The sequence below is a fragment of the Vigna radiata genome, chromosome 8 (assembly GCF_000741045.1).
Source record: "Vigna radiata var. radiata cultivar VC1973A chromosome 8, Vradiata_ver6, whole genome shotgun sequence".
Taxonomy (NCBI): domain Eukaryota; kingdom Viridiplantae; phylum Streptophyta; class Magnoliopsida; order Fabales; family Fabaceae; genus Vigna; species Vigna radiata.
In genome coordinates, this window is record NC_028358.1 from 378,944 (window position 1) to 451,032 (window position 72,089).

Sequence of the window (72,089 nt, forward strand, 5' to 3'; positions counted from 1 at the left end):
CCAAAATTTCTTCACAATCAAACGTTACATATTCTGTTTCTGTTGTTCCTCTCAGCAGCAATAGATAGAAGCCTTGACACACCCTGAGTCCACACATCATACTCTCTCTGATTTCTGCACTCAAATTCAACAACTCCACGCATCACTGTTTTCAAACCAAAGTAGCGACGGTTCTCTCCACCTTCAAGCAAGTGGCGACCGGGCCAAGCAGGCATATCTTTGATAACTCCAAGCACCACATCTGTGCAATATTTTCAAAAAAGGGGTTTGGAATTAAACTTAAAGAACAACCCTTTTGATTCTTTTCCTACTTTAAAGACCACAACTTTCACAAATCCCCAAACCAGACCAAGACCCACCTCCATTTCAGTTAAATTATTTCAAGAGTCGGACAAAAAAGTAAACCAAAATCAAAGACTCACTCTTCTTCTTTTTTGTGATGGTCCCAGCAACGTGCCTGCTCTTCATCTTCACCATAACCTGAGAGCACAAAAAGAGCCTCCAAAGGGTTATCACCACTTGCAGATTTCTCGGAAAACTAAAAATTCATCTCATCCCTTCACATCACTTTACAACTTTTTTTCATACTCTTAATTCATCACCAAATAATTGTTTATCTAATACATCATTTGGAACAAAGTAAACAAAAAGTCGCACCTGGTTCATCCTGTTTATGTAAACTGATACAATTTTCCAATGCAGTTCACCTGCAAGAGCAATAACCCATATTCTCAAATCAAATCATTTCCTAATCATCATACAAGGAAGAAACACAAGCCATTTAAAAATAACACCACAGAATCTGCTTTACTAGTGTCTTTTTACTCCGCAGATACAAAACACAAAACATGCCAAATTGTAACAAACGTTCTGAATCAAACAAAGCAAAATAACACAACAGAAATGTAAATTTCAGAAAATATACCGGTGCGTGTGCGTTTGAGAAGTTCACAACCTCTGGCCAGCAATTCTCTGCTACAGATACCCAAGAAGTTTTCTTCTGGCACAATTTCACCACTGAAGCTACTATTAGAGCTGCCATTGCTACCGCTACCGTTTCCGCCGCCGCCCCCGCCACCCAAATTCTTCTCCACAGGAATCACGGCTGCTATGTTCCAAACCTCCTTAAGGACCCTCGCTTTCAACGTGGCAGCACCGCGTAAAGCTGCAAAATCAGGCCACAAACACCATGCTCAAGACAAAAGCATCACAACCCCACAAAACAATTCCTATGTAGGGACAGAAACAGATCCATTTTGAAAACAACTAATGTTTACTGAAAATATTGCATGAATATCAGAATAAGATAATATAAAGTTGTCCTGTGTCAGGATATATTTCCAAAAATGCTAGTAGAAAACAAGGAATAAAAACAATAATTGAGAGAAAATTCATTCACTTTAAGTTTTTTTATTTGGTTCTTCTAAATTTGACCAAGTGTGAAGTAAAAGTGAAAAATAATTTCCACAAAATCAATAATCTCCGACCCTTTAAAATCAAGTGCATTACAGTTAAATAAATTCAAAATAATTATCCAACTACAACGTTAAAATTTTCACGTTAAAGCAGTTAAAGTGAATGTCATTTGTTTCTATTGTCATGCGGATACCTGTGGCCGCAGCTGCCGTCAACGTCGTGATGTCGCCGGCGGACCTCACGTTCACGGCGGAGCTGACCACCGAGGCCAGGTGGTCGCGCTCCGCACCCATGGCCTCGGCCGCCTCCACACACTGGGCTGCCACCAGAGTGGCCGCCGATGCCACCGCCATGTGAGTCTTTGCCATCTGCTCGTCCTTTCCGGAACCGGAAGAGGCGGCGGCAGTACCGGCGACGATGGCAGCAACGGCGGCAGCGACGCCAGCAACCGAAACAGCAGCGTGGAGCTGAGCATTATGCGCCCTGGTCTCCTCCTTCTTCTTCTCCTTCCTGTCCTTCAGCCACCTCCCCACTGTCTTACCACCGCCTGCGGCGGCGGCGGCGGCAGCGCCGCCGGCACCCCAGTATTGACCATTGAGGCCGGTGATGATGCTGGTGGCGTTGTGGTTGTTGTTCGAACGGTTATACTGCAGAGAAAAAATTCAATGTGGTGGGCCATTCTTAGCAACAACATAGACAAGCAACCAACAAATTGTTTTGCAACATCAACTTTGTGTGCTTCACAATGGATCTTGTCGTGTCAGTGAAAATATTCTGTGTCTATTTCCAAATCACTAATACCTTATCAATATTTGTAAATATTTTAGTACCAAGTTAATAAAAATTGCTAACATTAGTCTCTGCTGTTCTGAACAAAAGAACAAGGTAAAAAACCTTGGCGTGGCAGAGTCCAAAACTGTACTTATCTTCATTTATATTTTGGTCTGTGCCTATGCTTAACTTATGTTCAATCCTTTTTTCCAATTTTTCCTCATAGGGTGGTCCATCAGCTATTAATGCAACCCAATGGGAATTTTTTTTTTCAGGCATGATCAGGAATCAGAAGAATGGTTATTGTTGGTGCCTTTCACCAATTTCACAAAGGGGGACCACTGAGTAACCTTGTAACTGAAATTGCAAAGGAAACAAAAAAAAAAAACACAGCTTTTGGAATTGTAAACCTAACGAAATAATTGAAACACTAAGAAAAACGAGGATTCCGAAGCAAAAATTGTCCATTTTTTGCCGGGCTAAAAACACTATTTTCCGTTAACTAGTTTGTAATTTATTGAATTATTTTTAGCGGGCAGTGGAAAAATAAACAAAAACAAAACAAGTACTAACTAGTTTGTTTGTTTTGTTTGCAGTGAAGAGAGAAAAGCAGAGGACTCTCTCCATGTTTGTTCTGTTTTGTTGGTAAGAGAGAAAGCTGAAACTACATGGTGGGTTTGGTTGGTTGGTTTGGTCCAAGTGTGCAGTGATATCAGTGTTCGTGCTTTGCACCAAACAAAAAAGTGTAACTCTATTAAAAAAAAAAAAACATGTTTGTCGGTTCAGAGAGAGAAAGGGAGGGAGAGACATAGTTACCTTGAAATCGTCAATCTCAGAAGGGGAAACCGGGGGGCTGTCTGTCAGGGAGCCATTAAGAGGGCCACTGCTGTGAGAGAGCCTTCCTGAGGTCCTTGGCGATACCTCCTGCTGACCAAACTCAAAACCACCCATTCTGCTTCAGTCTTTTGTCACCATTAACACACAAAAATGGAAGACTACTGATACAAACATATTCAAATTAAGGATATATGTTCAAATGACATTTCCTCAATTTAAGTTTATAAGTTATTTAATCTAGGCTTAATCATTCATATATCTATAAACAAACAAATTTAATTTTTATACATCCTATTTATTTTAGCTTTCACAAATTTTGACAATAAAAGCTAAAAAGTTCCAAAAATTATATATCCATGAACTGGAAAAGTTAAAATGTCTAAAATAGATTAAGTTTAAATGTAAAAACTAAGAAAATTTTGTATATCAACAGATACCAAAGGAAAAATATTAAACTAATTACAGTGATCTTGAAATTTTTACAGTACCAACACTGGTACAGAAAAAAACGATTTCCTTCACTGAATTCAACCACTAATATGCCCCTACTTAGCAACTAACACATTGAAATCTCTAGGAAAAAAAATTGAGATAATTTAATTTTGTTATTCTCCTTTCAACATAAAAGTAGTTGCAGAGAGAAGAAAGAGAAGATGAAGCAAGAATGGAAGAGTGAGTGAGCATACGGAGTGAGACATGATACGATCCATGATCATCTGCGAGGTCTCAGAGGAAGCAAAGGAGAACGGGTTACCAGAAACAGTGGCGGATTCTTCAACTTCTCCCGCTATGTCTTCGAGTATCACAGAGGCATTAGAATTGTTGGAACAGAGGTTAAGGTGGTTGTTGTTGTTGTTGGTTTTGTTGGAACAAGGTGGAAGCTGTTGAGACGAAGAGAGGGCCTTGGAGACTTCCATCGCGGAGGCGCTCCACGACCGCGAGAGGAACTCCATGGGGTCACGGGGCGCCGTGCTGTGAAACGGGTCGGGTCTCCATGCGGGTCGCTCCTTTTCCATTATCGGGTTCGGGTTTTGAAGAAACGAAGATGAAGAGGTTTTGTTTTGTTGAGAGAATCAGAGAGGTTTTAAAGAAGAAGAGAGGAGTGGAAATAAGATGTTCTATTAAAAGAGCACGGAGACATGTGACAACCGTTGATCTTTGTCAGGACTTGATCAACGGGTCTCGTTTCTCGATGCCATCATGCAAATTATACCCTACCACACTTCATAAAAGATATAAAGAAGGGGAATTTTTGACAAAGGAAAAAAGTGAGGTGAAAAACATATTAAATAGGAAGATTAATTAGAAGTTTTTAATTGATTTATTAATCTATTTATATAATCAAATTAAAAAAAAAAAAATTAACCTTTGGTGTTTCACTCACAATTGTAGTAAAAAAAAATGGATCTTTTTTCAAGTTCTGAAAAGGAAAAAAAAAACACCATAGATGAGTTCTACTTTATACCTAAGTTAATAAAATCAAAGAATTCAGGATAAGATTAAAGGGTCTTTGGTTTGAACCCCTTTTCTGGTTAAAGTGAGAAAGTGTTTCTATTTGAGTTTCTCAAATCCCATGTTGATACCTTTTTTATATCAAGACTACATTTATTTTATTTTATGAAATTTAATTGATAAATTTAGAATACCTGAAATTAATATTGAATTTTTTGTAACCAAATAAAAAAGAAAATGATAAATAAGATGGATGAGATATTTGTCTTTTGCATGTGGGTCCTTTAATGTACAGAAAAAATGGTACCATATTATTCGTTGACAGAGGCAATGCAATGTAAGGATTGTGCAGATGCCACTCACACACAAACAAAACAATCACAGTGATTTTCATAATTGCCAAAATCCTTTTGTAATGGACACTGAAAAATTACTTTATTTTATGCTTTCATTGAATTATAAATGATAATACATTAAAAATTTGACATGTTTGAGGAGCAAAATACATGAGTTTAATTCTCTGACAGTGTCTTGATCGGTGATCTGAGATCTGAGTTTGGAGTTTACGAAGACATGAATTCACTGCACGAGGAACATGAGACTGTATAAAGGTACGTAGGACACATTGATGTTTTAGCATTTACTACAACATTAATGAATCCTTCTCGATACTGCTCCATTCTTGGATGGTCACGAGTTCCTAGCAAAGAAAAAGGGGACATGGATGTTACAGTTGCATGAAGCAGAAGTGTCTCATGAAATAGTTTTAGGTTTTGAGCATGCATTCTGATTAGAAACATCCATCACTCTAACTGTTCATCCAGCCAGCTTGTCCATTAATGAGATTCCTTCCTTTCTCTGGGTTTAAACCTATTAATCTTTCTTTTTCATTCTTCATTAATTCATTTTTATAATAAATTTGGATCTTTCAAACATTATTTAAATTTTTTAATATATTTTTATTATAGCATATTTGATATATGGATATATAATGTTGAATCTATTTCTGGTTACATTGTCCACCTTCCACACGAATGGAAAAGGAAAATGGTGGAACAGTGTTGATAATGATTCATCTATGCTGCTTCAATATATATTTTTTGCATTATCGTCAAAACATACGTACGTGTGAGTACACCCCAATTCATGAACTTGTTTGCATTGATAACTCAATAGATAATATAATATACACATTATTAAATGCATGTTTTCACCTTCAAATAGAACTATATAGAGATAGATTTGAATAGTCATGTCAAACATTAAGTGAAGTGATGCTTAAAGATGTTGTTTTCAAAAAGTTTTAAATATTTTAATTTTATTGCATACAATTTACAGTATTGGATTAAAATTATAGGAAAATGAAATAAAAGTGGTGAGTAATTTTTTGTCATTTCTTAGCTAAAAATAGAGTACAGGAATGGTTCTTGCATGGAAAAAGACATGATGAATAGACATGAGACAGGTAGCCATAATGCAGAAAATTAGATTGTGACCAAACCATACACAGTAAGAAACAGCACTAACAAGTCATTGTTACTATCAAATTTGCTGGAAACAATTTCATCATCATATCTGCAAGCTGTTTTAGGTTAAACACCTATATGTATGAGAGATTCATACAATTTAACAACCTATTGCCAGCACATCATAATATCATATATATAGAAGAATAGTCGATCGAAGAAATAATAGAGAAGGAAGAAAGGTGGAAAACGATGGTTCTAAATTTTATTTGATAACATGAGAATATTTTATTAATCGTTTAATTTTTTAAGTGGGTTTAGTTTTATTAGAAAAACTCTTTCTCATGTATTTTTTTTTTTTAATTTTATTGATTCTGTAGAAAGTGAAGGAGTGAGATTTGAGGTAAGTTAATTTGGAGGTGAGAAAGAGAAGTAAAACTTGAAATTAAGAAAGGAATCAAAACTATTTAATTTAGTTTTTAGAAAGGGTGAAAACTAAAGAAAATAAATTATTACAAATTATAGAAAAATAGGATAAAAATTATTTAAAAGTTTTAAAATAAACTTCTCATTACTAATAAAAATTGACGCGTATTTAATTGTTTATTTACTTACCAAGACTTGTATCTTAGATTATCCATCAAATGATCAATTTAAATACAAAGTGTAAAAAAGTTGAATAAAAACTAAAAGTAAAAGGAAAGGAACGTACAAAGAGAACTTTAATTTAAGAAAAACTAGCAATAAAAAGAAATTATTTATTCAATTGCATTTCTTTAAATTGTTATTTAGAAAAACTACCAAAACTAAATAAGTTAAATATATACATGAATTATTTGAATGTGATATAGAGAAAGTATTATGCCAAAAAATCAATCTTTTGAACTAACACAATTTTAATTCGCAATTGTTATGTATGTTTACGATTTATACACTTACATTGAATTGATTTTTGTCATATTTATCATATTCCTCTATATTTTATCTATAACCAAGCAATTTAATCCAAATTACCTCAAATAGAATATTCTATTTTTTTTTTTTTGTATAATTGCAGTAAACTCTAAAAGGGCGTAATATTACGCTTTTAGAAACTGAGTAAATAAAGTATCAATAAAAAAGATTGCATGCAGATTAACAAAATTAAATGGTGATTAAAAAAGTTAATAAATATGTTTGTACCTTTTTTTATATGTTTATACTCAACTTCTTCTTATCACCAAAAAAATTATTAAATAACAACTAATTTAAAGATTAAAAACATAATTAACAATTATTTGATTAAGTTGGACACTATTTTATAAATTAAAAATTATTGATATTTAAAATGATATTTTTTATTAACAAAATATATAATTATTAATAAAAATAATATCTAATTCACAGATTAATTTAAACTCTAATTCAAAAATTAATTATAATTTTTTATTAATTGTAGAATTTATTTTAGATATCAATAATTTTTTATTTACAAAATAGTGTCCTATTGAATAAATATTATTTTTTGCCTCTAAATTAGTTGTTAATTATTAATTTTTTTTGTAGTAGTATATATACATATATGACAAAAGGTTAAAATACCCCTACTTAGTATAATATTTGGACTAAAATTCAACTACTATAGAAAAAGAATATGCAAAAATAAAGGATATAAAAACTAGAAAAATGGGTTAAGAAAAGGGATCATCTCACTCATAAATAAAGTTATTGAAAATTATAAAAATAGTAAAAATCAAAGAATCTGTTCTTCATCTTTGTAACTATATATATCATAAGATGGAAATATGTAGAGAAACTATTCATATACAAGGACTAGTAGAGACGTCGTATGTTACCCATGCTGCGCATGCAACCTTTTGGGACCATTTAATGCAATAAACTATTTTCCATATTTACTTTTTACTGTAAAACTATTATTTCACAATAAACTATCTTTTTATGGTTTTATTTGTCACAATTTCATTTCTGAAAGACATTCCAATTCCAAAGGATGGAAAGATGAAAAAAATCTTTAAATTACATTTAACTTTGACGATTAAATAATATAAGACTATTATTATGCACACCATTTAAGAATAGAAATTAAGAATAATTTAAATATGTGTATTTTTTAATTCTTTTAAGATACTTTTTGAAGTTGAACTTAGAACTAGTTGAAATTCGTGGAGTGATATCAGTTAATTATTATTCTTCTAAAATATTATCTGTTTTAGAGTTTTATTTGATAAATTTTATTTTTAAAAGATGTTTTTAAAGATGGAAGAAAAAAAAATTGTATTGAATGTGATAGAAACACTAAATAACTAAATAATATATTAGATTTTAATTTCCTACATACAAGAAAATCCTTGAGGGGATGAAAAAAATAATTGAAATTAACATATGAAAAATAAGAATGAATAGGTGGGTCCAAAGTGTTCCTCAGTGTCTGACCAATTAGAAGGCAGTCTCTGACAGATACGTTTTAGCGTAGCAAAATCCTGACCCTTCGTTCAATCACTGACGCTTCTTCATTTATTTTGCCCTAACTTTCACTTTCTTCTCTGTCACTTTTTCTCCTTTTAACACCAATTTTTTCTCACCATTTTGATACTGCATACGTGTTAAAATGTGATTGGACGATTTCGAATTATAAAAAAAAACTTTAGTTTTTCTCTTTCAAATATGTTTTTGTCTAAGCTTTTTTAATTTGAAATCGTCTAATCACATTTTAACATTTTAACACGTATGCAATGTCAAAAATTGATGTTAAGATATCATTTTCCTATTCAAAATTACTTCATTTTCCGTACCGAAATTTCAGTTATACGATAATCAAACCCTAACCCTACTACATCTTTAAAAAGATCAAGAATTTTGGATTCAGGAGAGTCAGCAAGATAGTCTCTGACATGATTTTTTTTTTCTAAAAAACAACATTGTTAGAACATATATGTTTTTGTTTTGATTTTGTGTGTGGTTTAAGAATGTTAGTAATGTGGAAGAGACAATGGAAGTAAAGAAAGGGCAAAGGAATATTTGTGTGGTCAAATATGTGGGGCTGTAAATGGTTAATTGGCTGGTCACAGTGGTGAATAATTGGATAATGTTTGTACTTTTGTTTCTTTTAATGCCAACATTTTTGGCACTTGCACCCACATGACAAAAACATTCATCAACCTTGCTGCTTCTTCCTCCTCAACTTTTCATTCATTTTTTACAAATAATTAATTACCAGAAGAAAATTTATGTTTTGCTTCAACTTTCTCCTTTATGTTACACAGTAATTCACCTTTATGCTATGCTCAATCTCATCAAAAATCATAGTTTTATTGCAATGATATTTAGTATTTAAAAGAGCAGAATGTTTTTTTTGGGTTAGTAGGAAAATTTAGGGCAAAATAGAGCTTTGAAACTTTACAAACTGAAAACTATGCCATAAACAACCCTTTTGTTTATTATTCCTGTAATCTATAGTTTTGTAGACGAACTTCATGGCAATTATCTAATATAATTATAGTTTTTGGGGTTTTTTAAAATTGGTATTTTTGAATCCTCAGGATTTGAAGAGAGTTTGTTTTTGTTTATTCGAAGGAAAAATAAATGTGTTGTGAAAATGAATAATTAAAAAAAAAATGTAAGGTCACACTTCTATTAATAAGGTCTAATCTAATCTTCACTTAAAAAGTTTAAAACTTTCTTTTATTATTCATTATCAAGATAATTTATTAAGGTCTTGTTGTTTAACATTCAAAATCTTAAATTTAATATCATATTAATAATAATTGATATTTTAAAAAATTCTAATGTTAAAGGTATTACTTGCATAATTACGGCTTTAACATTACATATTATTGACAAATCCAGAGCAAAACAATCAAAAAGACTCCCAGTAATGGATTAAATTTAAGATTAAAAATTAAAAAACTATACAAAATTATTTTAAAGTGAATGAATAAAAAAATAAACTAAAGTGATTACAAATATATAAATCATTGAAATATCATATGGTTATTATGAGATTAAAGTGGTGGGGTGCATTGCATAAATAGGATGTCCAATGTCATAAAGACATAGTTTTCAGCATTAACACAAAGATAATAAAGCTAAAGAAAATAGTGGTTGAACTCTATTAGAGTATTAGTACCTTTTCATAATCCCTATGCTAATTCTTCTTAAAACCAAAATTCTGGAATTAAAGCCTTGATGGGACCTTCAACTGCATATTAATTAATGCTTCTTATCTATAATACAATTTCATAAACTTCATGGATCCACTTATATAATTTTGATGGGACTTCAATTACTTTAACCAATTTGCATATTTAATTTCTATTTGTGATCTGATTTTTATTTTTATTGTTTTGTTTTTTTAAAGTGTTACTTAAATTTCATCAGAAAAATATAAATTTAATAATTTTTTTATTGTTGATAAAGTATGTGCAATATTATATATATAACATTAAGTAAAGTGTACAAACATAAATAATAAAATTATTTTTTTTAAACTTTAAAATAACAACTAAATAGAAATAAAATTTTAAAGTAATCCAACACTAGAAAATTATCTATCCAGAAAACTTGGTTTTGCTACTTTAAACCTTACATTAAAAGTTATCACTTTTAAACTTGTCATAAAAGTATTTGTTGATATTTAAAAAAAAAAACATCAAATGTATTATTTACGTACCGTGTTTATTTAATTTAAAAAGATAACACTGATTAAATTATTTATTATTTACCAGGTTATTTCAAATTTTAGAAACTTTAAACCCGTTTTTATTTTCTTATTTTACAATAAAAAATATATGAACTCTAAATTCTTTCTTCTTTTTTCAAGAATAAAAATAACATTTTATAATTTTTAATGTCTGTTCTTGTTCATATTTAATTTTTTTTCTCATCCATTCATTTATTGTGAATGTGGCCGGATTTTGTATTTTCATGTAAATATTATTTCTTATTTTACTTATTAGACTAATTCAACAAAATGTTTATATTATTACAATTATTTGAAGTTAAAAATAATCTCAAAATCTACTAAATTGAGGATTAAAAATATTGAAGAGAAGAGTATTAAAAACTAATAAAATTGTGTGAGATTTAAAAAGTAAACTTATTTTTTTGTTTGTGAATAATAAGTTGTGATTGGTGGGTAGTGCTGGAACTTAATCATACATTACAATGATTCAAAAGTTGAAGAGTGTATACATTATGAGATGGGTCATAGCTCCATCAACTCATCAAAAATCAAAAGCAGATTCAGTATTTGGACTGCTTTCTCTCTCAAATTTTCAATTATACATCCAAATTATGCAAACTTATGATTCTATTTGACTTATTATTCTATGATATAATATTTTAATGTGTGTTAGAAAAATGTGTTCTTAGCAATTCTTTTGTGAAGATAATTTGAAAAAAAGTTATATATATATATATATATATATATATATATATATATATATATATAGTAAATTCAATTTTTCTTAGATTTAAGATTTCCCACTAAGATTAACCAATTTATGAATTTATAAGTATAAGAACTGAAAAGATAGAAATTAAATGACGATAAAATATTAAAAGGAATCAAAATCATTTTTTCTTAACGTTGTTCAAATCCAAATCTAAAATTATTATACGACTTTATAATATAACTGGATGCAAACATCATCTTACAAACTCATTTTACAAATTGAATTAAGCTTGAAGTTCATTTTTTAATATGGTATCAAAACTATAAATTAAAGTCTATTTTAATTGGACTAATTGTGTCACTCACTATGGATTCCACTATCTGAATATTGATAATTGACATTTTCATTGTTTTTATTTTGTTTATTTTTATCTTTTATTAGTTTTTTATTATTATTCTTTTTATAATTAAGGTTTTTATATATTTAATAAACTGGGAAAATATTGATTGTTATTTATGAAAATGTTGTGCAAATAAATGAAAATTACTGAAAATTGAATAATATCTTAATAAAATCAAATACCAACATATTGAATCGTTACAATTACAAAATTAAATATAAATTTAAGTTTCAGTCAGTTTGAGCAAACTCACTCATATCTTATCAATAGGAAGTTTGCCAGAGTTAAATAGACATGTCATTAAAGCATTGTATATATAGAGTTTATCATTGGTCATTCCTAACATAACGAATTTAATACTTAATACAAATTTTTAATAAGAAAATGTCTGAGACATTAGAGTTCTTATCAATAAATTTAGATTTATTTGTAAGACATCAAAACTTATTAAATAATGGTGTGAATACTAAAGTAAGAACTAAAAATATATTGTTTAATGTTTCTCATATTTGATGTATGGAAACTTCAATAAATTCTTTACCATATAATAATTTCATATTGCTTTATCAGTTTTAGATTTATTTATACATATCAATAATTTTCATTTTCTTAAAGTTTTTAATTTTAATTAGTAATTAAACATTTTTTTTAGTAACACAAGTTTCTATAGAAAACGATATGGAGACTTATCCCCTTTATTTATTTATACGATTTGATATACTTGTAAATTTTGTTATAATCACTTATATAAATATTTAGTTTCATGTTGGAGAGACATATGAGAGTTTGTTAAAAATTCTATATCAACTAGAAATAACAGAAATTTATAATATATAAGTTAATATAAATCTCTTCTTACAAATCGATTTTGTTAGATTGAATTAGATTTAAAAAATAGGATTTTTGTTATTGATTAATGATTAACAAATTGTGAAGAATTGAAAAGGTGTAATATGATGTGACATAAGTAGATATACATGTGTGTGAGGAATCAAAGGGACAAGATGAATTGGAAAATGATTATGGCATAACTTAAAGGAAACAAAATGAGTCATTTCATGTATGAGATGGTGAAAGAAGCACCCAATTGTGTAAATATGAAGGTTTTGCATCCATTTTCAAGTTTCAAATTTGGTTTCAGTGGAATATTTGATTATGAGCACTAACACAGCAAATGTGTTGACACTGAACATGACATATCAATCACACACATAAAGTTGGTTTTCAGCAATTTCCTATTCTTCCATCAAATTAATTTCATACCAAAGTTTAAGATATTAGGGCTGCCTTCTTTATCAGGAAAAAATGGAACAAACAAAATATTTTCATGGTTATTTGAATATCTCTATTATTTATATGTAGCTAGTTAAATTATTTTTTTTTGTAATATTTTTTCTGGTATATTACCTTTTTATTATTTTTATTTAATTCTGAGCTTATAATTTATACATTTCTAAATTTTCGTTGGAAAAATTTTCAATACACATGATCTATATTATATTTATCTTTTTCAGTTACTTGATATCTATGATGAGAAAGATTTATAAAAAAATTAAAAAAAATTAAAACTTAAATCAAACTCATAAAAAAAATCTAATATTATATATCTTCAACTCAGATCCTTAAATCTTTAATACGGGAACACTTAATTCCAACAAAAATTATTATTTTTTTTATTAATACAAAAATTTTCAATTCAAATTTAAATCATATCATTTTCACACATAAGAATCAACCAAATGGTTAATTTAAACATTTTCAACCAAAAATTTAACTGAAGTTCTTTAATTTTTTTTTTTTGGGAAAAAGGCAAATAGGAGTGTAGCTTAACTCATTGGAACTAGAAAACATTGTAAAACTAGGGCAGTGAGAAGAGAAGTTAATTTTCTTTTATGATTTTCATAATGATGTTTGATTAAAATAGCAAGGGTGCATAGTCCTATATTTGCTTTTGAAATATAATAACATTGTAATCGATTACACTTCTTAAAAAATTGTGTTATCGTCATCACCTTGAAATATTGTTCATGAAAGAGAATACTAGATTTTGAGGGTGCTAATAATTTCTATAATATTCAACAAAACAATGAAAAAGAGAATGAAGAATTATAATAATTAACCCTAAATCTTTGGGATATGTTACTCACGGGGCATGCTTTTGCTAACAAAAGATTCCATAGAAGCTAACACCAAACTCAAACTCAATATCATAAACAACCCACACACTTTCCTAAATTAGGAATAGTATTAATCTCTAATTATGTTCATAAATAATCGACATTGTTGTTTTCGCCATAGTGGGATGAACCTATACCGTAGCCACATAAATAAAAAGTTGAGAAATGAAGATTTTAAGAGGAAGACTTTACACTATACTATGTACCTAATTCTAAAACTAAAACAATATAATAAAATTTAAAATATAAACTTCAGATGTTATAATTTTTTGTGTTGAGATTTTATTCAAATAATTGTTAAAAAATAGACTTTAAACCTAATTCAATCTTACAAAATCGATTTATGTGTAGAACTAGACACTAATAGATAATCTAAAATAACGAGTGTAATAATATATTTGATAAAATAGACTTTAAACCTAATTCAACTCCACGAAATCAATATATAAATTGATATCTGCATATAAAATAAACTTTAAACCTAATTCAGTTCCACAAAACCAGTATATAAATTGATGTTTGAATCCACTTATATATTTTAAAATATTCTTATCTTTAATTAATTAATGTAAGACTTTAACCATATACTATAAATGTGATTAAATATTTTAGCTTTTTACTATTTTTTCTTATCGAAAAAGACAAAGTGCATGGGATTCGAGAAAAAAATGGAACATAACGAAGCACAAAAGATAGGCACACGTAGTTTCAAGTTCCAAAGTTCTTTCTTGAATGTTACTGTTTTCAAAAGGAATAAACATACACAAAAAATAGTTTAACAAGTTTAGAAATCGATTAATAGATAATATAAAGTCTTAGAAAATGTTACATTTTTAGTAAAAAGATGCGAATGTTAATCCTAAATTAAAATTTTATTATTGATGAATGATTTAATTTATGCATCAAATCAGACAATGAAAAGGGAGCATTTTAAAACTTTGGCGCGAACAATCAAGTTGTTAGATTCATCGATAAAGCAATCATATAAAGGGTCAAAAGAGAGGAGTTCCCTTATGTTTAAAAAAAAGTTAGAATAGGTTCAAATTTTGAAAAGAAACACCCCATTGCCATTAGGATCAAAATTGACACAAAAAGAATGGAAAAAAGGGTGTGTAGATACTGAAATTCAAGAACGAAAAAGAAAATCAATAATAACTATAATATGCGAGAGTTTATTTAGACCAATAAATTACTTTTTTTTTTTTATCTAAAACTAACACATTGATTTCTATTCGAGAAAGTAATATTTTTTTAATAAATAGTTTTATTTCATGTTTTATATTGTTAAAGACAGAATCCCACTTTACCTAGTAGACTTACCTTCAAAATCTATATAATATGCTCCTTATTTTTTGAAAAATTATAGTAAAAGTCGTGTAGGAAATTATATATATATATATATATATATATATATATATATATATATATATGATATTTTTATTATATTTTTAAAAGTGTTTTTGTATATATTTGTGTTGGATTGAGAGGTTAACATTTCCGTCTTTGTCTTTTTGTTATCTGATTTTTGAATCTCCTACTTCAAGTCTGATCCGGGAGAGAGGTACCGACTAAAGGCACTTTGACGATTAAGTTAGTGACTGACATGATAATAATGATAATATTAAATAGAGAGTTAGTATCATATCATACTTAGTTCAACTTACTTATCTTTGCGGTTTAACCCTTTATTTATAGGCTATCTGTTGGACCTTAAATTATCATGGATCCACTAAAACTAACTCACCTTCTATGTCTTTTACTCAAAAATTGTTTTCTTATCCTAGCAATCAATATCTTCAATCATTCCGTTATTATTTTGCTAGTTGTTTAAATTATCAACCCAATAATAATAATAATAATAATTAAATTATTAGCCTACCAATCACAATTTTAAGTGTTGGTCCTACTACGACCCAATACCAAAAACTTAGACGTTGACCAATTATAAACAAAACCATTTACTTTGGTTGACTTACTCTTAAAATATCAAATGGATAGACCAATCCCATTATTAAACTGTTCGATCAATAACACATACCGCACAAAAAGTTTACATCATTACAAGAAAATCATGATCTATTAATTTATTTATTGTTACGTATGAGTTCAAATTTATAGGTAAATTAATCATGCTGATATTACTTATAAATTTTGATTTATAGATAAACGAAATGCTATATATAGATATTCATCTATCAAATTTGATTCATAAAAAAATTGATTTTTGTACTTGTGGTACTAGTAGATAGCTTACTTTTGTTTCCATCTTCTTTGCAATCAGTTCAGAAGACACCGACATTTGTGTGTTCTGTTCATAAGAATTATTTTGTAATTTTGTTTGTGTTAAATTATTCTACTTGTTTTATAAGTATCACGAGGATTGAATTCTTGTAAAAGAACAATTTATTTTGAGTGATGAAACCTTCAAAGTGTTTTTTGGATCTCAATCAATAATTTTAAAGAAAATATAATAATATATTTAAATTAAATATAATTTTAATGTTTAATCTCCATGTAACTATTCACTTTTCATGTATCCGAGGATAGTATGAGTGAGTTTCTCTTCATTTCACTTGCTTACAACACCACTCCCACATTGCATGTAAAAAAAATACTAATTAATTGTATTTTTCTTAATCATCAACAGCTAAGACTTTTATCTCAACTCCCATAAAAAAGAGAAAGAAACAGAAACGTAAAAAATAGTAAATTTAAGCTTAACTCAATTGTACAAAACCAAGTTTGCATTTACTTATATATTCTAAACTCGCCCACCTTATTATTAATCAATGTGAGGCTTCCAATACACTCCCTCACGCTAAGACATATCTCGAGTGTGAGAATAAACATTAATGAGTGATCTGATATGGGTTTGATAGTGGGTGAAATCATAACTCCAACAAATAAGAAATCTTTTAATAGCAAATGATACAATAGGTCAAATCATGACTCTAATATTACATCAAAAAATAGACTTTAAGTATAATCAAACTTCATAAAAATAACTTGTAAAATGATATTTGTATCTATATATTTTAAACTAACCTTATCATATTTTATCATAATTTCTTTTATGCGAAATTAAGGTAAAGAAGAAGAGAAAGGTGTTTGACCATAAATTTTGTTTTTAATGCAAACATATAAAAACTATGTTTTAAGTGAAATGGAGGAATGGAAATGATAAAGGTGTGGCTGTACTTGAATGGTGTTGATTATATGAAAGATGGTTTTGGAGGAGTGAGTGTGAGTAGTTTGGATGTGATATAATAATGGTGGTGGGACTTAAGCCGCGAAATAAGGAAGCGCCAATGGTGCTAGTTGCACTTAGCAGATAATTGAAAAAAAAAAAAAAAAAACTTTTTAAAAATCGTTATTTCAATATTAATCATATGTTATTAAATTTATTATTATATTTGTATGTGATTTTATAAATATAAATAGAATAAGGAGTGCGATTGTTGTTTTATTAAGAGTGGAAAAGTTCTTCTGGCACGAGTTGACATTTTCGGTCTACGATGATGACCGTAGGACCATTTATTTAATTTATCTATTAAAATCAAATCATATTAATAGAAATATAATTTTCGATTTTTTTTTTTTGTCTAAAGTATGCAATTTTACATCTTGAAGTTAAGTTTCTATTATTAATTCTACTAAGCAGAGTAATTCAGAACTAATAATATGTAATTAGAAATGTTAACTAATCATTTAAATATCAAGGTATTTAAAAATTAAATGTACTTATTATATATATAATAAAAGATATATAACTTTTTAAAATGGCAGCTGGATCAACTTTGATCTCATCCTAATTATAGTAGGTCCGCACACACCCAACACATTGTCACTCTTATTTTCATTAATAACAAAACGGAAACAAATATCCAATTTAAAATCAGAACGTGATATAATTATTTTTCTCTTACAACCACACATTTTTTTTTCTATAACTAAACCATTCAATTTTTGGTTCATAATTTGGATTTTAATTTTTAATTTTTTATAATTTTTATTGTAACCTAATATGTTATTTTTTTTTTCAATAAAATACAAGAGATACAGGAGTCATTTTATTAAAACTTAAGAGCGATGAGTATATTTTTTTAACACGAACGAATTTTGAACGTGTATTTAAAAATTATAAATGAAGGAGTGTCATTTTGTTAAAATTATAAGATATACGTGTTTTTATTTTAAAATCAGTGAGGAGTGTAAGTATCATTTCACACAACTTCCAGTGGATGCAATTGTAATTTTCCTAAAAATATAACAAATTAACTAAATATTTTAGTATAAAACTACATTAGAAATATAAAGAAATAACAATGATGATGGTTTGTGTGGGAAGCATTGAGAATCGATTCTCTATCGTATTATAGAATGACAATAATTGATTCTCCTTTTCAATATAAAGACATTTGAGTGAAAGAGACTGGTATCCTAGGATTGGAGATATAATTTTGTGATATACTATTCAAGTTGAATTTCTAATGGGATTCATTTTTGTATTCACTCTTCAACATATACTTATTCTTATCAAACCAGAGGCGCAAATAAAGGCTTTCTGCTCTTTGTCTTTTCATCATGTTTTAGCTTCTTTTTTTCTCACAAATATAAATATCTAAGTGAAATAAAATTTTATATAATTTTAAATAACTTATATACACATTAAAAATATACAAGTTAGATGAAATAAGTTCAGTAGAGTTAATTTAAGAATAAAACTATGATAGAAAAAATAAAAATAAAACTTTAAGAATTGACGCACACAACACATTCAGTTTTCGTGTGAAAGTGGATAGGCTTTATGGGCTTTAACTCGTTAGGATTTCAAGCTTTCTTATTCGCACTCCCCATATTTGATAACTATAAGCCCTTGTTATTCTCTTTTTTAAGAAAAAAGTACTCCTTTTTGAATTATTCTCTGATTTGTGATCATTCATGTTTATGCGTTGCAGCTAAATAAAGCTATTTCTACAATATTTGTGTGATCGAACATATGAGATAACTCCTAGCTAAGACTATGTTTTTCATTTATAAGTTAAATCCCGCTAATATTTTTATCCTAATTTTAATTTATTATTTCAATTCATAATTAAAAAATTAATTACAGCAATTTTGTAGCAAATAAACTGGCAAAAGCTTCGAGGTATTTTAATAATTATAAACAATTCTTAAAGAAACATGGGCGTTCATCCCTGCACCTCCACGATTTTGGACCTCTACCTCTTCATTTTTCTTAATTATTTTTATATTATAAAAATAACCTTTTATATACTTTGTAATTTACTTATTTAACCCTCTTTTATTTAACTAACCCTAATTTTTTCCTTTCCCATTTTCAATTTCACTCTCTCCCTCGCGGCACCCCCACCTTTTCACTCCCTCCCTCAGGTACCACAGCATCCCCACCTTTTAGATTTGTTTCCCTTCACTTTGGTTTTCATTTTTTTTTAACCTCTCACTCCCAACTCCTTTGTCTGTGCATTTCGCAGTGGTGCGACCTAGGTGTGCGGCGGTGGCCTGTATGTGCGGCAGTTCGACGGTGTGTGCGGTGGTTCGGCGGTGCAGTGGTGCTTCGTTTCTTCCGGTTGGTCTTCTAGAGGTTAGTCTTTCCTCTCTTCTTTCGCCGCTTGATAGAGGAGCTTTCGTTCGTTTGGGTTTCTTCTTCCGCATGTTGCTGGTTTCTGCCGCTCTGCACCAGAACTTATTTTTTTCGTTTAGTTTCTTGCGTTGTCTTGATTTCTGGTTGTTTTTTTTTAAAATGTATGTAACAACGTTTCAGTTGTGTGTGCTTGAGGTTTCTGGTTTTTGTATTTTTCTGTGTGAGATTGGAGGAAGAAGACGTCAGGCATAAACAGATGTCGACGTTCCTTTCACCTTAAAGGGATGTTGACATCCGTTGAAGGATGATCATACTAAACTATTTTTAACAGTGAATTATACTTGCCTCTCTCCCGTTTCTCCTTCAACCACCACGCTTTCAAACGCGATGACGATCACGATCAAGAAGATGAAGAACTCTATTGCAACTTTCCTTCCAACACGCCAATGATTCTCATAGTAAAAGAAAAAAGAGCACAAAAAAATTCAAAAAAACAACAAAAAACGAGAGAGAGCAAAGAAAAAAATTAGGATTTCTACGTTAGGATATTGGAATTAAAATTAAATTATAAAATAAATTTTACTTAAGGGTATAATAGGAATATAAATAAAAAATAAAAATATAAATAAAAAAAAAGAAAGAATAAAAGTAGGATGGGGAGGTGGAAGACCAAAACGTGGAGGTGCAGGGATCAACGCCCAAGAAACATCCTAACTTACTATCAAATATTAATTAATAAAATTTTACTTTATACAACACAATATTTTATTTACAACATATACATACAAATGTTTACTATATAATTTATCTAACCTACAAACTTATGTGATTAAATTTATAAACTCAACTCACCACCATTGTCACAAACGCCGACTACCACTACCCATCACCCTGTCGGAAACACCACGTTACCAACGACCACACCTCTACGGGAGAGGGCCTTAAGGTAACCAAAACTGGACCTTCACCTTCTGAAATTTGGACAGAGGAGCAAAGGGAAATTTATGAAATTAGGGTTTTGGTATGGTTGGAGGAACAAAGGGGAAGGGTTTGAGGGAAAGATTTTGGGCGACAAACACAAGTTGACAAAGTTAGGATTGGTGGGAAACTGAATTACAGAAGGAACAACTTAAAATTCTTCGAAGACATTACTGAAGGCCTACAAGTCGTAAGTAATTTAATTCACCATTACATTATCGACGGCTCCTAGACCGTGAGTAAAAGTCTACCAAAAAATGTGTATATAGTTATTTCTCGTAGAGATTCACTTCATTTTATATGGTTATTTAATCAACTTAAAAAAAAAATCAGATTCATTTCATTCTCAATTAGCATTGATATCAATTTAATAATGTAAAGAAATATATATTTATATACAAAATAAAATAGAAAATCAAATATATCCCGATACACTCACTTTCTTATTATAAAATTAATGTCAAATAAATATAAATGTGTCAACCTATTGTTCTAAAATAAAATCTATAAAACCTAGGGTTGAATTTCTATACCATATATTATGTAAAAGAATTATATAATTATAAAAAGTAAAATAAAATTAGATATAAGGTTTAAGGTTTCAAAAAAGGATGGACATAGCCGCATGAAGAATCCTTATAAGGACCATGTTGATTCTCTATCCAAATCAATTCACCCAAAAGATCATCATCTTCATCTTGAGGTTTTTTCTGGTCGGAAATTTCTCTGGAATTTCCCAGATTCAACTCCCCTTGCATGGGAATATCATCTTTCGAAACCTTTGGTGGATAAAACATAGTTTCCAAATACCCATTGCTACGTGGAGAACGTGATTCATAATACCGTATTTTTTTCTCATCCTCATAATTCTCTCTCAAGCTCAGTGACTCAGCAAATGATAGTGGCAATGGAGGCAGCTTTGCATAGTCATCACATGATGGTGGGAATGGAGGCAGCTCTGCATAGTCATCACATGATGGTAGGAATGGAGGCAGCTCTGCACAGTCATCACATGATGGTGGCCATGGAGGCGGCTCTGCATAATCGTCATACATCCAACCTCTCGGTAACCTATCACTGCATTTCTCAGTTACTAAAACTTGTTATTTTGAGATGAACAAGTGACTCTAATGCAAGAAGGCAACAATCATAAAAAGATTGCAATTCAACTAAAGAAATGCTACAACTTACAAATCATGAAGTTCCTGAAAAATTGGTTGTGCATAGAGTGGTTGATTTTGAGAGTTATTATTAGAATTGTTGAACACCACATGTGGTACAGAAGATGATGTACATGCTTCAGGTAGTTGTACATCATACATTTGCTTTTCTTCAGGTTTCACCGAGAGATTCATGTTTTCAAATACAATAGAAATTGGTGGTACACGGAGTGGTTGATTTTGAGTGTGAATGTTACCGGAATTATTGAGCATCGCATGTTCAGATGATGTACCTACTACTTCTGAGTCACGATGAGTGTAGGTAGTTAGACTGGTTTCTGAGTTGTGAGCATCAAACACAGGTTGTACGCCTTCTGGGTAGACTCCTAAGCCAATTCGTTTCCTTTTCTTTAATCTAGTGTTCCAGAAGTTCTTGATTTCATTGTCTGTTCGTCCTGGCAACTAAACCAAAACATGCAAAAGCATAACATAATTAACAAGTACGTACTAATAGGTCATTTTATTATTTTTGTACGTGTTAGAATAACTCTTTATCGATATATGAGTGCTTTTGAAAGAAAATATGTGAAGTAAAAGAGTATATTCAAACCTCCTGTGTCATTTTGGCCCATTTATTTCCCATCTTCGCATGTAACTCAATGACTTTGTTTTGTTCTTCTTTTGTGAATGCACCTCTCCTGAGATCTGGTCTTAGATGATTTGTCCACCTTAAACGACAACTTTTCCCACAACGAAGTAGTCCAGTCCTTTGCTGCACTATGTTCCAATTTCCTGGTCCATGTTGTGTCACGTATGCTGCCAGTATTGCATCTTCTTCTTCTGTCCATTGCCCTTTCCTTAGATTATTTCCCTCATTATCATCACTTTTATGCTCGTGTGAGGACGAAGACATCGTTGCTAGCAAGATAAATTTTTAGGGTTATTATAATAATTTTTAGGGTTATTATAATAACTTGTAGGGTTATAGAAAACTCTCAACTTTGTAAATCATGGCACAGCAACCTGCAAGAACTACATTTGCATGGTTTGCATGATGTAACTTGGAATCAAACACATAAATCTAATGAAAAGTTTCAAAACAAATATGCATAGAATGTACTTAGTTACTATAAAGCAAAAACAAATGAAGTTAAAGAAAAAACCTCTAAACAAGTAGTAGAAAGGTTGCAACCATGATTGCAGTAATCATAATGAAAACCGTCGTAGATAAGTTTTTACTATTCAAATTTATTGTGTAGAGTAGGTTATTAATTATGAAGAAGATGTTGTATTTATAGGAGTAACACTATCTCAATTTCCTATATCTTCCCTTATCAATTAATATTATTATAATTAATAATAACTGCTATCAATTAATATTATCGTAATAATAACTGATATCAATTAATATTATCATAATATATAATAACTGCTATCTGTATCTTCAATCAGTTTCAATATCAATATTGATATTATATTAATATAACAAGATAATTAAATTTAAGTATAATAATATAAAAATGTTTAAATTTTAAATTGTAAACTGGTTATATTTTAAATGATCTAATAAACTTTTATCTCTTCTTAAAAAAAATTTAAACAAAACTATAAGAACTAAATTTTTTATCTGGTGGCTTAGTTGGTTAAGATTTATTAATAAAATCTTCCCAAAATATTCAAATCCTTTTGTGATTAAGATTTTTTAAAATCAAATTCTGAAAAAGAGATAAATGACAAGATAAATTTATCATTTCACAATCTTTTAATGGCTCAAAGGTAGGACAAGTACGAGAACATCGAAATTTCTTAAACTTATGTCAATTGTAATGTTGACGATACTCAATATTAAAATTATTCCTTAAATTTATAAAAAATATTTCTTTTTATTTCAAAAGTGAAAAACAGCACAATTTTTTTTTTGATAAATGAAGAAAAAAAAATATTTTATCAATTAAAGAATGACTAAAAAATAATCTCATTCTTTTGTCCATATGACATACTTAATGTTAAGACAATAAAAGCATGTATTTTTTCAATTATAAACGAAGGTAAAAAAGACCATAAATAATATCCTATAACGTATAAAAATATAATATACATACATATATATATATATATATATATATATAATATTTTAGATGAAATTTTAGTTATCAAGTAAATCGAAACTTATTATGATAATAAATCATTTTTAAGTTCATTATAGACATGAAATATGTTTAAGCCTTAACATCATAATTAACTTTGTTTTAATATTTTATACCAGTAAAAAAATTAATTATCCAATCCGAGACTAACCATTATAACTAACAATTTTTGACATTATTAAAAAAACATTATAACGAGTTATTTTAAAATAAAAATATTAGTGTATATGTGAAAGTATGGGTGCCAAATAATAAAAATGGGTTGTGAAAATTAAAAGAAGGGTGCACACGAAAACTGTTTTAAAAAAACAAAGAAAATAAAATTGAGTGCAATAGGTAAAGACGCGGGGAAAGAAATAACAGGGGTGTGCGAATTTACAATAAAAAATGGCCCAGCAACACACAGTACAAAGAACAGATATTATAATGGGGGTGCACAAAATAAATGGACCCAGCCCAACAACTGACATAAAAGGTGGAGGATGAAAAAATGGGAGTACACCAAGCAAGGAGTGTGGCCCAGGTTTGCCGCACTCCATCTCCATCTTCTTCACTCACGAAGGTAGCCATTCCTCCTCCATTAAGACCTCCATCTCCTATTTTTTCGGTAAAACGATTTTCAACTACAATTTACTTTTTTTTTATTCTTTTTAAAATTTAATTATGTCAATGAAGAAGTTATGAACAAGCAACTCACACAAATACATGCAAAATGAATTAATGATGTGCACTATAATTTATATAATTTTAAATAGTAAATTAAATCATAATTATCTTATAAATAATATATTATCATAAATAAAAAAATTTACTTATATCGTATTAATTGTTATCTCACATATTTTACTACTAACTTAGACATCAATATGTATTTTTGCAAGCATACTATTCATGCTACGTATTTTTATATTATTTTAAATAAATGTCTAAATTTTTCCCAATTTGTAATTAAATTCAAAAAGTTTAAATAATAATAATAAGCACATGTTTAGAGATTTAAAAAATTCGAGAGACTTATATTTTGTTTCATGCTAGAGATTGATAAGCATGCATGATACGAAGTAAATCATTGAGGTAAAAACATACGAAGTAAATAATTTATTGACTGTAAATAAAATAAATTCAGCAATGTCGATAAATAAATAAATAATTTATTTAATTGTTTATTGTTTAAAAAATAATTTAATTTCCTTTCGTTGTTCTTGTTCATGGAGGTGAGTATTAACAGCAGAGCGGCATAGAAGAGAGTGAGACAGAGAAAGAGAGAGAGAGGAAGAAAACCTAGAAATCGCGTTTTTGACTTGAGAGAGTGTCCCAAATTGTGAAACCCTAACACAGGAACGCAATCTGGAAGATGAGCATTCGAAGGTTGAGTAGCGAAGAATCGCAAGCGCTTTACTCTTTACTCAGAGCGGAGCAGCGTCCATTCCATGAGATCCTCTCGCAATTCAACTCCTCAATCCCTTCCTCTCGTCATTTCACTATCTCTTCCTATCTCCTCATCCTGTTGCAGGTAACAAATCCCTTTTCTTCTCGCCCTTTTTCAATCCTCACTCGCAATTCAAATTTCTAGGGTTTATCTATCAGAAATCTTGTACATAATCTGGCACTGGTTCGAAACTCATTCTTGCATGTCAGCGTTTTGGGGTATTTTTTGTTTACTCCTTTTAAATTGTTAGGATGATTAGTTGGAAAATGTGTTGAATTAAATTAATGGGTTGGGTTTTCATTTTTTGTAAGGGGGATTTGTGTTTTAATTTTTGTTCGACACAGCTTTACTGGAGTGGTTTTGAAGGTTGTCTAATTGGAATCTTTTGTGAGCAGGACAACAAGGTTCTCACTACTTCGGAGAGGTTAATAGCTTTTTCTCTGCTTCTTGAGGCTTATTCATCCCAGAAACCTGCTTCAAATCCCTTCATAAGCTTTGTTGTCAACGTAAGCAGTTATTGATGTTATTGATGTTGTTGATGTTTTTGTCTTGTGAACTTTTTTGTATGGGTACTGTATATGGTTTGTCTAATTCTCTGAAGATTGGGCCAGATTTTGAAAGCAAGAGAAGGATGATAAATGTTGACCATAAGAAGGATGAGCTGGCACCTTAAATAAGGTTTTATCATTGAATTAGTTGATATATCGTCAACGATATGTGAGGGGATACATTGCCCTGAGGAATGGAAAAACTGATTTTATACCCGCATCTTTACTGCATTGCACTTAAGAGGCTGTGAGCGAAATCTGACACACATATGGAAAGTTAACATTTTTATTGCGGAGTGATCTTCCACTGTTCACTGATTCTCAAATCTGATGTTGTGACAGAGTATAACTACCTGTATTTCCTCTAAATTAGAATTATGTTGTTAACGAACATGCTACCCAGAAAAAGAGTTAACCAACGTTCATCCATAAACTTGAGTTTGTGGAAATTGAATTTGAACTAAATTTATCGTAAGTGATGGTGATTTTTTGTGAACTAAACAATTTTGTCACTATGTGCCGAAAAATGTTTGAGTTCGTGCTAAACTGATATGGTTTTAAGAGAATAAAGAGAAACCTGAGAAAATATATTATTGATGTGGTTTAAGAGGTACAAATGATTGCTTTTTTAGGATACTATAGTTACTTAGATCTAATCAACTGTTAGTTATTTACAACAGAATAATAACAGGAAATGACTGTCTAACAAGTACAGCTCTTACTGACATGTGCAGTATGCTATACAGTATAATAGTTTTTGATTTAAAGTTAAAGGAGCTAGTGGACAACCATGTGAGTAAGATATGTGGATGAATGGAAGATAATCCAGATGTCCAATTGGAGCTGAGAGGAAGAGCTAAGAGAGCGATAAGATAAACCATTAAAAGGAAAACCTTAAAAACGGTGTTATTTGAATCTGGACATTAACAGGGCTAAGTAGTGTTAGATTAGATGATTACTTGGTTTATGTAGCTTAGCTTGCCTGCTGAAATACATTGAATGTTGTTAAGATTTCTCTTTAGACAATTCCAATTTGGAACCTGTAGTGAAAATCTTAGCTGAAACAAGTATGCAAGGTTAATGATAAGCAATTGGAATCGTATCATATTTCTTCTCTATACAAGTAATAAGTTAGATTTTTCTTTTTTTTCTCTACATTTTTTGTTATCGTGTTATATTACTGTTGAGGTTAGGATAATTTCTTGGTTACAGGCTTCCTGTGATGAAGGGTCAGAAAAAGTTGAGAGGGCATTTATTCTGCAGCTACTCGGTTTTGATACCTCCAATAATGGGAAAGAGGTTATAATCTGTTTGTTTTCGCCTTAACAATTGTCACATATATAGTTCAGTCTTTTATTTATTCTCCATGATGGTGATTTGTGTTCAACGTCATTCCTATTTTATACAGTTAAACTTCATTCTTGTTACCTATTTGCAATTATTCTGAGTTTATAGTCTGGGAAAGAGCATATTTCTAGATATTGTTGTTAGTCTTGTGCAAGTTTTGATGTTATAGGTACTATACAAAAGTCACCCTTTGTCAAGTGTGGAATAGGCAGATCAATAATTTAAAGGTGTTCTTTTTATCTGTAATTTTGTTGAAATTTAGCTGGAAAAGGGAAATTTTAGTAAGAAGTAGTATGATATAGGAAATAATTTTTTAAGTGAGTTTATTTGACTGGTTTCTGGTTCATATTATTATTAATAGATACTGCTGATATGATTATTTTAATCTTTTTTTCTTTCAGCCGACATATTTGTCTGTTGGAGTTCTAACCCTCCTATGTTGCATTTACCTTCTCTCCTCAAAATTTCCTTGAAAAAAAATATATCTTCTTTTTGGTCATTAAATTTGTTTTATATTGGAAAAATTGTGAATGGAATGTTGTATGTTGATTAAACATGTTGCTAACGCATTTTTTTGTTTTTAGATTCTGTCACCTGTTTCCCATGCAACATGCATCTAAGTGTTGGCTTTTGATCTTCCTTACTCTCTTTTGCATTAGATATATATCTTTAGTGGTTTGTTATTTCTGAGGTGTTTTTCTTTTCCTGGAGGATTGCAGTTTCTTAAACAGTCTGCATCAGATTATGTTAAAGGATTTGATGAGTCATTACATGTAAGTCACGATATGCAAAGCACTTACCCGTACCGTATCCAATGTTGTCCTTCTTTAATATCTAATGTCTTTGAGATACATCCCTACTTTTTTAAATTTCTCAGGATAGTCCTTCCCTTGGTTTAGGATTTCTATACTTATTTATGCTCTCTGATTCCAGGAGTTTCCGCCACTAGATCAGTTGAAGCAGCAGTTTTCTGATAAAGTTCATCTAGAACCATATCATTGTTTATTAAAAGATGGTACTGTAAAAAGTGTAGTCCCAGACCCAGATGTTCCCCCAAGTTGTGATGCAGATTCATTAGAGTATGGCCCATGCAGTGGATTGACTAATTTATATATATAGTTTTTTTTATTATTATTAAATTTTACTTTGTGTTTTAGTCTCTTCAATGGTTTCCCATAGCTATTTTAGAGTGGCAATTCAAAGTTCATATATGCTCTAAATTATTATAATTACCAACTTAAAGGTTTGACGTGCGACCTGGAACAAAAACTAAATATGGTGCTGGAGATAAAGAAGAGGCAGTAGTTGGGTTGTTGTCAAATCTTTCATTGGAAGGATTAAATCCTCATTGGATCAGACCACTTCCACCAAGGCTGCCTATACTTGATGGGGAGGTACTGCATATCTGTATCTTCTATATTTGATTCTTGAGTCTTAATGATTAATACTATTTATACTTGGAACCTTTTCAGCTAGTTTGGCTCAACCCCGATGACAATCATGAACTTATGTGGGACTATGGTATGTGTGTTGATACAAGCAGAGGGGCTGCGGTAAGGGACTTAATTGCAAAAGCTCTGAAGGGAGCCCTTGCACCTGCACAGCAAGAGGTTGTTATTATTATTATTATTTGATAGAAGAGGAAAACATTTAGGAGCAAAGATACCTATCAGTCTCTTTATATGTCTGTTAAGGATAAATGGATAAGCCACTTGAAAAGATCATGTACTTTACACTGAATAAAGCCAAACTCTTAATCTTATCTCAAATCATTTGTTCAACTCTCAAAAAACAATTAAAATGACTGTTACAATAACCAAGTGCATGTGGATTGTACATGACCATAAAAATTAGCTTCTTTAATATGGCCAAAACCTTCTAAACTAGTTAAAAATTGGCCTACTGACACTGGACATCATTAAGAGACAGCAGCAGAACATTTAACTACAGGTGAACTCATTTAGAACAAGCACTACACTATTTCTTACTTATCAAGGGAAACAACCTTGTGGTTTGTATCCTATGCTGAAACTTGTAAGATTATGATTGATTTTTATGCGATGGGTCTCATGATTGATTTTTATGCAATGGATCTCCTGATTAATTTTTAGGCGGTGTTGATTTTTAAGGAAAAAGCATTTTCTTCTTTTAGGTTTTGATATTTAGGAAAATTAAGTAAACCACTGTAATACTTTTCTTTGTACTTTAGCATCAATGATTATTGAGTTCAGGTGAGAGACTGAGAGTTTCTGAAATTCTTATTGAAATGAGTTTAACCCTCCTGTACAAGAGATTTCAACAGATTTTTGTAACTGATTGTAACATGCTCTACGTATCAGTTAGTTTGAGGTCACAGTAGTTTATCAAAATATAACAATCTAACTGAACTACTGCTATAAAAAATACAGAGCAACACTATACTCCAATGATAATCTGCTGTATGTATTCCTTGCTAGTTGCTACGTATTCAGTATGGAAAGTGATATCTGTTCCTTTATTTTAATTTGTCTACTGTTTAATGAAATACGACTTGTAACTTTCTTTAATCCAGCAAGTTCTGGTGGAGCTAGCCAATGATCCAAAGCTTGTATATCACTGTGGACTGACACCAAGAAAATTGCCAGTACGTGTTTTTGTAATTTTTTTGGTGAATCAATGACAAAGTCAGGTCTTGGTGTTTCATTCTCATTTTTCTTAAAATCAGGAACTGGTGGAAAACAATCCCCTTATTGCAGTTGATGTTCTCACTAAGTTGATAAAGTCTCCAGAAATATCAGAGTATGCATTTTTTATCTTTATATTTTTCTGTCCTCTGGTATATAGATTACCCTGTTCCTATTATTTTCTTTATTTCTGTTTGCTTATTTATGGATGCAGATACTTTACAGTACTTGTCAATATGGATATGAGTCTACATTCAATGGAAGTTGTGAACAGGCTTACGACAGCAGTTGAACTACCGTCACAATTCATTCATATGTACATAACGAATTGTATAGCATCTTGTGTGAGCATAAAGGTACTCCACTTTACCTTATTACCATAAGCTTTTACTTTCCACAAAACCATTATGTTCTTCACAAAAGATTATGCTTTTGTATAATAGTTACTGGTATTCCGTTCTTGGCTTGTAGATTACGTGGGGATATTGGATTGAGTTTCTTTCTGATATTTTATTCACACATGGAAGTAGCACGGTAATCATAAAAACAATAGAGATATGGAAGATTTGGAAAGACATGATAGGAAATATTGACCTTAAGGGATAATTTGTGGTATGATAAAAGTGCTGCTTTCGAGATAGTAAAGGTTGTCAAATTGTAGAGTCTACGTAAGCTTGTGTAGTTTTAGTAAACTTGATTTATAAACTCCTAAGAGTTTATCTAATATATAAATCAAATGATATTAAAACCCCATTAATGCATTATATGCATTTATAATAATCTTGATCATTGCTCAACATTTTGACTGCCTAATAAAGCACCGGCAGACAGAAGTGCGGTAGTACTTTAGTACTGTATATGATCAAAGTAGATAAATGACTAACCATTTAATTAAAAAAGCAGAAGATTCTAAATTGAAAACTTATCAAAACGGACTTTCTCAAATCACGAGTCCTGGTGAAACACATCATTATGATTTCTAGGGGGCGATTACATTTGATTTCAAACTAGTTGACTTCTTGACTTGAGAGTTCACGCAAGCTTACACAAGTTTACTTATGTAGATAGCACCTTGCTTTGTCTACCTATGATGATGATGATGATAATAATATTGTAAGGATTTAAGAGTTAACTCAAGATTTGTCAACCACCTGAGTTCACCATAATATTGTTTGAACTGGACAGAAATGTCATTTGAATGCATGAGGCATGCATGGTCAACCACCTGAGTTCACCATAATATTGTTTGAACTGGACAGAAATGTCATTTGAATGCATGAGGCATGCATGCATGCATGCATTTGTTCTTGCAGGGATAATTGTGCCTTGTCCAATTACCTGCATCGGCAGCTTAATTTCCCACTAATCCAAATATTATTCCAAATTTTACACAATTTTCTGTTTTGTCTGACCTCTATGTGGTCTCTTTTTTATTCCTTACAATGATTTGCTTGATTTTTTTCTACTGCAAAATTCTATAGGCACATAGGACGAGGAGCAACTTCAATAGTAACTCTTGGTTGAGTTATTCTGTTCTATAACTGCTTGTATTATATATTAAATGATTGAATGTTTTGATATTATTTCAATTATCATGAAATTATGCTAAATCGGACATTAGTAACTAATAATCTTATAGTTGGCATTTATTTATTCTCCTTTTATAGAAGTTAAACTCATGCTAGATTTATTTAATGGTTTGATCATTTTAATTTCAGACATACAAAGAGTTATGAAATTTGATCTTTGTATCTGTCTGTCTCTATAATGTGTGTGTGTGTGTGTATTAATGAAGCATCTATGCATAATTATATCTATTCTGACTGCAATCTCAGCTAGGTCGGCTCTCCTACCAGTATACCTCATTCATATTAAACAAAATAAAGAAATAAAAGGTAAAGTGGGAGGGGTCACACCAAACCCACTAAAAACCTAAAATGAGGGAAACAAAAGCTGTCCCTACAAAATTCAAGAAATAACAGGTGGAATCCCATCACACCCAAAGCTACCCTTATTTCTATGTCAAAAAGCAAGTAGAGAGAGATTAATGGACAGTGAGTAAAAAGAAAGATATGCTGTGTCCATAAAATAATATTGCCATAGAAAATTGCAAACTTGACATTGTTCTAGTAGCCATTTATGTCTATGCACTTTACAAGATTACCATACTATTTTTTTATTTCATAATTAACACCTATGCTTTCTACTTTTTCTCAGGATAAATACATGCAAAACAGGCTTGTGAGGCTTGTCTGTGTGTTTTTGCAAAGCCTCATTCGGAATGACATTATTAATGGTGAGTTAGTTTTGTCTCTTGCAACATTTTTTCTTAAAATGTGAGTAAAGGGAAGAAGATAAATTGTTGGTTATTGATTTTTTTGTGTGGATAAATTATGATCGGTGGTAAGTGGAAGGTGTGGAAATAACACACTTGAACATGTTTGGAATTCATTTAAACAGTTTTTAGATAATATTGTGAGTAAAATGAATAATACTTTATTAGAGGCACACATACTAACCAACAATTTTTCTTTCTTGAACGATTCTAGAAAGTTTTGTTACATGAACCGTAAATAAGCTTTGCAAGATAGCTTAAAAAGTTAGTTGGAAAATAAATTCAGTTACATTGTACATACGGCTAACCAGCAAGTCCACCATTGGATAATCATTTTTCGGATCATCATTTTAACCACTTCGTAGGTTCCTGCCACCTTGCAATTTGGATTTAACTATGCTTTAGGGCCTGTACCTATATATGAATTAGAAGAAAGCATGGGTTTCCTCTATATCAGATTTAGAGGTTTTGACACGAATAGAGAGGCTCGAGGACACTTTGGGTTGTCCGGTTTGAAAAAAAAAATGCTATTTTCTCTGCTCACCTTTTATCATTGGAGTTTATTTGGGATTTTATGGCAAAAGAACAACATTGGAGGCCGCCTTTGTATTTCTTACGAGAAATTGACATGCGGTGCTGCATGTCCATGTTAGTTTGTAATTTTTTCCAGGATTGGGTTTTTTGAATATATCTTACCCTTTATTAAAAAAAACTGTATTGAGAGTTGATATTGTCGGGTTTCTTGTTTCTTGTTCGCTATTAATTCACAATTATGGATTTACTTAGTGTATTTTCCTGTAAATGGACGTCATTTTTATACATTGAACAAAAAAATAAAGAAAATTGCAGCATGTCACTGATTTTAGTAAATGATCCTAACTTGCAGTTAAAGATCTCTTCATTGAAGTTCAAGCGTTTTGCATCGAGTTTTCACGGATTAGGGAGGCAGCTGCGTTGTTTAGACTTCTCAAGTCTTTGGAATGATTGTCGTTTTAGCTTGTCAATTTCCCCCTCTTGCTGGTCTAATTTCAAGACATTCTGTAGATATGTATCTACCTAGAGCTAGGTAGCGTTATGTACTCATTTCAAATTGTGGACAATAAATCAAGATTATAGCTTTAATGTCATTTGCATTTAATTGTAAGGGTTTATTTGTGAAATGTTCAAACAAGTTAGAATAGGGAATTTAGAGTGTAATTGAATTCTATTCTATAACTATATAACTATACTCCTCACCCTTCCTGTGGTTCTCCTTTTGTAACCCTTTTCTTAATAGCTTGAATTTAGAATTTTAATTATTTTTATTTTCAATAGTTCTGTTAGATACTCTATCATTAGTTTTATCTCATTACCTTAAATTTCTAGTTTGTAGTAATCTTTTTTTTTTATATATATATAAAACTTAACATTAATTTAATTGTTTGGGTAACAGAATATTAATTTAAAGGCTGAAACCTCATTAACTCAATTTAATCCCTTTTGGGTGGGTTGGATTTGAAAATACTTAACTGAAAGTATAATTTATTCTTGACTATGTTGAATTTGGAATAAAAACTACTTTAATTGAGATATAAATCTGGTATTCTTTTCCTTTTTCTGTTAGATTGGAAATCTTGTATTTTAAAACACCTACACAAACGAGTATTCTGGTTTAAAAAATAATGTAAAATATTTCACATCATTAAAATTTCAAATAGAAATATTCTAAAAAGTTAAGACATTTCTAATTGTTTGTTATGATAGACAAAGTCAAGAAAAATCTCTTCAGCATTTAAGTCTACAAGAGAATTTAATGAAATACTTAAAAAATAGTCTTAGGAGTGAGATGAATGATTGATTTATAGATATTTTCTCGTCTAGTCCAAATCAAATATTAAAATAATATTACCATAATATTTTTATTTATTTATCAAAAAGAAGAGTATTCTCTAAAATTAGAATTGATTTTCCTTTTATATCTAAAATAATCGGTGAAAATTCTCCTTAAAGAATAATCAGGTATATGAAAAATATTTATTATATTCACTTCTACAAGATGTTCCACTTTTTATAGAAAAAATATTGGTAAAAAGGTGTGAAAATGTTGGGTTTTAAAGTTTACTCAAACTCAATAACACTATCAGTAAAATGACAAGTAATTTAATAAGCAATTATCAACTATTAGTGTAAGGTATGTTTTATATTCTAGTTCTCAATGCTTCAAAAGAATTTAGTCTACTAAACTGATTGGTTAGATATAAGAATAGGAAATTGGTATAAACATATAAACATAATTTTATATTTATATGTTTATAAATAGTTTTAACCATGAATACCCTCCTTATATTTATTAAAATTATTTTTAGGTGTCAAATATTTTGAGAAAAATTATTATTTATCTCAAACATTTAAATACACCCTCACTCATTGCATTAATATGCTGTGGAATATTGTATTATATACCGAGAGTAAAGAAACAAGACAAATCAAGATATATAATAGCTAATAGCATTGTGCATTAAACTCTAATTAATGTGATGGTATGGTAGCCAAAAAAATAGCAGAAGATGAAATAGTTCTAAAATAATCTTGTGATTATCCTATTGCAGTTGGAGCATTGCCATGAACAAAACTACCATGGCCACCCTAAGGTAACTTCCTTGTAGAATTGAGCTGCCTGATAAAACCAAAATATTAAATATAAAATAATCAGAAAGAATATTATAAAATAGGGTTATACAATGTTATAAAACATTCCTACAACAGTATAGAGATGCCAAGATTAAGAAATTAAATCAAATGAATTTTGTTGATCAAATGATTTTTTTAAATTTCATTTTCCTGTTTAGAGTTTGTGATTTGAAAAGGTGCAAGAAAAAACTAATCTTTACTATATATTATATAATAATTTCTTCATAAAAAAAATATTCTAATATAATTTTGAATTTTTCTTTGTACCGATTTTTAACACTTATTAAAATGTGTTTATTTTTATAAATATGTAAAATTTATATCTGCAATAAAATATAATTTTTTTTTAAATCTCTCAACCATGAATGCAGAGTTGTGACTTTACCTTCATTCTTACTGTTGTCATTCAAAGCCGGTGGTGCAGAGCTTGAAGAATTTGTCACTGATATTCCAAGTTCAGAGCATCCCATGCCAAGAGAACCTTAAACACACAAAAAATTTAAAATCTCCAGAAAATTATCTGAAACTACTTATGAGTACAACGTAAACATAGATCAAACTTTGTTTTTTTTTTTCTTTTTTTTTTTTTTTTACATGAACATCAATCATAGAACTATGAGTGAGGTTTGTAATCTTACATTCTTTGAAGCAAGGAAAGGCAGTGACATTTAGGAGATTGTAATAGCCAGCATCACATTCACAATTGTAGGAGAACATTGATGTGTTGTTGCATGAGCCACCTCCACAATCAATCCAACGGCAAGCTAAACAACACTGACACAATGTTAATGATGTTTCATAAAACCTTGTCAAACTCAAAATGTTACTCATCTTTCAATTACCATGAAAGCTTGACTCATTGGATTTTGCTGCCTTTTCTTGAACAGGGGCAGGGGCTTTGGCACAAGCATAGTCCAATGTACCTGTACACAATATCATTCAAATCTTTCACTATTTCAGGAAAACCTGACAGAATCTGAAGTGTATGAAGAAAATTTCTACCCTTAAAAGCAAGAAATATGTTTTTGGAAAAATTTCCGCCATGTTATCTCTCTATTCCTTTACTTCTACATATGGTAGACAGTTTCATCAAACAGTCATATAGCAGTGACCATTTCAACCACAAGAACCAAACCAAGAAGAAAAGGAACTGCATAGCAAGACCTTGTGCTATGTTATAGTGTAAGAACTTATATAAACAAATATTTTTCTTGATAGTGACAGTGTCACAAAATTAATTCAACAAAGAACAAGACAATGATATGTAGTGTGAAGTTAGAAGGGAAAGTTGTAAATTTTCTTACAATTAGGAACTATGCAAGGAAGAAACTTGAAGGCTGAATCGTCATCGTTGGAAAGAGGCTGCTTCCAACCAGGTTGACAGTCACATTCAAAGAAGAAAGTGCTGTTCTGAGAAGCTTTGCATGTTCCTTTTCCACATTCCACTCCTTTGCAGACCTCATCTGAACCCAAAAAAACAAAACATCATGTGAAAACAATCCACAGCTCTCATCGAAAACTGTTTGAAAAGACCCCTTTATCAAAGATTTGAATCAGCAACATATGATCTCAAAAAGATAAAACTTTTTGCATGCAAGAACCGTATCTTGTATCTTGTCATATAAAGATCCATCAAAAAGTTTAACATGAACACTGAAGAAATGAAAATGAAGAAGCATATGCATGGAAGAGATTAGAAAAGAAATGGTTACAGACCAACGATGGGAGAAAGGAGGTTAGATGTAGAAGGAAGAAGGTGTAGAAGAAGAAATGCAAGAAGTGGTATGAGACTTGCAAATGCCATTTTCATCAAAGTCAAAGAGAATGAGAGGGAAGAGCTTTACATAACACAAAAGGTTAACAGAAGGAGATAATAAAGAAAGCTGAGATATTTGAGTTTGGATAGTTATATAGTGTATGAGGTAATAAGGAAAATAAAATTTTAACTTGACACTTGACACTGCACACGTGTCAAAATGTGGTTGGACGATTTCAAATTAAAAAATAAACTTTGGTTTTTCTTTTCCAAATATACTCCTGTCTCAACTTTTTTAATTTAAAATCGTCCAATCACATCTTGACACGTGTACAGTGTCAAAATAATATCAAAATAGTGTTAAAATATCATTGTCCGAGGTAATAATACTGTTCAATGCACTCTTTTTAAACCAAAATCTCAACCTTCAATCACTTTTTCTCGCTTCTCTAATTACTGTTACACCAATCAATTAATCACTAAATCTTGTAAGATTCCATGATTGTATATTCTCTACTATATTAAAATCCTATGTTAATATTTTAAATTTCTTTTTAATATATTTTATTTGAATATGGGAATTAATAAGGTTGGAATACTGCAGAAAAAAGCAGTGTATGGACAGAGTAAGTCATTGGAAGTTGAGTGTTTGACTCGTATATTTGTGTATTGGTGTCAACAGTACTGTGCTACACGTACTCGTTACTTCATAAATGATTTTTAGGTCATACAACCGTCCAATATGAAACATGACTACATTTTATACTTATTTTAGATAAGGACACTTTGAGAACATGTATTATTTAGATGTTATTACATAATTTATCCAAAATTATTTTATAATCAATAATAATAATAATTTCCAGAGGTTGATAATTCATTTTTAAGAATGTTTTAGTTATTAAAAAATTTAATTTTACATTTGTAAAAAAGATAAGATAATAGATATAAAGTGTGTTTAAAAATTTGTTGATTGTAAAAATAATACTCTCAGCCTTTGGAAAAGTCAACCCCTTTTCCTTTTTCCTATTAGAGTCATGTGTCTTCCTCCTTTTCTTTCTTTCATTAAATTTTTCAGTTTTTATTTATCATGATCACAAATAAACTTCTATCAATAGATAGAGATATTATCCAAAAATTCGTTTTATTTATCAAATTATGAAAGTATATATATGTCCATTATCATGCAAAAATCAATATAAAATACAAATTTCATATTATCGAAACATAGAAAACAAAAATAAATGTTAATTTTGATTTTAAAAATGAGAGCTATTATAATCAAAATATATCTTTTTTTATTAATATTTTGTATGTTTTTGACTTGATGCCATTATCTTTGATTTTGTTGCCCTCTTATTAATGAAGAGTGGAAATTCCCAAAAACGTTTTCGGAAATTGAAATTCTGATATCAAATCATACCAAACCAAACCTACCATCCTTCTTCATTCCGTCTCATTAATACCATTTTGGAGTGATAGGCATTTTCTTTTTCCACCCCATAATTTATTGGTGCACCTCCATAGTTTTTAAAAAGTGCCTTCCGTCTTACTAGTTTTCGAAAAGTTCTACAACAAAGTTTTTTGGAATTTTTGAAATATGATTTTCGGAAAAGGATTTCTGAAAAATAAATAAATAAATTTTAGAATAGAATGTTTGAAATACATATTATAATAAACTTTCTAGTACAGAATTTTAGAACAACCTTTTCAGGTTATATATAATATTTTTTGGAATAAGCTTTCCACAAGTTTTTTTTTCGCTATTTAACATGTGTGTTCAGTCATTCTCATATTTCATGTTTATTATGTGTAATATATGAATTTAATTAATTAATAGGGTTGACTGAATATATGCCTATTTTAATTAAGAAATTTTCTTTTCATAGTATGCTGAAAGTAATAACGATATAATTAAATAAAAAAACAACATTTTTTTATAATTAAATAATAATAACATTATGTGTATCTAAAATCATCTGCTCAACTTTAGATAAGAACTTTTCTTGTTAATCACATAACAAATATCATCACATATTGTCTTTGTGATAGTGCTACTACAACCAACAAACTAAATGATGGGTATAGAGGAACATTCATTACTTTTAATACTGATCAAATTATGACAAAATGCAATTGGGCTACAATTATAATTATGTTGACACTAATCAAAGACTCATCTTTAAAATTTATAAATATAAGTTTGAAATGAAGAGATAAATAATCACATGTAATACACATTAAATATTTAAATTGTTGAACTCAAACTGACTTTGGCATATATCCTTCCAACAGTGTTGAATGAACGACAATCTGACTTTGACATCAATAGGTGTCCTTCCAATAGTGTTGGACAAACGACAATTAAAAATAAAAAGCAAAAGACTTTGTTTGAAGACCTTTGAATCTAAACAATGTTTATAGGAACTAATTTTGACCATACACTCCAAAACACATCATAAAATAATATGTTAAATAAAAATCAATTGGATATGACATTCCTTTATTTTTAAGTTTCAAATATAACAATTTATTATCCAAAATATTTTCTCTAAATTTAATTTAAATTTTTAAATAAAATAACTTGTAAATTATGTTTAATGTCTTAAAGCAAAATTATGATCATACACATGCTATAGAGTGAGTTATGAGATATCACGTCATTTTAATTCTAAAACTTAAAAGATATATATTGTTAGACAATTTCTCTAAATATTTTGAAATAAAGCGTATCACTTTCTATATTTGCCATAAGTTTCTTCGTTTTAACAAGAGTTGTGTTATAATAAAGATATCAATATGTGATATAATTACTTGAATGATATTAAAGTAAAACGTAAAAATAATTTGAATATTAAATGTAACATCTCAAAAATATAGCTTTAAACTATACTTAAGAGTCTTTACATTAATAATATAATAGAACAAACATAGAAACAATAAAGTTAATTTATAGCTATCCAAAAATAACTATAAATTTGAAACTTTATTTAAAACCTAAGCTGATACTATTATAAGTACAAATCGGACGGTCATACAAACAACGCGTTAGACCGAACGGTGCTACACTAGTACAAAAGAGAAAATATAGGACCGAAGAGACTAACCAATAAGAAACCCCTAAATGAAAATCGAACGGACTAACTAATAAAACCCTTAAATGAAAATCGAACGGACTAATCAATAAAACTCCTAAATGAAAATCGAAAGGACTAACCAATAAAACCCCTAAATAAAAATCGAATGGACTAACCAATGAAACCCCTAAATGAAAATCGAACGGACTAACCAATAAAACCCCTAAATGAAAACCAAACGGACTAACCAATGAAAACCGAACAGTCATAAATAACCCTCGATCACAGTTATAGAATTCTGCAAAATTTAGCATATTTAAGGATAGCCCTATTTCTACCCAGTTCTTGTCCATTTATCAATCATAAACACATTCAAAACAACATGCAACATCGCAACATCGATCAATTCATCAACATACCATCATTCAAACATACAAACATCCAAAACAACAAATCATAATTAAATTACAAGCTTCCCTTACCTCGAATCCAAGAGCTATCTTCTATATTTCCACGATAGTATCGAACGACAACTATTTCTAAGACTTCTTACAAGCTTCTGATTGGTGAAAAGAAACAAATCTTAGAATCAAAGGTAGAAAACAGTTTCAGAGAAGGGATTGAAGAACACATGCAAGCTGAAAGACACTTGCATGTATAAAAAACACATAACTTCAAAGGACCAGAAGATTTTGAGCTTACCAATTCAAGTCGAAAATCGATCGGTGCAAGCGAACTTGGCACCAGAATCTTCAGGGTTGCCTGAAAGGTGATTGGAACAGGAAAAGGTTGAGAATTCTTAGAGAGAAGTTACGAAAATAGAGAGAATGAGGAGAAAACGAAAGTTGCAGAAGCTTGGAGGAGAAGAAGGTACATGTAGAGAGATGACACCAGATTTTAAAATCTCAGCTTAAATACTACCTCAAAAACCGAACGGTTGAATCTCGTACCGCCACCTATTTTTCACTTTCTAAATTCCGCACACTCTCTCAACACCACCTGACATTTAATTAATATTTTAGAGTTCAAAAGTTAGAAGCTAAATTATATATTCGTAAGTTTGATCAGGGCAGAACTGCAGAAATCATCCAAAGTCTTAGAAATTCTATTAACCACGCTCATACATCATCTCTTTCACCTCATTTGTTTCTTTCTCCCAAGTTTTCATTAACTCTTTTAAATCAAAAGAAATACAAATTATTTATTAATTCACATTATGGAAAAAATATTGATCTTTTTATAGCATATTCTATAATCTTTATACAACTTTAGACTTGTTTTTCTTTTCTTTTCTTTTTTACCTTCATTAATGAGTTTTTGCGTTTAGTATTAATCAACAATGATAAAAAAAAAATCAGTAATAGATCAAATACATCAAAAATATTTTTCTAAAAATGATTTTAGTCTCTGTAATTATATTATAATTTTATAGCATTAAGGATCAACGGTAGTATAAAATTTTCAAAGTTTTTCTTTTCAATTTTATATTTCTAAGATAACTTTTAAGTAAAAGAAAAAACAAAACTTTAGTTAATCATAAACTTACATATTATTATAAAAAAAAATAGTGGTTTAATATTTTTAGTCTAAATATTCATTTGAATTATTCAATACAGTCTTTTAATTTCTTTTCCCATTGTGATTTTTACTTTTATTAAAATCTTTAATTAGATTCACATTGACGAAATGATAATTTGACATATTCATGTATATATATATATATATATATATATATATATATATATATATATATATATATATATATATATATATTTATGTGACAAATATAATAAGAAAAATCAGAGAGAATAAATCTATGACAACCTCAAAACAAAAACATAGGTAGAGATCTCCCAAAAAGTAATTAAAAAAATGGACCACAGTTGAAAATTTAATTTTGATAATCCACTTGGCATTATAGAGACTTACATAGATATTCTGGGGCCCATTTAAGGAACCCATGATGACTTAGGAACAGTGGTAATTGGATGATGGACCACAAGGCCCAAATTAATTTTGGATGTACCAACATGCTCTTCCTTCCAATACCAACATCTTTTTGTCACCTTCAAAAGGAGACAAATGACCATGTTCACAGGAGTTTATGCAACACACATGTTCAAAGAATGAATTCCATGTATTATTATCATTATCATATATAAATAAATACTGTGATACAGAGACCATTTTATCACTACTTCAATTTATATAACAAATTATATTTTAGAATAATCAATTTAACTTCACAAATTTTATACTCAATTTTGTATATTTTCTCTATACATTTAATTACAAAATTAAATTTTAATATATTAAAAAATGAAATTTAAGTCTTAACTTTACAAAATCAGCTTATAAAATAAGATTTACATGTATTTATATATTTAGTTGTAAAATTTTCAACATAAATCTTAACGTCGAATATTATTAACAATTTAATATCACTTGAGTCAAAAAAAATGATATTTTTACTAAATCTCTAAGAATTGAGAATTAATTTACATACTATTTATATGTACTAGCTTAAAGATAAGTGTTAAATATATTAAATTATTAGATCTCTTAAATAAATATTTTATTAGTATTTTTTATTAGTTTGTTATTTGTATTTTGAGTTTAATTTATATTTCTTCTATTATAAATACAATACTTATATTTAACACAAAAGAAATTAATCTATAACCTATTTTTGTACTGTGATCAACATGATATCAAAATCATATTATTTTAGTAATTGTTTTTAACTAAAAATTAATAGATTATCCAATAATAACTAATAGTAGATAAAATTATAAATAATTTATGTTAGAAAAAACAAAATTATAGAATAAGCACGTGAGGATGGGTGCGTTGGTTTGAAAGGCATGTGAAGGTTTTCACCACATTGAGGAATTTGGGTGTTGATGATAGCAAGTAAAAAAGAGATTTAAAAAGGAAAAAATTTCTTTTAACTATTTTTTTTACAATTTTTTGACAACGCATATGTGACCATTTATGATTAATATGTTTCAAATAATTTTTCAGAATAAATTCAGACAAACCAATGAAATAATAACACATATCATATTGTTAAAAAATTGTTAAAGAAAATTATTAAAATATAATTGTTGATTTAAAAATAGAGAATAAGGTAAGTGAATGGACCAAATCCCTATGTTTTTGTTTCTCAATGAAATTGAAGAGCTTAATGATCATAAAACATAGCATGTGATTGCCAACAAATTATTTGTTTAATCAAAGATGTATATACAATTTATGTAACAACACAAATCACAAATCATGGGACCCTTTTTCCTATTTAAATTCATACCCATGTGCTTCAACAAACTTGTCCTTTTCTCTCCCATTTTATTCTCCACCGACTCCATTTTCAACTTCTTTTTCTGCATTCCACCATAATACAAAATATCACTCTATTTCTTTCTTACCCTTTTATGTATATCTAATCATATATATATACTAAGCTAAACTTTCTTTCTCACAAAAATGCATTCATTATTACAACCTAAATCTTATCTTTTTTCTTTGTCTTAATGCACTTTGATACAAAAAGAGTTAAAGTGCATGGAGCATTCAATATGATATGAGAGACTTTTGGTTACCCAAACTAATTAATCTAGCCATTTAAAAGCTTAGGTACTCATGGGTGGTCCTCACTTGTATCTTAAAAATTTAATTTTAACATAAAGTGATTCAACTCTATGTTGACAAAATCACTTCCACTTTGCTAGTTGTTGTGGGAATTTCGGAGCCAACAAGATGAAGTCAAGAGTTTCCTCTTATGGGGACATGAGAGAATAAATTTACAACTCTTTTTTTTCACATATTTTAAATGTGAAATATTAAGCACATTTTTTGGGAATCAAATTTTATAGTATTACCTACATTATAAAATATTAAAAAAAAGAAAAGATAAAATTTTATCTAGAAAGATGTTGAAATTCATAATTCTCCATCATCATTAAGCAATGACCCAGGAAACCTGTAACACATTCTGCCAAAAGAGAGCATGAAAGCTCTTGAATCCATGCAATCTTATTGGATTTAGGAATATAATGAAAAGAAAAAAGTTGCTTTACTTTTCACAATGCATTACCATGTCATGGGAAGGTAATTAGGTTAAGAAAAAAACAAATGGATAAATTGCAATTTTGTTCTCTTCTAATTTTTTTGTTCAAAATTTTGTAGAAATCTTTCGTACACACATTAATTTCCTTATTGAGAAGATATACGCTGTCATAGATCAAGTTTTCACATATCTATTGTTGATACCATTCCAGAAAATAATAATGATACTCTGATAACATTATTTTTATTATATTTTAACATTATTTATGTATCATTTTATGATTGATCTAAAATTACTCTACAATCAATAATAATAATCATAAAAATTCTACAGACCAATCACAAAATGACATGTAAATGATGTTAAATTTTTGTCAAGAAAATATTGTCAAAATGTCATCATCTTTCTAAAAAATGTTAAAATAATATTTTATATGTATATAAATTTATATCTATTTATTGTTTTATTCAATGATAGGTTTTGTTTGTATCTAATAGATTTTATTCTTCAATTTTTAAAAAAAGTTTAGAATTCTTTATTTAATTTTTATGATATTTTAAACAAATAGGTTAAGTATAGGATTGAATAGAAATAGAAAACACATGGAAGATTAAGAATTAGGTAAGAAAAAAATTGAAAAGTGAGAGAAATAGAGAAAAATGACAAGTTTACCATTTAGCTATAAAGAAACACATGTTTGAATGGTGATAGTAGGAGTTGTATTTTTTCCATGGTTGAATATGGACCTTAAAAATGGACCCTAGCCAATAAAACCATTGTACTCAAGAATGAGTATTTTAGAAGGATTCTGCCAGTTGTTGTTGACGTACTTTTCACATGCTTTCTGATCCAACCCATTTCTCCTTAACCGACAACTCAATTCACCAAACCACACATTGCAACCGAGGAATTCACCAAGAGTTTTTACAATAACTGCTAGTAATTTTGATCTTTAACTGATTAACGGCAGACATGATCATCATTCATGAAACTCTTTTAGATTGCAGAATAAAATTGAAGTTAAAAACTGATTTTTTACTGATATTAACTTATCCCAAGAGCTAAAGCATTACACATTCCTTATTTATCTGTGTAAGTCTTGTGATTGGTGGCAATGGATCTGTATGAGTAGTGTTAAGGAGGTGGCCGTTGGCCTATCATTGAAGCTGCTTCTGTGCTTCTCCTTATGTAAGCAGAGGAGTTACCCAGTTACGTGGAGAGGGACCCAATTATGCACTGAAAGAGATAGTTGTGATGGAATAAGTTGAGGGGGCTGAGCTAAATTTAGCATCAGATGGGGACCATGGTATTGAAAGCAACATGTCAATAACAGATGTGAATAAATCTTGCATTTCATTTTGTTACTTTCTTCAGAGTTTTTTATGCTATTCATGTTTTGAAAGAGATGGGGAGGACAGGCAAATGGCTCAGGAACTTGTTGACAGGGAAGAGAGACAGAGAAAAAGAGAAGGAAAAATGTAGTACAAACCTGTGTCTGTTAAATGGAACAACAGAGAATCCAACAACTCCTGCTTCTTCAACAACAACAACAACAACCACCAAGGAGAAAAGAAGGTGGAGTTTCAGGAGATCATCAGCTTCCAGGGAACTGAATCTTGCAGAATCTGGTGTTACTTCCTCTGTGACAGTGCAAACTACCACCACAGATGCTGAGAATGATCAAAGGAAACATGACACTGTGGTGGCTCTGGTGCCTGCTGATGCTGCTATCATCTGCTTGACTCCTGATTCCCATATATCGTCAACAAGTATTGAAGAGGCTGCAGCCATTAAAATTCAGTCAGTTTTTCGGTCCTACTTGGTATGTTATGTCATTTGTTCACTTTATTCTGCATATATTTCAGAAAACAGGAGACGATGAAAACAAGAAATGAAAACAGAAACTTTTTTTCTCAGACCAGATAGGCTAATATTGGACTTTGTTTGTAGAGAACTGATACTGGTATGTGCGTGTGACTAATACTTGAATGTTTCTGCAATAGGCAAGAAAGGCACTGTGTGCTCTTAGAGGACTAGTGAAGTTGCAGGCACTGGTGAGGGGTCATTTGGTGAGAAAACAGGCTAGGGAGACACTAAGATGCATGCAGGCTTTGGTCGTAGCACAAGCCAGAGCTCGTGCTCAGAGGGCAAGGATCGTGTCAGAAGGAAAAGTTGATCAAAACCTTTCACCCTACAGAATGACCCCAGAGGACAACTTCTTCATGCACATGTATAATGTTAGTTCAATAGCTGCTGCCAAGTAACTACCTTTCAAATTGCAGAAGCATGGTTTGTTTTAAAATTTTACATGAAAAATTTCTGATAAACATTGGTCTTTTCTGCCTAAGGTAGAGAGAAAATGATAAACTTTCATTTTGAATTAACTGGAAAACACCTTGTAGCACATATAAACGAAAACAGACTTAGTACTATTCAAATCATGCAAGACACAATATACAGTTGCTTCTTTTATGCGAAGAATATCTTACAATGGTGAATTTGGAAACTAAATTAATTTAGTCTGGCCAGACAAAAAGAAAAGGAAGGAAAATAACAATAAGCTCTTCTGTTTGATTGATATAGAATGTGCTGTTTGTTCATCTAGGAAATGGAAAGTGGTTTGGAATTGGAAGAGAATGCCAAGATTGTTGAGATGGCTGTTTGCGAATCCAAAGCTAACTCCAGAGGCAGAAACAGCTCTGCAAATCGAGAACTTTCTGATCACAGATTTTCTACATATTACTCATCAAATGGTTCATACTCAAAGGAGGAAAACTACAATGCATCACCTGCACCATCAACACTGACAGAATTGAGTCCGAGAGCATACAGTGGTCATTTTGAGGATTGTTCCTTCAGCACAGCACAAAGCAGTCCCTATTACAACAACACAAGGCTACCTTTTTCCTTCCCTAAACCAGCCTACACAGAAGCCATGTCCTATGACTACCCTTTGTTTCCAAACTACATGGCCAACACAGAATCATCAAGGGCCAAAGCCAGATCACAGAGTGCACCAAAGGCAAGGCCAGATTCTGTTGAGAGGCAGCCAAGCCGGAGAAGGGCTTCAATGGAAGGGAGAAATGTCCCAAAGCCAGTCAGGATGCAGAGGTCATCTTCTCATGTTGGTGTCACTGCTCAAAACTACCAATATCCTTGGTCAATAAAGCTTGACAGGTCCATAGTCAGTGAGTGTGGCTCTACAAGCACAGTCCTCACAAACTCTAATTACTACTGCACATGATCCTGATGTGAGTACTGCTACTAACCAATCTCATGTGACATGTTCTCACCACAAAACTGAATTGATAGAGCAACACAAAAACAACTCAAAGCAACCATGTCTATCAACAAAATAGTCTTGCATAAAGGCTAGGTCATGTCACTTAGTTTTGTTAATACTGTTTCATCTGATAAGGTTTCACTATTGCTTGTTTTAGCTGCAGCCTCATGGACTTTCCACTGCAACAGAGTACCCCTTTTGCAGCAAGTTCATCTTTTAGACTCTGCATTTACAAATTAAGGGTCCTAGCTTGCAAGGATTTTCCTTTCTTTATTTTTGAGTGAAGTTCAAAGTTTGAAGAGTGTCTTCTTGTATCTACTGTCATCTTGATTACACTACGACTTCGAGAACACATTTTAACTGTTTGTGAACTGTGTATAAATTTTGCAAAGTCGGATATTTCCTAACAGCAATTGTATTTGGAAATTACTCTTTATAATTATAATTATAAACATAGTTTGAAAGTCTTTCAACTTAACACTAAATTAAAACTTTCTATTTGTTTGAAACTTCTATATATTTTAGTTTCCATATTTACAAGATGAATAGATATAATTATTTTAATTTAACAATATGAATTTTTTTAAAATGTATTCTTAAAGTAGAACGTATCAAATGGTATAAATTACTCAAATATCAATGTAAAGCACGGTTTAACACATCAAAATATTTTACACAGTTAAGTTAAAAAGATTATATCTATTATTTTTAAAGTTTAAGAATCAAATTATATCAAAATTTTAAATAAATACGAATCTCAATTTTATATGAAAGGTTAAAAGCTAAAAATATATTTAAATTTAAATATCAAAATATCATAAGTAAAATAGAAGAGAAGTAGCATGCACTTTATATGTTTCAATGTCTTGTTCTAAACTTGAAGCTATTTAGGAGATAAGATTAAATCTTATGCAGAAGTGTTGTCATTAACACTTTATTTAGTATAAACAACCATATTAAATATATAAAATTTTAAATTTAATCAATGATTTATGTGGTCAAATCAAATCATTAACTCCTTAATCCAATACCTCAATTGGTTGAATTACTAATCCAATTATAATAACATTAATAAGTAGGTCATCTAAGGGTTTTGTCTTTTGAAATAACACTAAAATACATTTATTGAAAAGTGCATATATCTCCACGCTATAAGAAACATTTTAAAAAATTAAAATACTCTTTAAAATGAATTTTAAGATTATGGAGTGAACGAGAATTAGAAAAAAATATTATCTTTTTTACTTAGGAATGACTACGATTAAGACTATCCGAGTTTGATTATATTTATTTGAAAAGTAAAAATTTACATTTATAATCTTTATTAACACTCACTCGTATTTATTTTTCATGGTATCTCTATACTCGCTCACATATTTAATAAATATCTTTAACAAAACTTATAAATTAAAAAGAAAATAAAAATAACGAAAAAGTTAAAAGAAAATAGTACAATTGCATAAACTTCAATATACAATATCGAAAAAGTTAAATTTATTTTAATAATTTATAAAAATATATAAAATATGGTTTATACCAATGAAGAATCTACCTAGTAATAGAGTATCTTTCCATATTATTTGAGACTATTAACGGATAACAGAAAGACCAAACCGTGAAATTCTACAAAGTAAGCATAATAGTTTAGTGTTGAGAAACTTGTACCATGTTTTTTGCTTCTCTGATAATTCTCCTAGTAATGTTTTCATTGAGTGACCCACATGAATGTTCTTTTGTAATCACTAGTCAAGAACATGATCCACTTTTGCTGGGACCTCATTTAAGCCAAAATAAATGACAAAACTGGATGTTGACAGACATGCTTCCTAAATAAATGTCTATCTTATATATTGTAGGGCACCTGAATATCTCATTTATATGGAGAAAATAGAACTTTTTAACTATACAATAATACTTAATACCAGAAAAATATTTCTGTTCAAAATTTGAATAACCTGAGTGATTATGTTCAATATGATACTATGAAAGAACGTTCTTTCAATACTACTATGAATAGACCATTTTATTCTACAAACGAAAGAGGATACATAAATAAATAGTTTATCTAAATTTGGACATCCAACATCAAACTCAATATTCNTATCTGAACCACAAAAGTTACATATAAAATANCTATGCTACCTGCTTGAATACTTGCCTTGTCAAAATATAAAAGTACAAACAAACTAAAGGCCAAAGCTTCCAAACCAGAAGAACAGAAAGCCAATTGTGAAAAAAAGTANCAAAAGTGCAACTCCTTGATGGCTTGGATAACTTTAAATAATTAATAAATAATATATGGATCTAACAAAATTATGAAACACACAAGCTTGCAAGCAATTGCCACATCCCAAGAACACAAACAAAAACATCACCAAATTCCATCTGTATTTGTTGAACAAGCAAATCTTCAAGTGAGCCTGTCATTTCTACCTTACGAAATAAATATACACCAAGCACTAGTGAAGTACACTAAGATCAGGGCATCTTTTATTTGAATAACCGGGGAAGAACTTCATNAACACCAATGTCCAAAACCTCTGGATCCCTGAAAATATCAAACAATGTAGTTATAATTTGTTAATCTCCAACAGCAGTAGGGCTTGACCTATTAAAAGTTACAATTTAAAAATAAGAACTTAAAATAAGGATGAAATTTTGAGGAAAATGGCAACGCGCTTATGAAATAAAATAGTTTTATGTTGTCATCCAATAACAAATTCTTATAGTCTTGTTTGGACAAACTTCTCCATAAACACTACCAACCTAGTGGATAGGAAGTGGTAAAAATAGGACAAGAGAATAAAGTTGATAAGAAACAATTATTATAAGCATATATATCCTCATATTTCCCAAAAATAACACTTGATACTTGCAATATCACTCCCATAGATTGNTACAAAACTTATATTCACGTAAATAAGTGTATGCAAGAGATAATAGGAGAGAAACCTGCACAACGTCTGTCCCTTTTCGTTTGAACTAGGTATGAAAAAGAGCTTTCGCAGAGAGGGTGACTCAAACTGCACAAAGAAACCGTCACTGTGTGCATGTTTCCACTTTCTTGATCCTTGGCCCTTCCAGACCTGCATGAATAGAATAGAATTAATAGATTCTGCAGTAGTCATTTAGAATTCGCAATTCTAAAATACACACGGAATTGAGGTTGGAGGCCGATCTGTCAGAAAATGAACATTGACTAGATAGATTTACATGTTCAAGAAGTATGACATTAACATGTGGTTGGCCAATTAATGCACCAGTACAGCCCCAAAAAGAATTGCGTGGAGAGGATGGCTGAGACAAATTTAATGAGAAACACCTAAAAAAGTCCTTCATATAAACTACCACACAAGAACTTGGATTTGCAAAAAAGAAAATGGTATCATAAGGTCAATGTAGTCAGAATCCCACCATGAACCTCTAATTTTGTATTAACCTGAACAGCCCAAAAGGAGAGAAATTGAAAAAAAAATAAAGGGAAAGGAGATGGGATGGAAAGGCAAGTACAAAGCTAGTGACTAGCTGATAACTTACATGTAGGATTCCATGGGAACTTTAAACTATAATAAGAAATAGTATTGAAAATGAAGTGATAAGCTAAAAGAAGAAGCGCATCTTTGAAGGGAAGCCTCATTTTATGTCTTATACCCGTTTTGTCTTTTTAAAAGACACACCCTTGATGAGTCACTACATCATCGTTATTGATGTAATGAGCTCGTCAGTGAACAAAAACCATTTTTCCTATTGAGACTACCAGGTCAAGCTTGCCAAGTATTTGACAATCCTCTTTGAGCAACAAAGATCTATTGTATCAAAACGCAAATTTAACTAAACATAAGCCATTTGGATGGGAGACATCCCTTCAGTTCAGTCCTTCCGCTACCATCTCCATGTGTTGTGTGGCCATGCCTAGAGTATGTAATGTATAAAAAAAATTAATGGTATCAAGTGCCCCGATTCTTTAACTACAAGAATGAAACTACAGACCTTTACCTATTTACTTTTCACGTAGTGCTACACCACTGAATTTGAAACACCAAAGGGCATGAATGCATCTGAATTAACTCATATTGGGCCCACCTAAAATGATAGGTCGATCAGCTTAGGCATTTTGGTAGGTGCAAATTTACACACCTTGCAACCTAGGAATGAATTTATGACTTCTCTTCACTTTCCCTGTTGAAGATGTGATATGCCTCAAAACTACCCCTTAACCTTGTAATAAAACTTCCCATTTAACTTGAACTTCTTAACCATTTACAGCATCTGATGTGGAAGTTTGAATCCTCAATGCTTTAAGAAATCAGAAATTACCTGTGGGTAAGCAATAATGCTTTTGGGAGTTACCAAGCAGGCTGCTTTGGAGAAAGATTCCTCTGCGTACTGCCTAAGAAATGAAAAGCAGTTGCTGTGCGTATGTGGTGATTCAAAGGCCTGCCAAATAAGATGAGAAAAATAAAATTATTAAAACTCATAATAGCATACAGGGAAGGTTTAAGAGTTGATAATCATAAGTGAACAACAAAAGCCAGCAAAATAAGCATGAATACTGAGCATAAAGTTCATATATAAGATATCCAAGAAGGAACCACAATTATAATTGCACAAAGATTTAACAAGAAAATGCATACTGTTGGAAATACTGTTGGAAGTCTCACTTCGACTACAAATAAGACAATTCATAATATATAAATGGATGCAAACCTCTTCTTATATGGAGAAAGTAAACTCTAGCATACTTATCAATATTCAATACATACCTTGTCAATATTCACAACTGGGGCATACTTATCGGTCTGTGTCTTTTCCTTATCCAGAAGAAAGTAAACTCTAGCATCCACTGAAGATGTTTCATGCCATGATTTTACAGCATTCTCTATAGTCTCAACAAGGAATGAGAACAAATCTTTCCCGCATTCCGATCCATACTTTCCAGCCTGTACGAAGGAGATTATTTAATCCTCACAGGGGAAATTTTAAAATGATGCATGATTATATGGAGAAACAAATTATTTCACATCCATTAATAAATATTAATAACATGAAATATAAGTTAAAGGGAACAGAAAAAATAAAACATCTAGAAACCAAGAAGTAGAAGGAAATAGATATTTTTCCATCAATTTCAGTTCATTTTTTCAGTTGTTTTTCTGTCTGAGAACCTGAGTCTCTGCTGTTCATTCAGTTGAAATTGGATGTATTAATGCATTATTCAATTTTGAATGTGTTGATATCTACAGCTTATTGTCATAAATTTCTAGCAGCACCAAGGATGTAGACATTCTGAGTCCCACATTCGTTCAGACATGGGAGACAGGAAGTAAGAGGTAAAATGTGAGATCACAACACAAAATGGAAGATCTAAAATGGGGGCATATAAAGTGAGTATGGAAAGAGTTAATTTTACTCATACAATAAAATACAACCATACAGAAATATTCAAAATTATTGCTAGAATAGAGACCCTTGACACCCCAATGCTTTAACAAAAGACTAGGTCTTATCTCACAGATACACAAGTTTTTGATGTTTTACAATGTCTTAGAAAATCACTAGACATTTCAGGAACTTCATAATTATACTTTGAATAAACTCAAATTCTCCCAAAAAATGTGTCCTTATCATTAAATTGAACAAAAAAATGAATTTCCTAGGAAAGATACAGCATACTAAATCAAGAACATAACATTTTATCTAAGAAAGAAGCCTATAGGAGCAGAGATTTGAGCAGCACAATCAAAGATTAAAATTTTTTCAGACAAGAGATTTGAAGAAAAAATACTTGGGAATTAGCTCGAACAGGCTAGTAAAGAAGAATTAGGCAGTAAAACATTGAATATAAACAGTTGAAAAGGACAGTGAAACTCGTGGCTCTTTTGTTAAGGATTAAGGACCAGTCTCCTGTTCATGAGATAAACTAATATATAAATTAACATGCTTTTATTAACACTCAATGGGGACCTCATTGGAGATTTCGTTTTAAAGATAAACCAATAGTCTGCCTGATCATGAATAAATGCTGCATTGAGAAAGGTTTTTTTTTTGGTTGATTTTTTTATTTGAAAAAAATTACTTAGAGTAGAAAACTTAGTTTAATCATCCTTCTTGTCTGTTTATGAATATTTTATGCTTGATCATCCAATTTGGTTGTTAGGTTAAGATTAGCATACACACATACAAACACTATAATGGACATAATCAGATTTAGTGTTTTGCAAAACCAATATAAGTTTAACAAACATTTGTCATCCTTCAATTTGATTTCCTACTTGTGAAGAAGTTTAGAATCAAAAGCTGTTACATTATTTGTTTCTTCTAAGTTCCAACTCCACCAATTGACTTCCTTTTTTATTCATAGACGAAGAATTTATTAAAAAAGGAGAAAGATGCAAAAATAGAGGATAAGACATCCATAAGGGAAAAGGACAACAAAGTAAAAACTTTAAGAGCAAAAGGGGAAAAGACCAAGAATATTGCAACAATGCATGCTAATTTCTCTGAAGATCCAACAATATTGCATATATTGGTATTTATTTATTAATCCTTTTGCTGCTAATAAATTTATATTATTTAGAGTTTATAGTCACTTTTGATTGCTTGCATTCAGCTTGTGAGATGTTACACCCATTACCACACCAGAGATCACAGATATTTGAAGGCTTTTGTGGCAGTGACTCTGAACAGCATCTAAAAGCCATTTTGTCCCCCATTTCTGTGTTGTCATACCTGTTTTTTAGAGTATTATTTTATTATCTCTATCTTTCTTCATCAGAGGTGTAATGGTTTTGGAAACCCATGTTTGAAACTCTTTCCCACAGACCCCAACAACCTTCCGTCCTTTGATGCAATCCCTCCAACCCACAGATTCCTAACATGGTTCAGGCCAAGCCCCACAACCATTGATCTAATGCACACTTACCCTGTTCAGCCAGTCCTCTATAGCATGATTCAGTTTTCACATAAGTATTTTCTTTCTAACACAGGTCTTACCTTCGCCCTTCTTGTTGTGGCATTGCCACTCAACATTTTGTTTCATTATCATTGATTTGTATATTTAGGTATAAAACTGAGACTTCTGAATACTAATTTTGAATATATCCCAAATTTTGAATTGTTACTTTTATTTTTTAACTATTTTAAGGGTAGTCCAACATATGTAATTCGTATTTTAAAATCTTCAAAGTAGTGGTCATCCCACTATGTGATACCTCACTATAGTGATTTTATGGTCAGCCACTCTGTGCTGTTATTTGGGATTGTTAACTATGAGGTTAGCCTACACGGGGATAGCTATACACTGAATTTGATAATTTTGACTCGATTTAAGAATATACATTATTCCAAAACTTCTGTTTCTACCTCTGTGTATTCCTTCTCCCTTTTTGTCTCTCTTCTTGATACCTGATTCCCTTCTCTTTCTCCCATACCCTTTCCAAATCATATATGTGTGTGTATTAATTAATTAATGCAAAAGAAAAGATGAGAAAGCACATAATTTTTTACCACTCCTAGTTAAAGATTGGGAATACATGGATACTAACCATTTCAGATTTCAATGTGTCTAAATGTTTGGCCACGTCAACATTGGATCTCATATTCTCCACTTCTTGGGCTCGCTTGCTATCTTTCACCAGTTGGTTCAACCTCTTTATCTTTCTTAATACTTCTTGACTTTGCGAGTTATACTGCAATGCTATCTGAAAGGCAGCTAAAGCCTACAAACAAATATTCACACAAGCATACACAATAAGAATAAAACCCTAAACCGAAGCAGAAAAAATAGCTTCCAATTAAATTTAAGCAATAAGCTATTGAATACATACATCATCGTATCGTTTCATGGCTTCCAATATGCTTCCCTTCCTGAAATATCCCTGGAAATGTATTCAAGCAGCATCATTCCAAAATGTATTACAAAGGTGCAGACACTCAAATATTAACAAATTAGATAAACATTTACCTTCTCCCATTGGGGTTTTAATTTGATTGTCATCTCTGCATCATCTAGAGCTTTATTAAGCTTATCCAATTGCAGCAATGCTGCAGCACGATTACTGGAAGCCACCAAATAAACAGAAGAAACTACATCAGGAATCAAGATAAGGTTCATGCATTGAGTTCACACAATATCTGACATGAGAAAAATGTTGATCCAAGCTACTAAATTTATATAAGAAAGAAAAAGCCAGTAACTTCTAAGTGCCACGCAACACATTTCTAGAATGGCCTATATTATTAATTAATAGTTATTTCTAACAATATGCCCTCTTCTGACATGATATATGATTAGAAGCTGAATTATAGTGTGTGACAATCAACAAATACTGATATCAAATGAAAAGTAAACATCAAAAAAGATACCTAGTTAACCATTCAAAGAGAATTTTTTTCTACTTCCAGAAACAAAACAAAAAATTGAAACTCGGTATATTCCACTCACTTGCTTCCTCAGTGTCAAACAGACCATGAAGCTCAGTATATTCCGCTCAGCTAACCAACATAGTTAACTGAAAGAAACCTGAAAAGGGAGTCTTTTTTTCCTATTTAAGAGCTTCAGCTTAAGCCTTAAGCGTCGATCTAACTCCAATCCAAACAACACACATGGTCATGCCAAACTGTCACTAAAAGACTAAATTTCTGAAACTCTGATAATATACTGGCAATAAAAACTGACACCTCAGTCTATATAAAAACCGAAAACCCCAACTAAAATAATAATGATAACAAAAGAAAAGAAGAAACCCTTTCGTGATTTCAAGGGAAACAAAATAAACAAGAGAGAAAAGCAGAGCTGAAGCAAATTTTGAAACCCACAATCGAAAAATTTTGAACAATGACACCCAAATGGAAAAGAGGTGAAAGTTTTGAAAGAAAAAAGGTACCTATAGAGAGTAGGGTTAGAAGGGTCTTGCTTGATGGCTTGAGTGTAGAGTGCAGCAGCTTTGAGATACTTTCCTGACTTGAAAAACTCGTTGCCCTGATCCTTCAGAGACATTTCCGAACCTGAACCTTCTTTGGTTTCCGCCATTGATGATATTTTTCGTCTTAACCTTAAAATCTGTGATTCTGGTTCCTAAAGGATGTCTGTAGGGTTTACCACGAAGATGTTTGTTCCTTCCAAAACAGTTTTCTTTGGTTTTTAGATGCTTGTGTTTCATACTAAAAAATAGGCTAAATTGCACCCTTCCCATCTTGTCTTACTTTTATTATATTTAACTTGTAATCTTATCTTTTAAGAAATAATTTTAATTTTTTTATGTTTTAAATGTGTTTAATATTGTTACTTTATCAGTTTAAAATAAAAATATTTTTTTAACATTGGTTAAAAATTTAATATTTTTTACAATAATTTTTTACATGTTAAAAATGTGATAATTAATTTAACCTTTCTTTTATATTTTACTTGAGGCTGAAATTCAGATTCTTTACCCGTGTGAATAAATAACGTAGAGATTTTTCTTTTAATAATCATAATTTATTTACCTAAGTGTTCTTTTACCTCTCTATTATTTTTTTTTATTTTAAAAATAATTTACATTTTTTCATTATTTTTTTTTATTCCACAATACCATACATCTTTTCATTATTCTTAACTATCTTTCTCTTTATCTCTCTGCATTAATGAGCATTCGTGACTCATTAATGAGCATCCGTGACTTAGATTTGAACTTGTGATATATTGTAAAATATAAAGTTCAGAATAAACTTCAATATTATTGTTTCTACCATTACCATTTTATAAACTTAAAAGTTAGATGCAAATACAAAATAGTAAATAAGATTAATCTCACTAGAAATTCCTATTTTTGTCCAAAATCTTAAATAGGTCCATTTAGCATTGTGATTCAGTTTTTTTTTTTTTTTAAATTGCATAGCTAATAGAAAATTCATGAGGGGCAAACTTGGAAGGATAAAATTATAAGTGTTGTGACCTTTAATTGGGGAAAAAAAATTGGGGGAAATCGCGTTCACTGTTAGGGTTGGTATTATTAGGATTTCTTTAAAGGTGAAATCATGTTCCTTATTCGATTGCAAGCGACAGGGTTCCTTCTTCTGAAATCACATAAATCTTATCCCATTAGAGTTTCTTTGAATTTCTTTGAAGGGAAGAATCACATTCTTTAATCCGACATTTTGCTAATAAGATTTATGTTATTTCAATGCTACCAAGATTAATCAAGCATTACTAACAATAGAAAATAGATATATACTCCTCAACATCAAACATCAAGGAAAGAGAAGCAGAATCAGACGCATTTCCATAATAGAAAATAGAAGCAAATTTTCTCTCTATCGAACAATAACTCTCCTTCAATCTGAATAATGATGTTTGTTGTAGCTACCTTCAATCTCAAGACCATCTTCCACCTATATCAAACACAATGAACGAACCAAATCATAAATCCCATGCCATTTCATTCGAAACTGTTCCTCTAGCTCAATCTCAATCTCTTGCTCAACTTGTAACCCATCAGTAGCACCTGATTTTCTCCCTGGCTGAGAGGGTGCTCAAAGGAGTTTTACAGCAACAACGTCTCGATGATGACCCTGCTTTTAGGTCGCGCTTGCTTTTAGGCCGCGCTGAATCGGGGTGAGAGGAGGACTTTGACGCTGCAACTGGTGGCGTCCTGGCTTGTGGCTCACGGCGGTCGGTGTTGTTTTCGAACCGAGAGGGGTTCTCCCTCGCTAGCGAAGAAAAAAAGCAGAGAAGATCCGGCTTCTTGGATGGCACTGCCTCCAACGGTGAACAACGATGATGGTAACTTCTTGGGCGGCGACCGACAATGGCTGGTCTCACCAGTGATAGGAAGTATGCGTCTCAGGGATCGTTTTCCTTCGAGCACGAGAAGAGCAAAAGGGATTTTGACGTCATGGCTGGCCATGGGTCCGACGGTGAGCGGTGGAATTGACAACGGCTTTGGTGATGACTCGCGACGGCCGGTTCGACGGCGGTGACAGTGGGCAGGCGGAGGAGATTCTGGAATTCATTATCCATCTCTTCGAATTGGGATTTTCCCCCTTGAACCCTAAGAACCCTAATTTTTGTTTTGTTTCAGTTTCATATCAATTAACTTAAAATTTTTTATCTTTCCATTTTGCCCAATTTAACGACAAGTCTCTAATTGAATTTAATTTACACTAATAAGGACCCAATTGATACGCTAAAAAAGAAAAGGGATCTATTTAAGATTTTGGACAAAAATGTGGACTTCTCATGAGATTAAACATAATAATATTAATAGTAAATAATAATATATTATTATTATTATATACTAACTTTATAAGACGAAAGAACTGAATAAATTCCAAATCTTTAACAAATAATTTTTCTTTTATATTTTGAGTATTTAATAATATTTTATATTATTTATCTAATAAATTAAATACTTTATTCAAGTTATTTGAGTCAAACATGTCGGGTTAAATTATAGATATTAAATGTAAAAAAAACACACACACACACACACACACACATATATATATATATATATATATATATAAACATTTTTCTAGAAATTTAGAACAAAATTTTACTATTTATTAAGTAATGTGAAGAAAAAAAAATATTGAATAATGAAAATAAGATTGAATCAAACTTATTTAAGGGAATATATCACAAATTCAAATATGAGTGATGTAAATGTTCCATTAATAGAGAGAGAGAAAGAAAAATATTATTGAGGATAATGGAGATGTAGAGTATTTTTGAAATAAAAAAAATTAGTAGAAAAGTATAATTTATTTTTGGAATAAAGAAAAATAACGAAAAAGTACAGAAAGGGGTAGAGGAAGCAACACCCTTTACTTAATTTCCAAATCAAATTAAAGATTTGAATTGCTCAATTACTAATTTAAACTAAAAAGTTATTTATATCACTCACAAGAAATTAGTCTAAATATCAAATGAAGAAATAATGCGAAGTATGAAAATATAAGGTAACATTTCGCATTAGTTCCTCGGCCACGATCCACCATAATCAATTCATCAAATTAAAAATTTCCACTTTTAATTTTTTTTATTTTGTATATTTAGCACAATTATTAACATTTTTACTTTATTTGTAAGCTCTTATTTATAATTTTAATTTGAATTGACTTTTTGAGGAAAAAAACTAATTAAAAGGAATGAAGTATTTCTAAAGGATTAAAATCAATAACATTTTATAAGAGAATAAAAATAAGCATTGATATAAAGTAAGAAATTAAATATATAATCAATTTTTTAGTTAATTTTTCCTTCTAAATACTATAAAGTAACATATGTGTTATTTCTTAAATATGTGATACGGAGCATATAAAATTATGTATCATAAAGAAAACTTTTAAGGAAAAGCTCTTAAAATACAACCAACAACTGTCATTATTCTAAACAATTTCTATAAAGTAATCTGTTTTTTTTTATAATTTCATGAGTATAAACATATTTAATTATGCAATTATTTTTTTACTACCATTATATTTTTTAATAATTTTTTGTCCACTTTTATAATCTATATAAAGGATACTTTTTTTTATCACAAGTAAACTTTACCAAGGTTGAGTGCCATTGAAAAATTAGTTACCTTAAACATAAATAATTTAATAAAGATGTTCACTAGCATTCTAGTATCAATACCCATGAGTTTGCATCCATTCTAATGATTTTAGTTGAGATACTAAAATTCATTTCAAAGTTAACTAAATTGAACATGTTAATGAAATGTTGAAATTTTACCTCAAAAAACATTTTTTAATTTTAAATGCATTCACTAATACAATTTAGGTATATATCACAAAATCATAATTATATAAATGATGAATACCTTATTTGTTTATCCTTCCTCTATTAATCTCTACAATAAAATGAATCAAATGCCATTTTAAATTTAGAATGTCACATTTTCTTTCAAAACTTACAAATTAGTTGTCAATTTCATACATATAAAATTTTAAAAAAAGGTATTATATTTAATATATCTATCTTAAATAAGATTGTTTATAGAAAAAAATATATATAGAGAAAAAAAGTTTACACACTCCATCACATCTAAATTAATGCAATATATTCACTTGATCATATGTAAACTATATAAAACCCCAAATGTTATATATCTAGAGTGCTCAATTAGTGTTCTTGAGTGAGAACTAGTTTTTGCTTTGTCCCTTCTAACCTACTTTTTCCAATTTTTTTCAATTGTTCGTAGATCACCACCATGACCAACTTCTACAATGATGTGCTAAATCATGCACAATTCTTTGAACTTGGCAACAACACAAGTTCAAAAGGATGCAAGTTATGCAATCAAGTTTTCACTAACACTCAAGCTCTCTTAATCCATCTTGAGTCTCACATGGCACAAGAAGAAATAGCCATTAAAAGACTCTATTCATTGCCTCAACATGTCAATTATCAAAAACAATTAGGTTTCCAATTGCCTATACAACCTATGATGGGTGATGGTAGGGTTTTTCAAGCACAAACTCAACCTATTATGGAGATGTCTCACTCAATTAGAAGAAATCCATTTTCCAGTCAAGTTGGTTCTTCCTCCATACCAATTAGGAGAATGCAAATTCGATCACAAGTTTTTCCATATGGTGCAAGTATCAATGATGATGGCTCCAAGGCATACATCTTGAAGTTGGAGAAACCCATCAAAAAGATTGATTTCATTGACTTGGTTAATACAGATGATGACATCAACTCAGAAGTGGAAGAAGTAGATTTAAATTTAAAGCTCTAGAAACTTATTTTCAAATATTAAGAAGTATTAGATTATGATTAAGTTTTGTCGCCTTTTAAATTATATATTATAATATGTTACCATTTAATTTTGTTTATTTTAATTTTTAGAATTGAAAGTTGCAATGCAAATAACGAGAAAAAAAATTGTTATAGTGATTTTTATTTTGTATAATTGAAATGTTACACAAACTCTTTAATATTCAATGCATATTTAATTTAAAGCAAATTTTAATACATTATATCAATAGAATGTGATATTATAATCTAATCTCTATATATTATTTACGTTCACTTTAATAATAATATTATTATTATTTTTTCATCTTTGTAATTATGAATAAACTCAGCTAATAAAAAGTAGAAAAAAAATTCACAATATAAGAAAGGAAATATATAATATAAAGGAGAAAGTAATTAAAAATTAAACTTAGCATTTTTGGATCAATTGAGACAATTTCATAACTAAAATTCAAACGTTTACCATGCCGAAATTCATTCCAAACTAGAATCATTGAAGCATTTTATCAATATTATCAATTGTTCATTTTTTTTCCAAACTAGAAATTAAAAGTTTATATTTTACCTTAAACAATTTTTTCTTTTACTCTTTTCAATACAATACTGATGCATTTTAGGTAAATAATATAAAACCAAAATCATATAACAATAAACGCTTTATTTGTTTCCATTTTCATAAGTAGTCTCTACAAATGCTTATATATATTGCACTGTATTAAATATTTTTTTTAAATACATACATTAAACAAGACACCCTTTCAAAAATTAGGAAAAATAAAACTTTTGTTCTATATTCATCATTATTTTAAAATTATTTTGAAATGTCATTCTACATTAAAAGTTTTGTTCTATATGGATAAAAAATAGTCGATGTCATTCTACATTTTTCCCCCTTTAAAGCCTACAAAAAAGCACAATAATTGATTTAGGATTTAACCTATTTAAATCATAGAAAAAGACACAACACGTCACATTCATACCATACTACAAATGCAAGTGAATTATTGTATTACGGTATTTGTTTCTTTTCTATTTTTTTAAGATTTTATTATTATTTATCTTATCTTATCTTCAACTATTATCACAAATGAGTAAAATAACAGTAAAAATTGTTTACTTAAAATTTCTATGAAAAACGGAAATATGATCGATTTGGTGTATAAATAAATAAGAACATGTAAGAAAAAAGGAGTAATTTGCTAAAAACTTTCACACCATAATTATGAACTTAAGCAAAGTGAACAAACATTAATATCAAACAGCATGCGAAAATGTCTAACTAAATTAGTTCACTTTAAATGATATAATTAATAAATAGCTCAGAATAAAAAATACAGAATGCTTAATTGTTAATTATCATGATAGTGTATTACATTTTGTAAACACAAGCTAGATGAACGCAGTTGCGACTTTAAAAAATACCGAATTTAGTGCATCTTTAAATTCAATTTTGGACAAATATACTTAAAGTAAATGTAGAGATATTAATCAATGTAAGCTTAGATAAATAATCATAGATTTAATTTCATATCCAGATATTACATGGGATATTTTACACGTTTTTATTTTCAAAATGCTAATTATTATTATAAAATTTTTATTGAAAATTGAAAAATAAAAATAAAATACGAAAATTAAATTAAATTCATGACAAAATGATATCATACACATATGAAAAAAAACTATTATAAAAAAATTTCATGATTTCTTTTACAAAAATCATTTCATACTTTTAATTCCATAAAAAAAAAACACAACATACTAAATTATGTATTATTATTAGTTAATACTTTCATATTCTAATAAATACCCTTAATTTTTTTTATGTTTTTACTTTAAAAGAATCAATATTAATTTTTTCAACCTATCTATGACATGTTTGTGACTTATCTTTTTAAGATTAGAATGTTTTTTCTCATAAAACATATTAGTTTATTTAGAAATTATTTTTAATTCATTTACAAAACAATTTTTCTTAAATGTCAAAAGTGTATGAATTGTTGATGAATTATTATAAATTTATTTTAATTATTGTAAATCTTATAACTTATTGATAATGAGAATGACTTCTTTTAAGAAAACATACTATAGCTAAGAAATGAGATTTTATTGACATATCATCGTCAAATTTCTCAACAAACAAAAGAAAATCTATTTACAAGATAATCATTATCATGATTAACATTACTTGGAGCAATAAATTGTAACACAAAAGAAAAAATAGTTAACCAGAAACTCAATAATAAATATCATTATAGACTCTACTAAAAACTTAATCATAAACTTTACCACTTAAAAAAAAAAGATATTTTTGTATTTTTTGCATTCCGTATTTTTTCCACTAGAAGTAATATTAATGGATTTTGAATTAAAATAATTTTAATTCGTATAAACATTTTCCTTTTGGTTAAAAGATAAACTTTCAGATAAAGGGGGTCATGGAATATTTTTCGTGTAACTTTTACACCTCCACACATTTTTTAGTTTTGAGATGAAAAGTTTGAATTTGTATATCTTTTCAATGTGTATCAAAGCATACTACAAATATATTTTTTCATTGAATAGAACAAAAATCAAATATACTCTGATCATAGAATTATTCTTAAAAAGATTAAATTTTATTTTACAAAATAAAAAATTATAACATTAAAACCAAATAACAACAACTAAAATATTTGTTTTAAAGTCATCATAAAAGATAATTCTATATATCTTAGATGGAAAAAATACATTTATCATAAATTTTGCAACTGTAACTGAACAAGTGAATGATGTAACCTAACAGGGTGTCAATTCAACTTCAACGGTCCTCTGTAAGGAAAAAACAGTGTAGAAAAAACTTTTTGAGGCCAATATGGTAATTTCATTCAAGTAGCATCGATTTCGAACGACAAGTATGTGTTTGATAGCGTCACTATGTTGCCGTTTGTCAATGTTGCTTGAAATCCCGGTTTTGCCCTCATATTTTTTCCACAGTTCCAAAAAATCAACCCTTTCTTTTGTTATTCAAAGAAGAATGATGGTCCTTCTTTCAATGAGTTGGTATTCAAAGAACAACAACGTTGGATCCTGTCTCAAAGCACTCACCTGTCTTTGGAAGCCATTGAAGCTCGTCTTCTGAACCCGCTTTTTAAGCATTCATTGCAACTTACCCTTTTTTTTCCTTTTGGTCCGTGAAGCCTGTTTTTTCAAGCAAAGCTTGCCTTTTTGAGTCACCAAAGTCTAACCCCACTTTGGAACTTTGCTTTTTCCTTTTTGGGTATGTGAGCTTAGCTTCACTTTAGAGTCTCGTTCGTGATCCCTGAGAAAGCAAAACCCAGTTTCTGGTTTGGTTTTGGTCTCTTACAATGAACTCTTCTACAAGGCTGGATTCAGTTATGTTTCAGCTCACACCAACTAGAACCAGGTAATAATACTGTTACCCCATTCATCAATATACTTTACCATCTTCTTGTTGTTTCTTTTGCCATTTTGTGCCATTTCTTACCCACCCTAAATAGAAAACAAGAACTACGGGGAATAAGTTTGTTGGTTGTGTTTTTTAAGCACTTGGGTGTTTGATAGTCCCAGTAGTGTTACCCCCCCATTCATCAATGTTTTTTACCATTTTATTATTCTTGTTTTCTTTTTACCACTTGTGACATTTCTCACCCTAAATAGAGAACAAGAACCAATGAGTAAGTTTGTTGGCTGTGTTTTTTCAAGTGCATGGGTATATGACAATCTTATTAAGTTTGTTTATTCTGTGTTTTCTTTTCTGCATTGGGATATTTGACAGTCCTAATAAAATGAATTAAAATGCAAATGACTTGTTGATTACTTTTTTAGAAGCAATGATAATTTAGAGCACTGTACTTAGTTTAACAGTCTCACGGATTCAGTTCAGTTTTACCCTTTTTGATTTTTGCAACTGGAGTATTGTCTTGCCCTTATTTTGCAAATGTTGTAGCTGATGTCTCTGCAATTTCTCATGTTTAAATTTTCTGGTTAATTTGTTATGTGATCAAAATTGTTGTCATGGGTTGACGGGTGGTAGGGGAGACTAGTTTGGTGCCACCATGCTTTCTATTTACTCAGGAAAAACATGTTGTTGGTCGTGAGCTTCAGTACGAGAAGGACCTGATTTTAAGAAGTGGGCTATCTACTGAGAGAGTCGTGTCTGTAGTTTTTGCTAGTGATTTTTTGGTTGTTCGAATACATGGTTCATAGAAGATATTTCACGGAAAAGTTTGTGTAAGAGTAGTAGGTCACTAATTGATCTATGCAAATAGTTCATTTAAAACAATGATTGAAGGAATTTCTCTTTTGTTAACATGACTGTAGATATTAGCTGCCTGACTTTTTGCTTTGATGTTTTATCCTCATCTGTAATTCAGATTTGACTTGGTTATAACTGTGAATGGAAAGAAGGAGAAAGTTGCGTCAGGGTTGCTCAACCCATTTCTATCCCACTTGAAGGCAGCTCAAGATCAAATAACAAAGGGTGGTTATTCAATTGTTCTTGTGCCTGGGCTTGACAGTGATGCCTCATGGTTTACCAAGGGAACAATTGAAAGGTGTGGCTTGTTATCATAATTTTTTGGTTAATTATTCTTATCAATGTATGTTGAATCTGAGTCGAAACTGATCAGTCTATGCTTATTCAAGGTTATCATTTCTTCCCGTATTCAACTCAACATGGATCTAGTATGCTGTTTTGGAAGTCCTGTTTTTCATGTAATATGTACTCCAAAATTCCATTTATATTTTTTGTGTTCTTACACTTTCGAAAGTAGAGGAAGTACTGGGATTCCTTTGAAAGTTAAACACACAGACTAAATGAATTGTAACTCTAAGGTTCTAAGCTCAAAGTTTGTGCTCTTACAAATGTTCTAGGTGACATTTAATTTCACATAGATTTGCATGCTGAACTAACTTCCTCTGCTTCTTTAGGTTTGTTCGCTTTGTGAGCACTCCAGAGATATTGGAACGTGTTTATACTATAGAATCCGAAATTGCACAAATTGAAGAGGCAATTGCAATTCAAGGAAATAATTCTGTAGGGATGAGCTTTGTAAGTAAATATCTAGCAGATTTTAAATTCAATAGCAGCAATTAAAGGTCTGTTTAAATTAACTTGTATATCTGTAGGTAGAGGAAAACCAAATAAAACATGTGGAAAGCACTGAAGGGAATTTTGAAAGAACAGGTGCATGTATTTCATATGGTTATCCTTTGAAACTATTAACTAACTTGTATTCAACAAAAATGGATATATATACATATATATATATATATATATATATATATATATATATATATATATATATATATATATATATATATATATATATATATATATAAAGCATTGCTGAAATTTATAATTGCTGCTACTAAGAAGATCTGTTGGCTTTGCTCAGGCAGGAAGACTCAGCAGGATACCAATGAGGACAAAGCTATTGTACTTTACAAGGTTAGGAAAGTCTTGAATATCCTAATCTTATAGATTTATTATTTTCTTATCTGTTTGTGTGGATATATTCCAGTCTGATACACAGCCACTTGATACAAATGGAGGCACCAAATCAGAAGGAAACCCAAAGTAAGTTCTAAATACTTTTTTCTTCTTTTCTATGGTCATCCCTCAGTAGGAAACTTTATATGATGATTTCTTCTGATTAATATAAAATGCTTTAAGTGCCTATTGCCTGATATCACTCAAAACGATTTTGTAATATGGTCAGAGCAGATAGAGCAAACTGCTATTGCAGTTAATTTTAGAAACAATTATAAATCAGATAGAACTTATTTTTAGGTTGGACATATTTATTATTCATAACCGAGGATATGGAACTTATAATTCTGAGTAAAGAAGGAAAGGACTTGTAAGGCTCTTATGCCAGCTTGACCATCTTTTTTTTTACCCTTTGAGGATAATCCGTTATCCAGTACCATCTCCACCAGTGTATTCATAAATAACAATATATGCACATTATAGTCAGTGAATTTTTTAAAATAGGCTTCTTTTAAATTGTTGGAATGTAGAAGGTTTATTCCAGGAATCTATGGTAAATTAAATTTTTGCAACAGTTGTTTCTCATTGCCGTTTTGTACTTGGGATTTGTAACATTTGTTAATGCATGAATTGCAGTTGGAAAAACTGATTTCTTATTGACTAAATCCTACCCTTGTTTATTTTCCTTGTATTGCCATATAAAGCTGATGATTTTCTAGTAGATTATTCTAATAACTTCTATTGTAAAATTTACATCACCACCCTTCCCCTAGAGTTATGAATATACTGACTAGATAATACGCTATCTAGAAATCTTCAGGTGAAGTCTGATTTTTGTGGATACCATCATTTCCAACTTTTTCTCTGACAAACACAAAAATTTTCTCTCTATTTTTTGGGATTGACCTTCCACACTAACTTTTCCTGAGCTTCTTCACAATTCATCAAAAAGACTCCTCCTTGCTGAATTTAATGGACTAATGTCCAGACTACTCTCAACTTATGGTGAATGACACTCAGTGAATTTTTGTTATAAAATTAAGCTAACACAGAGACCTGGTTGTGCGGTGTGCATTATGTATAAGCGGTTCTACTTCAAGTGTTATTATATTCATTGAACTTTAGTACACTAAAAAATTGTTTGTTAACGTATATCCTACTGTATTCCCTTCTGTATGTATTGTTTTAGAGTTCAGCTTTTGAAAGTCCTGGAGACACGTAAATCTGTGCTGCAGAAAGAGCAAGGAATGGCATTTGCACGTGCTGCTGCTGCTGGTTTTGACATTGACTACATGCCAGCTTTGATGGCATTTGCTGAATGCTTTGAAGCATCACGCTTGATGTAAGAATAATTAACTTTCTTAACTATTTTTTAATAGGGAGATTTTGGATACTTGGCCAATTGGCTAATTGCACGCACACACATATGTCTTCATGTGTATGTGTGTGTGATTTCTGGATGATTTTTCTGATTCTAACTTTGTTGCATTTCAGGGATGGTTGTAGAAATTTTATATCTGTATGGAAAAGAAAGCATGAAAGTGGCCAATGGCTTGAAATTGAAGCTACCGAAGTCACAACCAATCGTGCTGACACCTGTGCAATTAATGCTTCTGGCATAGTGATTTCTGCATCCCATACCGAGTTGGACTCAGAAAGTAACGGGAAAACTAATTCAGGTACCTAACATCTTCAGCATATCTTGGACTTGCATATTCATGCACTGTTTTGCCTTTGAGGTCAGTGAAGAGATTATTATTATGGGTTTCTTGAGTGGACTAATAATAGAACAAAAATGAGATTTTCAATTTGATATAATCTATGGCTAACTAGGGTTTTATTGAATCAAATATTTAGTGCCGACTGACTGCCAACGGTTCTACGTATGAGAGAAATAGTAAAGTTCCTGATTTCTATTTTCCCTAAATTTACTAACATTATTGTTTACAAATTTATTGATGTGTTCAGCGGACAGACAACCAACTGCAGGTTACCAAGATAATGTTCAATGTCATTTTCCAAATAGTGGCTTCTCCTCTTGGCCTGTTCATTCTCCCCCAGGTGCTTTACCCATGTTTCAGACTTATCCAGTGCAAGGGATACCCTACTATCAAAGTTATCCTGGCAACAGCCCATTTGTGCAGCCAGTTTCCTCACCTATGGAGGACTCCAGACTAAATGCTAATCCAAATTTGAATAGAAGGCATTCAATGGATAATGGACAGTATACTGCATCTGAAACTATGAATGAAATGGCTATGGATAGGGAAGGTTCACTGACTGGAGAACGACCTAAGAAGGATGGCCGATCAGGCAGACACAGATCTGGTATGGTGGTCATTCGGAACATCAATTACATAACAAAGAAAGAACGATCTTCTGAAAGTGGATCATGTTCAGATTATTCCTCTGAAACTGATGAAGATAAAGAGGTTCAGGAATCTGTTAAGACATCAGAAAGAAGAGGATCCAGTGACAAATCCTTGAAACGGCTGAATTTATCTTATAAGGAAGTAACAGACTCTGGGAAAGATGCTGATGGAGGACAGTGGCTAGCGTTCCAAAATTGTTTACTGAGAGGCGTAGGTGAAGATAGGCATGATGTTGATCAAGACAAGTTTGATGAAGTGAGAAGAAAAAAATTTATTGCAGGGAATGATCCTATAGATTTTACTGAGCGTAATATGCATGAAGTTCAAGGTAGTGGAGCCTTAGATATGCAGAGAAATGGCAATGGATTGACCCATATGCTTAGGTCATCATCTAATGATGGTTTCTTGTTATCAAGAAGCTCGGGACAGTCTGTTAATGGTAGGTCTGTGGATGCTATGCATTCTTTAGAAATAGATGGAAGGATTGGTTATAGAAGGGGGGCAAATGATGATTTTGTTAATGGGCTAGGTTACTCAAGCAATAAATTGGAAAGGAAGTTATTTCATGATAATGATGACTCCTATGTAGTCAGAGTCAATGATTCAGGAAATCTTGAGAGAAATGCTATTGATATGGACTCAGAATTCCCAAATGTACACAAGAAGGAAGAGAATAATTCCAATTATCAGCCAGATGAATTGAGTCTGATGCCTGAACGCCGAGTAGAAAAGGGGTCAATGGATCATGATCGTGCCTTAGACTATGAAATGCAGGCCTCAGGGGGTGGTTCTTTGCAAGATAAAAAGAACAAAGGTCTGAAACCAAGATCCAAGATGATGGATAAAGATCTGAAATCAAATCCTACACCAAATAATTCTTATCTAAAAAAGACTGTTGGACCAGTAAGGAGAGGAAAGACTAGTAAACCGAGTCCATTGGATGAAGCACGAGCACGTGCTGAAAGACTACGAAACTACAAAGCTGATCTCCAGAAAATGAAGAAAGAGAAGGTATTCTATATTTCCCTTACTAAAATTCCGGTTTCATGTTTGTATTGCACATGCTTAGCATACAATTGAAGCACATTGCATTTAGTATGTTTAAAATTTAGATTAGCGAGAGATTCATGTTTTCAAGTTTGTTCATCTTTTTCTCAAATCTATTTATTTCTTATTTACAAATCCGATCTCCAGAAAATGAACAAAGAGAAGGTAATCTACATTCCCATAATTACTAAAACTTCCATTTCAAGTTTGTATTGTACATGTTTAACATACAATTCAATTACATTGCTTTTAGTATGTTTAAATTTAGATTAGTTAGAGATTCATGTTTTCAAGGTTGTTCATCAGCTTCTCAAATCTATTTATTTCTTCTTTCTTATTTGTGATAATAACTAGGAAGAGGAAGAGGTAAGACGCCTCAATGCTCTAAAGATGGAGAGGCAAAGGAGAATTGCCGCCAAGAGTAATTCAATGGCTACCAAGTCATCCACGCCACCACAGCAAACAAAGAAACAGATTCCCACGAAGCTTTCTCCTAGTTCTTATAAAGGGTCTAAATTTAGTGATTCAGAGCCAGGTTCATCCTCACCTTTCCAAAGATTTCCAATCAGAACTGCTTCTGTTGGATCCAATGATTCTTCCAAAGCCCCCAAAACCAGCAGATTGAATACGAACAAACTAAGTCGATCAGCGCCTTCTCTGCCTGAATCCAAGCGAGAGAAGGGTGATGGTACCACTGATACTAAGGCATCAATTGCTAGAATTAGAAGATTGTCAGAACCTAAAACGAGTACCATTCGTCACATTTCTTCTGTATCTGTTAAACCAAGAGGTGCTAGGACAAGTTCAATTACTAAAGCAACTAATGAGACAGATATCAGAAAGATTTCTGCTATTGTCAATCATGATAAAAGCAAGACTACAACTCTCCCTGAACTAAGAATCGGAACATCTAAAACAAGTGACATTGTCCAAACTGGATCGTTAGTTAAAGAGAGGACACAGAAGCTGAATATTAATTTAGAAGACACCTTGCTGAAGAAAAATGAATTTGAAATCTCACCTATTGACGATGAAGATGACAATCCTATTATTGAGAAGACTGTTGTAATGCTTGAACGTGAAAAACCCTGTGCTCCCAATAGCAATCATGGCAAGGCAAAAGAAAAAACAAGGATACTGAAGGGACAGTATGAGAATGATAAAGTAATGGAGAAAACTGAAACAGTGCCAAGTTATGTTGCTATTCACACAACAGTTTCGGTAGATACAGAAACCTCAGACAATAAATCACGTGTGAAACCTGGATCATCCAAGGTGTGTTTTCATAAATTTAATAGTAGTTAACCGTTGTAATCAGTATGCATGAAAGAAAAGAAATGTGAACGTGATGATGTAAAGTAGGCAATACATGCCTGCACTCTCCAGGTATAAATTATAGGAAACATATTAGCTGCAGTTTCAAGCCTCACACACGATAACATGTTACTGGAAGTGCTAACATTTATGGCCTACTTTACATCCTAATTGTTAGTTGTGAAAAATAACAACATAAAAAACTGGTATAGATTTGAGAATTTTGCTTTTCCTCAAATGCTAACTTATGGTTTTCAGATCTTCTGTTGGGGAAGATAAGTTTATGTTCAATTATCAGGGGAAATTTGCGGATATTTGATAATTAATTTGAGGAGTGGTGTGTTATTTTAGATATGTAACTGCAAGGTCAAGGAAATTCTTGTTTTACCTGTTGCTTACATGCCTGTGTACTAGTTGTTTATTTGAATTCTCCATGCATGAAAGAACTTCTTATACATCCGTTTTGAATGTATTTTCTTCCAAAATCAGGTTATAATGAATGATATAGAGAAAGAGCCTACAAAATCGTCTAGCATTCATATTACTGATAAAACATATCATTCCCCTCATGTTCGAGTTTCTTCTTTGGAAGATTGTAGTACACAAAGCTCTGAGTATGGTAAAGCACCTTGTGCTAGCTTTGACAGTGCATCAATTGGTATGGAGACTTTTAGATCACGAGTGTCTGATTCCAGAAATTCAACTCTTGAGAAGATTCCCGAGGTCATTGAGAAGCCTCAGGTAAAGGAATCATCTAAGGGGTTGAGACGGCTGTTAAAATTTGGAAGAAAGAACCATGATTCGCCACCTGCTGCTGGGCGCAACAGTATTGATGGCTCTGAAGCAAATGAGACTGGAAAGAATGCTTCCCCCAATGAAGGTAGCATGATTCTAACAGAAACCAGCATATTGCTATAGTATATTTTAGGAAGTACATTTCTACAGCACCTTGTTAATACCATGATCCACACAATACTCAAAACCTTGAGTTCTTATAAGTTTGTTGAAACCTAAAATCTAAAATTACCAAACACAACTTTAATGTGTCTTTTAAGAACTAAACTGTGAAGTTCAAAGCTGGACAGCACCTAAATGAGTTCAGGAACCTCCCTCCCACAAAACTCAACACACACACA

General features: G+C 30.7%; 6 protein-coding genes across 11 annotated transcripts in view; 3 read left to right on the top strand and 3 right to left on the bottom strand.

Annotated features, from left to right (window-relative positions):
- The window catches only part of LOC106771938 (VAN3-binding protein), a 4,599-nt gene extending 481 nt beyond the window's left edge, over positions 1–4,118 (bottom strand). Inside the window, exons 1-7 of one of the 3 annotated variants that reach the window (XM_014658004.2) lie at positions 3,711–4,118; positions 3,004–3,111; positions 1,610–2,063; positions 926–1,165; positions 658–707; positions 423–480; positions 1–241 (exon numbers count right to left, since the gene is read on the bottom strand). The exon at positions 1–241 is cut by the window's left edge and continues 481 nt beyond it. In XM_014658004.2, coding sequence (XP_014513490.1) covers positions 18–241; positions 423–480; positions 658–707; positions 926–1,165; positions 1,610–2,063; positions 3,004–3,111; positions 3,711–4,040 — 1,464 coding nt within the window. In that variant the 5' untranslated portion in view covers positions 4,041–4,118 and the 3' untranslated portion in view covers positions 1–17. Of the gene's footprint in view, positions 242–422; positions 481–657; positions 708–925; positions 1,166–1,609; positions 2,064–3,003; positions 3,124–3,710 lie in introns of all 3 variants that reach the window. The other 2 variants (XM_014658003.2, XM_014658002.2) reach the window with 2 other exon arrangements.
- A 20,891-nt stretch (positions 4,119–25,009) lies between these two features.
- Positions 25,010–33,385, top strand: LOC106771940 (CCR4-NOT transcription complex subunit 11). The gene is made up of 12 exons (XM_014658005.2): positions 25,010–25,315; positions 25,627–25,737; positions 26,992–27,078; positions 27,846–27,899; positions 28,060–28,205; positions 28,370–28,520; positions 28,599–28,736; positions 29,678–29,749; positions 29,831–29,904; positions 30,004–30,145; positions 32,007–32,085; positions 33,011–33,385. The coding sequence occupies exons 1-12, from the start codon at positions 25,157–25,159 to the stop codon at positions 33,106–33,108; spliced, it is 1,311 nt and encodes a 436-aa protein (XP_014513491.1). The 5' UTR covers positions 25,010–25,156; the 3' UTR covers positions 33,109–33,385.
- Positions 33,386–34,530: 1,145 nt separating this feature from the next.
- On the bottom strand, positions 34,531–36,677 carry LOC106771731 (protein lin-12). Its single transcript, XM_014657733.2, has 6 exons — positions 36,511–36,677; positions 36,099–36,257; positions 35,637–35,717; positions 35,433–35,558; positions 35,180–35,275; positions 34,531–34,780 (listed from the first exon to the last, which is right to left on the bottom strand). The coding sequence occupies exons 1-6, from the start codon at positions 36,602–36,604 to the stop codon at positions 34,704–34,706; spliced, it is 633 nt and encodes a 210-aa protein (XP_014513219.1). The 5' UTR covers positions 36,605–36,677; the 3' UTR covers positions 34,531–34,703.
- Positions 36,678–44,721: 8,044 nt separating this feature from the next.
- On the top strand, positions 44,722–47,339 carry LOC106771237 (protein IQ-DOMAIN 14). Of its 2 annotated transcripts, XM_014657180.2 has the most exons (4): positions 44,722–45,518; positions 45,700–45,933; positions 46,302–46,947; positions 47,137–47,339. In XM_014657180.2, the coding sequence occupies exons 1-3, from the start codon at positions 45,102–45,104 to the stop codon at positions 46,938–46,940; spliced, it is 1,290 nt and encodes a 429-aa protein (XP_014512666.1). In that variant the 5' UTR covers positions 44,722–45,101; the 3' UTR covers positions 46,941–46,947; positions 47,137–47,339. The 2 variants fall into 2 exon arrangements, with proteins under 2 accessions (XP_014512666.1, XP_014512665.1); XM_014657179.2 differs by having other exon boundaries at positions 44,724–45,518; positions 46,302–47,339.
- A 1,685-nt stretch (positions 47,340–49,024) lies between these two features.
- LOC106769600 (serine/threonine-protein phosphatase 5) lies at positions 49,025–56,145 on the bottom strand. The gene is made up of 8 exons (XM_014655284.2): positions 55,865–56,145; positions 54,943–55,036; positions 54,806–54,856; positions 54,524–54,697; positions 51,743–51,919; positions 51,297–51,416; positions 49,932–50,065; positions 49,025–49,527 (listed from the first exon to the last, which is right to left on the bottom strand). Exons 1-8 carry the CDS (start codon positions 56,008–56,010, stop codon positions 49,470–49,472), a joined length of 954 nt encoding a protein of 317 aa, XP_014510770.1. The 5' UTR covers positions 56,011–56,145; the 3' UTR covers positions 49,025–49,469.
- A 7,516-nt stretch (positions 56,146–63,661) lies between these two features.
- LOC106772378 (COP1-interacting protein 7) overlaps positions 63,662–72,089 on the top strand; it is a 9,163-nt gene continuing 735 nt past the window's right edge. The window contains exons 1-11 of one of the 3 annotated variants that reach the window (XM_022784537.1): positions 63,662–64,132; positions 65,103–65,282; positions 65,659–65,779; positions 65,857–65,914; positions 66,126–66,178; positions 66,252–66,307; positions 67,410–67,562; positions 67,715–67,899; positions 68,189–69,603; positions 69,994–70,914; positions 71,546–71,828. In XM_022784537.1, the coding sequence (XP_022640258.1) occupies positions 64,074–64,132; positions 65,103–65,282; positions 65,659–65,779; positions 65,857–65,914; positions 66,126–66,178; positions 66,252–66,307; positions 67,410–67,562; positions 67,715–67,899; positions 68,189–69,603; positions 69,994–70,914; positions 71,546–71,698 (3,354 nt within the window). In that variant the 5' untranslated portion in view covers positions 63,662–64,073 and the 3' untranslated portion in view covers positions 71,699–71,828. Of the gene's footprint in view, positions 64,133–65,102; positions 65,283–65,658; positions 65,780–65,856; positions 65,915–66,125; positions 66,179–66,251; positions 66,308–67,409; positions 67,563–67,714; positions 67,900–68,188; positions 69,604–69,993; positions 70,915–71,442; positions 71,834–72,089 lie in introns of those variants that run through there. The other 2 variants (XM_014658759.2, XM_022784539.1) reach the window with 2 other exon arrangements.

Bases quoted from the DNA above. Each gene is read 5' to 3' on its own strand.
- LOC106771940 (XM_014658005.2), top strand. From the start codon at position 25,157: ATGAGCATTCGAAGGTTGAGTAGCGAAGAATCGCAAGCGCTTTACTCT. The intron at 28,206-28,369 runs GTATGGCCCATG...ACCAACTTAAAG, and splicing joins TGTGATGCAGATTCATTAGA to GTTTGACGTGCGACCTGGAA. The intron at 28,521-28,598 runs GTACTGCATATC...GAACCTTTTCAG, and splicing joins TGCCTATACTTGATGGGGAG to CTAGTTTGGCTCAACCCCGA.
- LOC106771731 (XM_014657733.2), bottom strand. From the start codon at position 36,604: ATGAAAATGGCATTTGCAAGTCTCATACCACTTCTTGCATTTCTTCTT. The intron at 35,276-35,432 runs GTAAGATTACAA...TGTGTGTTTAAG, and splicing joins CTTTCCTTGCTTCAAAGAAT to GTTCTCTTGGCATGGGATGC. The intron at 34,781-35,179 runs GTAAAGTCACAA...TGGTTTTATCAG, and splicing joins TGACAACAGTAAGAATGAAG to GCAGCTCAATTCTACAAGGA.
- LOC106771237 (XM_014657180.2), top strand. From the start codon at position 45,102: ATGGGGAGGACAGGCAAATGGCTCAGGAACTTGTTGACAGGGAAGAGA. The intron at 45,519-45,699 runs GTATGTTATGTC...TTTCTGCAATAG, and splicing joins CAGTTTTTCGGTCCTACTTG to GCAAGAAAGGCACTGTGTGC. The intron at 45,934-46,301 runs GTTAGTTCAATA...TTGTTCATCTAG, and splicing joins TCTTCATGCACATGTATAAT to GAAATGGAAAGTGGTTTGGA.